At 32.7% G+C, this 58,252-nt stretch overlaps 1 protein-coding gene across 2 annotated transcripts; it reads left to right on the top strand.

The window, feature by feature from the left end:
* Positions 1 to 7,275: 7,275 nt before the first annotated feature.
* On the top strand, positions 7,276 to 56,112 carry LOC124372410 (protein UBASH3A homolog). Of its 2 annotated transcripts, XM_046830812.1 has the most exons (12): positions 7,276 to 7,530; positions 12,743 to 12,983; positions 16,211 to 16,406; positions 22,981 to 23,079; positions 26,666 to 26,844; positions 29,718 to 29,856; positions 32,085 to 32,154; positions 43,193 to 43,328; positions 43,410 to 43,524; positions 45,959 to 46,174; positions 49,443 to 49,700; positions 53,532 to 56,112. In XM_046830812.1, exons 1-12 carry the CDS (start codon positions 7,424 to 7,426, stop codon positions 53,780 to 53,782), a joined length of 2,007 nt encoding a protein of 668 aa, XP_046686768.1. In that variant the 5' UTR covers positions 7,276 to 7,423; the 3' UTR covers positions 53,783 to 56,112. The 2 variants fall into 2 exon arrangements, with proteins under 2 accessions (XP_046686768.1, XP_046686774.1); XM_046830818.1 differs by lacking the exon at positions 22,981 to 23,079.
* The last annotated feature ends 2,140 nt before the right edge of the window (positions 56,113 to 58,252 follow it).

Here is a 58,252-nt window from a genome sequence, read left to right as displayed (position 1 = left end):
TGTTGCCAAAACAAACAAAATTGTTTACAAGCATTTGAAATATTAAATAAATACAAATTTTGAGAACCAAGCAGTCCAGCCGATTTCACGTAGAACGAGCCGTATTCATTTGTTGGAGTATGAGTGTTGAAAGAAGTGAAGTAGTTGCAGACAGATTTCACTGACTACGGTGGTGGCTGCCGGCTGGCGAATAGAGCGCGCGCGTAAAGCACGGCACAGCGCGCGGTGCGGCGATGTAACCCCTACCCTATTCAAGGTCACCACTCGCCACGTAATTTGTATGTCCTAGTATCCTAGTAGGATTAATTAAAATCAATGTATTCAATTTATTGGTGACTTTTTTATTGTTCCCTCAGAATTAGAGCAAAAATCCAAAAGTCTGGGTTTATATTTATTTCTACTAAAAGAACCTTAAAACATAATATATTATAAACCTTTACCTAACAAGTAATAAATAATAAGAAATTACAATAATCAGGAAACAAGGGCCAAATAACCTTAAAACTCATATTTTGCACAAGATTTCTGGAACAAACCCCGGGCAATAGTTTTGTTTGGGGTTCCAAATCCCTGGGATGTTGGCCCGCCTGGCCATAAAGGCTTTACAATGTGGCCCCTGGGTAAAAAAGGTTGGGCACCCCTGATTTAGAGTACGGTTGTCCCGGTCATGTTGTTTTAAAATATCCATATTTACATCGCCCATCATAATTAGGGGATGATTTTCTGTTCTTGTATCTTCCAGTACATTGGATATTATATCCAGAGCACCAATAAGATTTCTACTAGGTGGTTTGTAGATGCCTACAACATAAAGGTGTTCTTTACCTTGAGGCATTTTTACCTTAGCCATTTCGCAGGTTAGTTCCATTCAGTGGTGCGCGATGTCTATTTTCTTAATTTTCCCTCCATATTCTTCTGTCACATAAATGGCCACTCCTCCTTTTCTATGTACCGTTCGGCTAAAATCAGTCTTAAGTACATATCCTGGGATTCTTGTATTCAGTAGTAATTCATGCTGTAGGCAATGTTCCGTCAGTATAACTATGTTTGGCTGTATTTTCTCAAGAAGATGGATGATGTTGTTTTTCTAGTTTTGCATCTCCCGGACATTTACAAAATGTGTTAATCAGAACTACACAAATATGAAATCCTGTCTCAATCTGCTACCTGATCATTCGCCGATTATACTGTATTTAAGCACAGAAGTATTAAAAAAAGTCAAGTAAAATGTTATACAGCAAATTTACTAACTAGGCGCGATTTCGTGACTCATAAAATGAAAATTTGAATTTGAACATTCCGTTGAAAAGAGTTGAAGATTTTAGAAAACGCTGCAGACTACTGTATTGATTGTTTAAAAGTTTTGCCAGAGAGATCACACCCTGACACTGTTTTTCAAAAGTTGACAAGATGCGGTTTTATTACCCTAAGTACATCAAGAAGGAAATCACTGAAAAAAGAGTAAGAAGAATACGGCAAAACGGTATAAATCCAAATAATAAGGCAATCTTTAACAGGACAGCTCAACATCTGAAAAGTTTATTGTTTGATTTTAAAAACTGATTGTTTGAAGAGTATACCCAGTCTCTCTCAGCAACCGATGTCACATACTACTCGTTATTATGTTACTATTCGAAAGTTACTTGAAGAATTAAGCAGTCTAAGATAAACATTTCTCCTATTTTAAAAACTGATTAAAACTGGGTGAAAAGTAACATTGAAAAATCTGAAGTGTTTCCATAATACTTCACCAATGTTTTCAAACCAAATAATGCCTTTGTAAACAGGGAAGAGGAAATGCACGATTTTTGTATTCTCAACTTCAACTAGATTTCCCGTTACAAAAGTTCAAACCGTGTGAAGTTTGCTCAGTTATATCTGACAATCTCAATCCTCATAAATCTGCTGATTATGACTATATTACCGGAAAAAATACTGAAAGAAATTTCTAGTAAAGCGATTTTTTCTCAACATTCTTATTTAACGCCATACTGAGACTGAAAAACATACCAGTCCAATTTAAAAGAGCCAAGCTAATTGTTGTCTCAAAACCAGGAAAGCCTCTCAGTCAGTTAACCTCATACACACCAATAAGCCTTTTACCTATTATTTCTAAACTGTTCGAAAAGCTTCTGTGGACACTGCGATCATTAATCGATGAAGATTCTACAGTGCTTGCTCATCAGTTTGGTTTTAAGCGAAACTTGGCACAGTAAAACAAGACAATAGAGTAGTTGAAATCATATGGGAGTGCCTAGGCAATAAAAGTTATTATTCAGTTACTTCTTTAGATGTCAGTCAAGCGTTTGATAAGGTGTGGCGTACTGGTCTTTTATACAAAATTAAGAAGTTTTACCCCATTCTATTTTTACAATATTAAAATCGTACCTTTAAAACCGATCTTTTCAAATAAAATACCAAGATGTTCTTATTTAGCTACATTCCGGATTTCCCCAAGGAAGTGTACTTGGTCCATTTTTATACTTATTATATGCCGCTGATCTCCTAGAAATTGAACATACTCAAATTGCAACTTTCGCAGATGATACTGCAGTTTTATCAGTCCATAAAGGTTATATTTGAGTACCTGCTTATCTACAAAACAGCTTATATTCAAATTACTAGTTGGTTTAAGACATAGAGAATCAAAATTGACTGAAATAAATCTTTTCGTATAACCTTTACAGTAAAAATCTTGGCCTCATGTTACATCGAATGATGTTCATTTACATCCAAATAACTGAAGTAAATTATCTAAGCGTTTGCTTAGACAGAAGGCTTACTTGGAAATTCCTCATTTGGATGAAGAGACAGCAGCTAAATTTAAAAAGAAATCAAATAAATTGGCTACCCAGATAGAAATCAAAACTCACATTGAAGAACAAGTTACTATTATATAAAACTATCCCAAAACTTTATGGACATAATTATAGTGTACAGTTATGGGGCACAGTAAGCAATTAAAATCCGGAGAAACTTCAACTTTATCCATCAAAATTGTTAGGAATAATTTGCAAAGGCGCCTTGGTATGTGTAAACGTGGTACGTGTAAAGACTCCACCGATCTGCTATTCTGGAAAAAAAATAGCAGTCGTGGGACTGCCGATAGAAGTGAAAACGGAACTATTAAGTTGAGAGTAATTAACAATACGTTATAGTAGCAGTACATCTGTAATTGTAAATGTGACGCGTTTTTAATTTTCCAATTTTAAAATCCACGAAAAAATATTATCAAATAACTATAAATCTATTTTACCACGCTAGTAAAATAAATCTTATACCGTAATAATACTCATTTCATGATGAAGAGGTTAAATATTAAAAACACAATTAAAATGAATAATGCTAAATTTTAAATTGCTACGGATAAAGTATATAATTGCAATAACAATTAAACCCACAATATTTTTAAAACTAATAAATTAGTTAAATTAACTTGGTTCTTTCGTAAAGGTATTTTTATTGCACAATAAACTAATTTATTGAGTTAATACGGTATCAGTGAGCCAATGCGCCAACTACAGTTCCGGCAGAAACGTTCACTCATCACTTCATACGCTACTACAGGCTAAACTAAACTTCCAATAAAAAAATGATAAATTACAAACAAAATATTCATCTATTTTCACACAACTTTCTCGCTGACAAATTTTGTCTGACCAAAAAATAAAAAAAATCCTCGCTTACTACTTTTTTCTTGTCATTGTAAACGCTATGTAAAATGTAAACAATAATTAAAATTATTTCGAAATTTTTTAATATTTAAAAATGTAACCAATAGATTGCCAATATTAAGAGCTTTAATTTGACGCATCTTACAGAATTGTACGACATTGGCTTCACTTTTAAATCGCAAGAGGAAGCCGTAAAGGTCACTGATTTTCGCAGTCTGTTTTCATACTCCGCCGGGACAGTTTTAACACAGCGAGACTGACTTTTTCATGCAGGTTAGTAGTCCGCGGCCAAGTCTACGGTTAAAAAACACAGCGAGACTGACTTTTTCATGCAGGTTAGTATCATTAGCATGTCGGTGACGCGAACCGAGGATTTTACCCTCTACCAAAACGCTCAACGCGCCTAAAGAAGTTTTCACTTCAAAAGTTACCTTTTAGGTTTTTAAATTATTTACGTTAGTGTTAACAATGGTTAACACATATCTCAATTTTAATGTTTGTTTTTTATTGTAATGAGACTATGTCATACTTTAGACATGCACAACAGGAGAGTTTTAGAATTGACTTTAGAGGCACTTAACATATCCTTACATATAAACTTATCAAAATGTCTAATGTGTTATATGAAGTTTGAAATATAAAACATATACACTTATTTTACAACATTGGTATCATGTAGATTGCTAATATGTGAAGTGATGAATGTATGACCAATGATTATTAGTATGCAGCAGTTAAACTGGTGTATCCTGTTTTTTTTTTTTTTTTTTTTTTTTTTTTTCAATTAAAGTTTATATCTAAACTCTAAATCAGTTCCAGTTGTTTAGCGCTCAGCTAGATAGCTCTGTCAGCTAGTTCGGTGCGACGAGCTCCTCCCGTTTGTTTTCAATGGGGTGATTCGTGACAGGCGGACGGAAAGAAAGAGTGGGGGCAGAGCCGAGCAGTACCGATAAATCCCGAACATTCCTGACAAACCCTGTACATGCGGCTGATAGCGACCTCAGTTCGGAACGGTTCTGATTTCTATTATCTTACAAATTAATGAGTCGTTTTATATCCGAATTAATGAGTCGTTTTATATCCGAATTAATGAGTCGTTTTATTATCCGAACATATCTGCAAAACATAGGAATTATATCGAATTAATTATATTAATATTGAACTTTCTTTATAACTCTAAAGATACTTTACAAAATGTGAGATGGTGCACAACGAATAAAATGTCATAATCTAGAATAGAATAGAAAAATTATTTATTTTCTTGAAAATATGTACAATAGTAAAAATTATATAAACATCGTTTATACCTTAAGCACAAAACACAAACATTGCTCCTTAGTTGTAGACACAATTGACATGAGAATAAAAATAAAACAATGTTACTTTTTATTAAAGAAATATGAACATGTCTTTTTTTATTTTAATACAGCTAGGGTACATCAATAAACAAAATTCAAGAAAACAAAATAGGACCTCAAAAGGCAAGGAACTGCCTGTGTAGAGGCTCCAACTTTCTTAGAAAAACAAAAGAAAACAACACTCAAGCAAATGAAATTAACAAATAAATTCAAATACGATAAATCTACCCATTTAAACTAAGCTTTAATAAAAACACTTAAATTTGAATTAAAAACACATTATATAATTTTCAAAGTCTAAAGCTAATTCAGTATACATAAAATGCCATAAATATAAATTATAACCATATCCAGTTATCTTTTTGTGATATTGGAATATATTCAAATTAATAGGACAAAAGCAACATATTATAATGTGGAGTCCTTAATTTGGTAGTAAATAAATTAATAATTACTTAACCAAAAACATAATTATAGAAATATGACAAAATCAATGACAACTACCCAACGAACTATACTACTGGAACGCGCACTGCCCATAAGCCACATGTTGTGTTTTCCGGTCGCACACAGCTGTGCGTTACTGGTGTATCCATGGATTTGCAGGCGCTTAAAGTGGGCAAGAACTCACCGAGTTCTGTACTCCATGCCAATGATGCTGATCTTAGAACACATTAACTTTTTATTGATTTTAAATCTAAGGGTAAATTAAGTAGATCAAGTGATGATGTACGGTATTGAAAATTGTAAAATATTATTATTTGCTCTAGTTATTTCAAACAAAAGCGACCCACTTCTAAGTTGAAGAATTCCACTGGAAGCCACGAGTTATTGTTAATTAAAACTGTTGACTAAACTATTTTTTTAAAATAATATCTCATCACATCAAAAAAACAGAAAACTTTTGACATTATACGAAAATCCAACTTAGAAATAAGGCAAAAATTGGTCAAAATAATTTTATTTTATAACACGTAGAATAAGTGTGTCATGTGTGTAAATTTTATGTAGTTTACTTTGAAATAAAATACTGTCAATAAAAAGTTGTTTTTTTTTCATCTGGGAAATATTTTAATGCCTTGTAATCTTTGTTTCCGACTTTGTAAGAAAAATAAAAAGTCAAAATCTCAGTTATTTTGATATTGTACAAAACATCCGTTTTTTAACTAAAAATAAAAATCCACGGTAAAAATCAGCTACTAACACTTGTAATAATAAATAAATTGTAGTATCTAACAATTGTATTAAGTATAGAAGGCGTTTTAAAGTGATGTTAGATCATTACTATAATGCCTGCCATATGGGCGGAGTTAGTTCTTGCCCATTTCCAGCGCGCTGCACACTCGGAAACGCAGCCCAGAATTTCGGCTCGGTTTCTCCGGCCCAGAGCGCGTTCCATTATTATAATTCGTTGCAACTAACCTGACTTAAATACCTAACATAGCACGTGAGAAATAAGCAAGACTTGAAATTGTGCATGCAACTTCGACCAAGCCTGATAAGTGTCATTTTGTGTCGTCTGGCGTACGCGATTATAAATGCTGATCTGATCTATAGTACATGGAAATTATCGAATAATTTCTAACTAATAGTAATGTAACCTACAAATTATATTTATTTGATTAAGGCAGTTGGAAAATGCAATGAACCAAATATAATGTTTACGAAACAATTTTTATTGGTTTACATTTTAATACGAAAGATGCAATTAAAAAACTCAACATAATTGTTGATTTTGTGTTTGGAGACCCTGAAGATAAATTCTTTAAACTACTATGCTAAGTAGGGCTCTTTTTAATCCTCCTGGATGTTTAATCCACCCTCGAATGTTTTATAGCTACGCCACTGAATGTAACGAAGGTACTTTGTTACATTAGACTTCCTTACGTCTTTTTTGGGTATTTCGATACTCCGTTGTATTGGTTTTATTTGTATGTAGACAAGAGTAATTGCCTGCCATTAATTACGTTGTAAAATCACGGTTCAATGAAATAAATTTAATTGCGCTGCATCCTGCAGCATCCAACTTTGAAAATGTAATATATATATTACATTTATACATATACATATTACACCACCAGGCTCTATTAAATTCAGAGGAGTACAGAGCGAGAACGCGCGGACTGCTTATTCCACTATTTCTAATACGCGGGCTATCTCTAGTTGGCAGGAGGGGCCCCTCCATCCCACTTTTTCTCTCCGCCTGTCACGATCACCCATTGAAAACAAACGGGAGGAGCTCGTGTTCGGTGCGGTGGTGCACTGTGCAGTTGAGAATGCGGAGTCTCAGAGTGTAGTAAACAAACAATAGGTTCGATTCAATCGTCAGATTTGATATATTTTGCAGTGAATTTTGGTTTGGATCATAAACAATTTAAATCAGCGGAAATTATGGCAGAATTACCACCCAGGAAAAATCCTACTCCAACTAGAATATCTAAGCAGCATTCAACACCATTACAGACTCTTCTTCAAATGGGATTTCCCAAACACAGAGCGTATGTTGAATGCAAAAATATTTATTTGTAATTAATTTTGAGATAGAGTACGATAAGCGGACCCGGTTTTTTATATCGAAATTATCAAACGACATTTAATTATTATACCCATTGATATATTCAACTAATTGTAATTAATTTGAACAATACCTAAAATCATCTGCACCAACTGTACACACATTTTAAATTACAAACACCATTTGCTCTATAAGTAACTTCCTTTGAGTAGGGTATGATAAGTGAACCCAGTTGGTTATATCGAAATTGGCAAACAATATTACTTAATCATAACTATCGATATAATCAATCTATACTGATTAATTATTTTGCACCATTGACTTAAATAATCTATATCAACAGCTATAAACACTTTCAAATAATACTCGTAATGTAATATTTCAATTTTATATAAGTAGCCTAATATTTGATTATTAAAAATGACAGTCAATTTTAGAAAACTACATGACAATGTTTTGAAAGATGATAAAGACATGTTTTTCGTGACTTCAACATGTTGGACTTGTACCGAAAAACGTATGTGAAATTTGTGGGAAAGAAACAACTGTAACTGTGAAGAGCAGATATGGTCGTCTTCAGTTTTCCTAATTTTGGTTATAATAATTTGATCACTGTATATTTTAATTTAAAACATTTTATTGTTATTGAGGACTATAGATACTTTTATATCGATTGATAGTCTAGGATTTGAGATGCGAATATTAGGTATCTATGATTACATTCTTCGATATAAAAAAACCAAGTCCGCTTATCATACCCTACCCCTTCGTTTAAATAAAAAATGATAGTTATATTTAGAAAACTATGTAAAATAACACTGTGTCTCTCTCCATTTCAAGATGTTTGTTAAGGTTTCTTTATTATTTAAATGACATTTTACATGTCACCTGTCAATGTTTTGTTCGAATAACAGTTATGGTTTAAAAAAATTGTTTATGACATTACGTAATTGTTTAAACTATTTCTATTAATCTGAAACTTGTGACTTTAATTTAGTGTTTGATATTAAATAATAAATAAATCAAATAAATAAATAAATAAAAATGCCTTTTATTTAGAGCGTCTTTCAGTACTTACAAACTGCTTTACAGAGCAACTCAAGTCAAACTTAACACTAAGAACTTATACTAAAGTTGGCTATTCTAATTCAATCCATAAATAATCTAAAGCTAAATTGGTGAGGTTAAAATATGCAACAGTCACTTACAACTAGTTAACATAAAATCCATTTAGATCTAAAACTAGACAGTGACTGTGTGCTCTTCATGCTACCAGGTAGGTCATTGTACAATTTGGGGCCAAAGTAGGAAAAGCTCCTCCTACCGACTTCCAGCCTCACTCTGGGGAAGTGAAGCTGGTTGTTCTGGCGACTGCTATGTTGCGAGACCTCCTGTCTTTGCACAAGTTTTTCACAGAGATAAAGAGGTTCCTCGAATGTTAGGGCCTTGTGGATCATGCAGACTATAATTATTCTGCATATCCGTTCCATACACTTAATATTGGCCGCATCTCGATGAGAGGACACATGGTCAAATCTTTTTAGACAGAATACAAAACAGACAGCTGAGTTTTGCAATCTTTGAATCCTTCCAATGTGCTCCCTCGAGATACTGTTTCCATAGGCAGGATAGCAGCAGTAAAAAATAGAGAAAATCACAGACAGCATGAGCTGTAGCTTCGCAGACTCCGGTTGTAAATTCCTAAATCTATACAGGCCCCTCAACCAGCCCAAAGCACGTTGGATAGTGCCAGTGACATGATCAGAGAATGTGAGGTTGCTATCAAGAACGATGCCGAGGGTTTTCACCTTGTCGCTCACAGCCAAGCCCTCACCACCGATTCTGACCACCACATTGTGTGGGGCAACATGAATGATAGAGCACTTGCCTATGTTCAACTGGAGACCATTGTTTACTGACCATATACAGATGTTTGAAAGGTCAGAATTGATATTTGCTATGGACTCTTCAGCAGAGCCAGGTTCATACGACAAATTCAACTGACAATCATCAGCGTATAAATGAGCTGTGCAGCTTTGTACACAACTGGGGAAGTCAGATGTGTACAGGTTGAACAGTAAAGGTCCAAGACAACTACTCTGAGGTACACCCAGCGTTTTGATCAGAGGGATAGATGTCTCACTTGCTAGCCTTGTGATCTGATCTCTGTCTTCTAGATACGATCTCACCCATTTGATTGCCTCTTTGCCAAATCCGTAGAAGTGCATCTTAGCCATCAGCATTGAATAATCAATGGAGTCAAATGCTTGGGAGAAGTCTAGCATTACCAGTGTGCTGAAGTTCTCTTTATCTTTTGCGTCTAATAGATCACTGAAAAGATTTACCAGTGCAGTACAAGTGCTGTGGCCTTTTCGGAAACCTGATTGCATTTTTGGTAAGATATTCTCTTCCTTCAGAAAATGTTCTATTTGGCGTGTGACAATTTTTCTAAAATCTTTGAAGCTGCTGGCAATATCGAAATGGGCCTTAACTGACTTTTCGGAGCAGCGACCTTTGGGATAGGGCGAACTATACTTGTTTTCCAGCCCTGGGAAAATACTCCATTGGCAAGAGATTCATTAATGAGATGTGTAATAGCTCCCAGGGCATACAGACTCATGGCTTTTATTATTTGAATTGATATTTGATCACCGCCTACTGCTCTAGACTTGCTGTCATTCATTGTTGATTTTACATCTTCTGTTGTTATAGCTGAGAAACAGAACTTACTTATTGAATGGTTTTTTTTATCTCTTTGAAAGAATATATAGCGACTTGACTAGCTTTATTATGACTACCCATTTCAACAAAGTATTTATTGATCTCATTTACATTTAAATGGCTTGGTAAGAAGTCATTAGCTTTGTTCTTAACCGTATCACACGGCTTCAAACAGTTCCAGAAATCTTTAGGGTCTTTACTAGAAGGCAGTTTATGATTCAAAAAATCTTTCTTCGCCCTCCACACCATACAGTTCAGCTCCTTTTGTATTCTCTTGTACTTCTCCCAATCGGTACTAGCCCTGGTTTTCCAGTATTATAGTTGTAATTTATTTTTTGTCTTTATGTGATATATGTTGATATCGATTGATAGTTCTGTTATTCAATATACATATAAAGTATCGATGATTGTAATAAGTGATATAAGAAACAAGTCCGCTTTTCATACTGTGTCCTAATTTTGTGTTACTCGGTGTTAATTTAACTGTTTATTCCCATTTCTGTTTTTTTAGATTATAATTAGTGCAAAAGAGTAAATAATTTTAGTTTTAAAGGACTACAGCATAATAAGCGACCACCATATAATAAGCGACCACCAACACAATTGATGATTATCGATTTTAAACACAGATAATCATCATCTAATGTGTTGGTGGCCCTTTATTATACTGCAGTCATTTAGGCATATAAAATTCATTTTTCGTTAGTACTTTTGATATTATTTATTTCATTACGATTTTAGAATTTTGTATCTAGGTAAGCTCTAATTTGTTCTTAATATTTAATGAGAATATTCTGTGACCCCCATGCTGTGAGGGTTCTAGCCTATTAATTATATATTATCAATTTTTTTTTGAAATTTCAAAGGTGTGTTCTTATGGCCAATAGCCTGCAAGCTAGGAACAGTGTACTTTAAATAGTATTAAAGTGAATTTAAGGGCTTTTCCGGCAAGAACAACTGACTGGTATATTTGTGTTGAACAAGTAATTTTACGTGGAAATTAAAAAAAAATATATTTATTTTTCCACAAGTACCAAGTGTTCCACATATACCAAAAACTCTGTGAAAAGGCATGGCAAGGAATGTAGAGGGGGGGAGTAGACTTTAATAAGACACTCGTTATTCAGTGTTTTGATCAAATGGTTCGATGTTTTTATCTGAAGGAATAATTCGATTATACATTTAATTTAACTTAGCACATGGTTTCAATTTATTAGTTATATTAATTGTAATCTAAACAATAAACAGCAAGAAGTAACTAATATATTGAGACTTTGAAAATATAGCAATGAATATGAGGAATATATGTGATATATTTCTCACAAGTGATGAGATTTGTTTAAGTAGCTTCAACATGTGGGGTTGGCTCCTGGTAACCCATGGGGAGAATTCTTTCTTCCATTTCACAAAAGCAATTACTCATTGATATCAAGCCGGGCAAGTTATAAATATTGTAAGGTTTCTTTGATATCTAAGTCTAGGCCATAGTTGGTTTTGTTATGTTAGTGTTAAATTTATGTTTTTAAAATTGTAATGACATGTACGAGATTCTTTTTGTCACGGTAATTTATTAAAACTATTTTGAGTATGATTTTTACATATCGAAGTTGGATAATATATCGAATTTTTTTTATAAAAACAACTGAATAATGAGTGTTGGTCACTTATTAAAGTCTTCCCATGTAGAGGTACAAACAAGTACTTGTACTAGTTCCAAAAAAATGATACTCTACGAATATGTAAGTAAAATAGAGGTAATTACAAGTCCATATAGTAATTACCTTTATAGAGATACCATTAACCCGCTTATATTAATTAAAGTTATCCAGTCTTGAACAAATTATGTTCTAAAACATGTATTTCAATATCTATTTTCAGGGAAACCAACCAAAAATGTTGTAACCCCCCAACTAACTTGGGGATGGTTAAAAAACTGTGAAAAGATATGGCAAGTATGACAGGAGATACTAGGACTTGGGTACTTGATATTATTCAAGGCCATGTTTTTGGAACAGTTTTTCTTACTGGGGGTGTAAAAAAAATTACATTATTAGTAAGAACAAACTTTATTTAACTTATGTTAAAACTACAGGTCATTATGATGATCGGTTCTTGTTTTCTACCTTTCAAAAGGAAGCAATGAAATGTAATTTTCATAGTAAGACAAATAAAGTCTGTACATTCTAATGTAGTTTTTTTTTTTTATAATAATCTTCATCTTCTTTTTTTTCCAGTAATAAAAAATATAGTGGCCTCTGGATGGTGAAATAGAGCTTAATTTCATATTTGCTTTGAAATAAATAATCTAGCTATGTGACTTTCATTTGGACATTACATCACAATATTATATTACTGTGGCATGACTTGTATTAGTTAAAGCAACTGAAAATAACAGAGTGCTAAGAATATCCTGATTGTTCAAAGAGATCTAACGCTCAAGTTACCTTATAATTGACTTTGAAGATTTGTTTCAGTGAAAAGGCATTGGCTGCTACAGGTCATCGAGGGGTTCAACTAGCTTCCGACTGGCTTTTAGCTCATGTCAATGATCCGACACTGGATGACAATTGTCCACGAGAGTATATCCTGTACGCCTGTCCCACAGGACCTCTGCTTGACCAGCTACAGATGTTTTGGGAGAAGTCTAGGAGTAGCTGTGGCTGGAACGGAGCACACAACTATTTGCCTCACATAACTCTAGTCTCCCTTTTCAAAGTAGGTTTTGTTTACTGTTTCATTTAGTTACTGAATCACTTAACTCATAATCCTTTCAAATTATCCATCATCAGTTAAGAAGCTTCAACAAAAAATTAACACATAAGTTGTAACATTAGTCCTTACAAAGCATGAACATACTTTCGCTACAAAAAAAATGTTTTGTGTGCTGTTATAACAATGCTTTTTTAATTTTCACCTTTTTTAGTTTCGGAGAAGTAGTTGGTTTGAAAAGAATGATAGTGTAGTGGAGTGTAAACTTTTTATGTGAAATTAAATCTATTTAAAAAAAAAAAATGCTAAAATTGCATCAGTAAGAGTTTGACAAAATGTTCATTACAGCTAAATCCTGCAAAATTAATTTAGTTTTAATTACAGGTATTAGTAGAAGTTATGAGGACTTTAGGAATTGAAAGTGTAATTTAAATCTTACTTAACTCAGGATTTGTAGTGACTCCTGTCTTTTCCTCATGTTAACTTTAACGATTGTCCTGATATCTGTACAAAAAATTTATATTGGGACTATTTTGGTCATATTTAAAGAAAAATTACTTATAATATATTTAAAGACATTTATTTATCCTTCGGCAAGTCACATAACAAGCAATAGACATCGTCAATACTAGAAACTATTAGTTGACTAATTTGTCACAAGAGTGTTTTAAAAACTTAATTCTATTAAGCAATAGTACTCACTAGCCTATACACAATCTAGACTAAGTGTTAAAATTAAATTTAAAATATTCTTCTAGGTTGTACAGTGGATTATTTACAAGCCATTCATGTAATCTCTCTGAAAATTTACGATGGTTTAAATTTTTCCAAGACACTGGTAACTTATTGAAAAGCCTTATTCCCATGTTTTTATGGTAATTCATTGATTTTGTAAGTCTTAATCTAGGCAGCTCAATTCTTTCTTGGTTTTGTGTATTATGAGAGTGTATGGCATTTCTTTGTGTATAAAGATGCAGATTTTTCTTTATTACCATTAATACATCAAAAATATACAAATTTACAACAGTTAAAATGTTTAATTGCCTAAAAAGAGGTCGACAGTGATCATGCGGATTAGAGCCAGTTATGATTCATATAGCTTTTTTTTGTACAATAAGAAGTATTATTTAAGTAATATATTTAAGTATTTAATAACAAACAGTTGAAACATTTTAGACTCCTATATTAAAACAATTATATCGTTCCAAAACTTATAATAACTATAATATAATACATTTTTTAAATCTTGGCTCATCAGTGTTTTAGATGTGTAATTGTTTGATTTGGGACTCCGCTACATAGTCTAATGTAATCAGTTTTAAATTTTACTTATACTTCTAAATTTCTATTTATAATATATAAATAAAAAACATTTAAAATAAAATCATAATGTGAATGTTGTTTGCATGCTATGAATAATTTACTGCAACATAATACCAGTTAAGTCCTTCTTGGATTTCTTTTCCAAATGTCGAAGTGACAGTTTGTTAAACTGAATGTTGTAAAAAATGTTTTCATGTCATGAAAATATTAGCTGTCATAACTTGAAATGTTAGAAAAATCTTAACAAATAAATGAAAAAAGCTAAAAAGAATTTAATGTTAAAACACAAATTGAAAAAAATACAATTAAGTTAATGTTTTTAATTTGTGAATTTAAATTTTTATTTTTGCTCTTTGAAATATATTTTTAATGGTCTTCCTCTCTGTATTTATGTCATTGCAAGTATTGTTAAATTATGGTCTTATGAATACATAAGTTGACTCTGTTGGTTATATACAAAGGCTTGTCATTTTTATAGATACTTGTCACATATTTTTCATTGTAAGAATTATCAGCACATTTTTCAGAAAAACATTTATTAGTACATGGATGAAAAAGAACCAACTAAAGTGGTTTGAATTCTATTCAAACTACAGACAGGTTGTCATGAAATATTCCATATAAAGAATAATAACAAAATTACTTATTTGGAGTGCATAAGGTGTGTGCTTTGGGTCCTAAGTTATGTTTATATTATCTTAAATCATTTTTCTAAAGTGTTCTTTCTCATACCACTGTAGAACCATTATCTATATGCAAATGACTCAATCTTCAAAATGTCTGGGAATCCCACAAAAAAGTTTGTTATTGAAGAATCAAATATATCATTGTAGGACTAAGTGGCAGTTTAGCGATAGTAGCAGAAATGCTGAAAACGATCTAATTAGTTTCCTGCTACTGTAAATTTTATTTCTTGTCATCATTCAAAACAAATACTTCTTTACATAAACCGTCAACTTATCAATAATAATCAGGTGATGTAATATTTTAAGAGCTATTTAATTCTCAAACAATGTTTTGAAAAATTAATTTAATGTGAACTATATTCAGAATTTTGAACAATTTTCTAAATTATTCTTGTACTCTGAATTTATTTGTTTATTATGTGTCATATCTAGGTCAGTGAGGGATAAATAGCCTTGGTACTCACACAGTGAAAGGCAAAAACAATCTAAATTTGAAATGAGAAATGTATGGCTTTTAGAATTAAACTAAAAAATGTAAAGATTATATAACCCATAAAACAATCTGTAAAGAAATCAACTGACTATAGTAAATAAACATCAAATTAATTTATATAAACTAAACTTTTGGGTCTTATGATTAATCAGAATTTGAATTAGAATTGGAACTTATAAAATTTAATTCTTGGTTGTATAAAATAATCAGGCTATTATGTAAATATAAAGTAATGAATCAGTTTACAATCATTTCAGAAATCTACAAATTTTAACAATTGGAATTACATTTAATGAAAGTATTCTCTTTTTGGAAAATGTCTATTAATAATAGTGAGGTATACTGCCTTCATAGATTGGGTGATTTCCTTTTAATAGTGCAATATAAATAGTATGGAAGATATACCAAATAATCAGAGATTATGGTTTATTAAATTAATAATCCTTTTAGTTGAGCCACATTTCATGAATAACCACAAATTGGGTATGCACTTACCACTAAGGCATTGACCTATTATTACAACATTTTTAATTGATAAAATGATTTGTATAATTTTGAGGAGTTTATAACTAAAAATATATTTATATTCAGTTACTTTAAGATTAAGTATCTATTAGAATATTTACCAGTCTAGTTACTGTTTTGTGCACTTAAATGTTTTGGGATTAAATTATTGTGGAATTTAAGATGGAATGAGCATGCATGTGACTTGGATGTCTTACTTTTTATAGGCACCAGATGAAAGCTCCCAGCAATTGGTTCGAACAATGCTGCAGATCGTAGAGTCTCAGAAGTCAAACTTGCCGGAGAGTTTCAAACTGGAACTGTACATGTCTGAGAATTTCATGGGCTTTTTTGTGGACAATCACCAAGCTGATGTGCTCAAGAACATTGCCAGGCAGTTTGTTAAAGAAGTTTCTGGAGCAAGTAAGATACTTAATGCTTAGGTTCTTATAGAATTTGTATTTAATCTAGTATTTCTCACAGCTAGCTTGGTCAAAGATGGATAGGCTTAATAATTTGTAGAAAATCAGTTTTTCAAGTAAGATTAATAATCATACAGGTTGTTAGGTAACACTGAGTGCTGAACATCTTCCATTATCACTTGGTCTCCTACTATTCTACCCTGCCAATATATTTCAACCGTCTCTCTGTTTTGATTGATTAGGGCTTCTTACGGGGGCAGAATGAAAAATTTCAGGTCTGAAATATAAAATAGTGTAATTTTGACTAGAGTATAATTAATTTTTCTACATAGTCTCCTTACAAGGTTAGACACTTATTTTAATGGTTCTCCAATCCAATGCTTGGATTCCTTCTTTTTTGTCTGAGTCTGCAAAATAAATAAATATATATATAAACTTTACATAAACACTTCCACACGTCTCTGCATCTGACCCATATGTTTCTTACCATGCAATTTTGTTAAGTTTGGAAGCAGATAGAAATCTGAGGGGGGCTAAGTAAGGAGATCAGGGCACATGCAGAATGATTACAAATTTAAATTTATGATTTTTTGCCATCACTAAAAGTAGTCTTGTGGCTGGAGGCATTGTCTTGATTAAAGAGAATTTTCTTCTTTGCAAGACTAGGTCTTTATTCCTTGATTATTTGATTCCTTGATAAGGTAGACGTGTTATTCAGCATCGTGATCCTTACCCTTTTCAAGTTAATCTACCAGTAAGATGCCTTTGGCATCCTAAAAAGCCTTTTCCTCATTTAGAATGCTTTTCGTTTTCCTTGAAGTCTGCCCATAGTTGATTGTTGTTTTGTTTCAGATGTGTAGGTATGAATGATAAAATCATCAACTGTAATAAATCAGTGGGAAAAATCTGTTAGATTTTAATTATAGAGCATCAAGCAATGTTGTGATGTTGAAACTTATTCCAAGTTTTGACCTGGAGTCAGCCTATATAGCACTCATCTTTCTGGCATATGTTTATACCCAATCGTATCAGTTAAGGTGTGATGCACCATCTCTTTTGATGTGGAAACAATATCTGTAATTTAAATCAACTTTACTGGATATTGTTATTTATGATTTGATGAACGTTGTTAATTAATTTTGTTAACTTTTATGATGAAAGATTGAATATTATCATTGAAAATTTATGTTATCAAAGTCCTTATAGGTTTATATTAAAATTTAAAACTATACAAAGTAGTAAAATATTTTATTATTATAAGTTAAAAAAGTGTTATTAAAATTGATTTAATAAGTAGATATTTTACAGCAGTTGTTATGAAATTTGCATTACAAAATTCATAAAATAATGAACAGATTTATTTTTATTATTCAAAGAATGATACAAAATATCAAGTTTTACACAACAGAATTTAGGAAAAAATGTCATAGTAGATTAATGTAATGTGAATTAAGTAGTAAAATATGCCTACATTTTCTATATATTATGGTAAGTAATAAACCAAACTACATTCGAACAATAGTGTACAAAATAAATAGCATTCCTTTAATTTTGAAAGAAAACAATGAAAAAACATATATTTAAATTTTAAAATTCCCATATGACATACAAAAAATCTACATTCTTCAGTCTAATGTACTTGATTTTGGACATTCAAAACAATTGGTTATTTATTTGAGTAAATCTAAAAGTTTTACTACTTTAAAATGAAAACCATAGTGTGGCGAATGTCTAGCATTATGATGAATTGAAAAGTAACAGAGTTTAATTAAGTGTCATGGATGTCACCAAAACATCATGGATTACAGTAGCATGCGGTGGGATGAAGCTAATGAACACTGCTTCTTTAGTTGAATAAAATTAATTTTGTACATTAAACTGTTAACAATGTTACTAGAAATAAACCTGACACACAATTCTTTGGTATTGTTCCTCTGCTCGTGTTCCACGTCTGAAGTGAAGTTCTGTAGACAGGCTGCGCGCGCATAGAGTTCATGTTGTTGCTTCTCTATACGAGTAATCCCGACTACTGCCGAACATGTCATCAGAGTTTTGCTGAAAGACTGAATGGTTACTGTGTGACCTGTACGGCTTGGCCACCAGCTCGGCCCTGTTATAGACCACTTGCGCATATCTTTCCATGTTGCATGTTGCATAATGTTGTTGGTGTCGCAGTTATTAGTTTTATTGGACATGTAAACTGACTACCAGTTATATATAGTGCCATTTTACCATTTTGTAAATTTAAAATAAAAGAATAGTACCACTGTTTTGTTTCTTCATGATGGGGGAGGCGGAGTGTATTATTAAACGCCTTATAGATGTACCCTTCTCATCTAGACCCTTTGAAGAAAAAAAGGAAATATAATAAAACTTGGAAGGCCTACTCTAGACTTGTTAAACTTAGTTCAAAGAAGTGAAAAGTTTACCCAACATTTTAAATCGAACTCTTATAAAAATGTGACTGGTAGCACGGAGTTGAATGCTGTTCTTTGTTTATTATTTGGCAAAGATCGGAATACTAGCTGGACCAAAGATGGATTCACCCATTTAGGAACTTTGTAAAATCAATTGCAGGACACGACATTTCAGTGAATCATTTGTGATAATCTTTGAGTGGTGAATCATTTGGCCAGAACAGAATAGAAACCGCATTAGATGACCAATTAAAGGCGGACATCTCTCTTCACAATCAAAAAGTAAAGGAAAATAGAGATATTCTTAAAAGACTGATCAATGCTGTATGTTTTGTGGGTAAACAGGAACTAGCATTTCGAGGTCACAATGAGACTGAAAAATCTGTTAATTGAGGTAATTACATTGAAATTTTGAAATACACAGCAGATTACGATCCTCTTTTATCAGAACACCTAGAAAACACTACTGTTTTTAAAGGACTTTCAAATCACATTCAAAATGATTTGATTGAAGCTGTGGAGTTATCTCTTCTGTTATTAATAAAGGAAGAATTTAAGAAACCACAGATGTTTCAAACATAGCTCAATTCCCTATCGTATTTTTATATATTTATAATGGGCAAGTTAAAGAACTTTTTTGGGTTTTAGTGATCTAAGCTATGAAAAACATGCTGCTGCTATTGCAAAGCTTATTATTGATTATTTAAATTTGGAATACAATGCAAAACTTGTTGCTTAAACTTATGATGGCGCCAGAACAATGTCTGGACGTTTATCTGGAGTGCAAGCCAGAATCAAAGAGGTATACTCAGAAACACTTTTTGTTCAGTGTTATGCACATGTCTTAAATTTAGTACTATCTCAAAGTGTTGGTGAGATTCCTGATTGCAAAATAGTTTTCAGTACACTTAATGGAATTGCAGCATTTTTCAAGATTGCCAAAACGTGCTGCGTTTCTAGATGAGTTTATGAAAAGAGAGGATGTATGCACTACATGCTGGAACTACTCGTCAAGGCTAGTTAACACAGTGTGTAAGAATAAAGTTCAACTTCGCAAGGTTTTCAACGCAATGTTTGAACATCCAGAAGAAATTGAGATTGACATCTTGGCTCCAATGAATGGGTTTCATTCGGTACTGGAAGACTTTGTTTGTTTTCATTCTCTGTGTATTTGACAAAATCTTTGCTTTCACTGATGTTCTTTTTGATGTTTTACACCAGTCAAGTGATACAATGTACTGTAGGAAGAAAATTGAGAGTACTCGTCAAAGCATTGTCAAACTTCGTGGTGACTATGACAAAAATTACGAGGAAGTTGTTGAGGAGGTTGGATCACCTACAAAGAGGAGGCAAACTAACTACAAAAGAGTGTACTGTGAAATCTTTGTTAATATAGATTGAGATTTCCAGTCACACTTTGAAGACTGGACTTCACACTACTCAAAGTTTGACCTTTTGCAACTACTTGCAACAGAAATGTTTTCGAAGCATGAAGATGCATTTCCAGAAACAGCTTTCAAAAGCTTGCTGTGTTACGATCCAGTCCCCACGGTGGCTGTGCGATTTTGCTACGTTCGTCGTCCCCCGTTTGTTGTGCCAATTTGCTCACGATCAGTTTTCTAAGTGTGCTGCCCCTCGTTGGTTGTTGGACTTGCTTACAATCAGTTTTTTAAACCGCTTTTTAACGTATGTTGTAATCCCCTGTTGGCTGACTCATATTGTTCCAAGTCGGTATTTAAATAACGATCAAACTTCAATGTCTGTGGTGTTGTTGGAAGTGTACTTTGTATTAGTGAAAGTAGGCTACACGTTATATATCACTAGCACTGGGTCTATATTTATCTCGGGTTTTTTAAGTAGGTTAAATTATGGTTCAAACTTAATATTACTCTATTGAAAGTTCTGATCAATATGATTGTTTATATCATAATAAAGTTCACAAAATATTCACTGTTCTTATCAATCACTTTGAATCTAAAAAGTTTTGAAAGTAATATTCTTTAAGCTAAAGCTTAATTTCTTACTTACCACATTTCTTTGTAGATGGGATAGTCAATGAAAGACAAAGCAAATGACTTTGACGTCAATTTATTTTATATTATACTGTCTAATTCTACTCACTTTGCTTTGATAATTTGTTCACTAACACAACATCCCATCCCTGATTACAACTTCAATGCACTATTGTACAGTTTCATATCAACAGAGACTCTTTCAATTAGGCCTCATATCCATTGAATGTGAATTGCTAGCAGAAGTAAAATCAAAGGCAAGTTTTTTTATGAAGTAGTAACAAGACTATATAGGACACCCACACCTCATACAGAACACATTATTTATCTTACATACACGCATTACATGATGTCCTGTAACTTAAATCTGTGTAATAAATAATAACAAAAAATAAATAGACTATAGTTTGGTGTACTGTTTGTAACTTTAGTGATTGATGTGAATATGCAATTTGAGAGTTAAGAGACAATAATTTTTAAATTCATTTACTTTTAATCAATTACTAAAAAGTGGTTGAAACATAACTGTCTCTACTAAAATTTAATATATAATTTCGATTAGATTAAAAGCGCAATATTAAATACTTCATCACAGGTGAGATAATATACTATCTTTTGTTTATATTTCATGCAATATTGTGATAGATAAATAGAAAATTAAATGTTAGATATGGAACAATAACAAACTTGGTAACCTATGAAAATTACGTAAACCATTTTTACCATATTTTTTTATTTAAACAAACCTAGATACTTTAAAAATATATTTCAGAATGTTGCTTGTGTAAAGTGAAAATCTGGATACATATATTTATATACGCATAGGAGGCATAGATTGCTTTCACATGCCTTGAACAATATGACACTTGACGGCCCTGTTTATGCATACATTAATATTTATTGTTATTATAGCTGCTATAAAAACATATATAGATATGTATTAGTAAATGCAAAAGTTTGTGAACATGTTTGAGTGCTTGATACCCAGTCCTGCTAAACATAGTGAACAGTATGGACAAAATTTTACATGCAGTTGGATTTGAAAATGAAACATATATATCCATTTATTCCAAAATAATACCCACAAATACTCTTGAAAGTGACTTAAAGACAAGATATTTACTGTAAAGATAGACAATATTTTTACCAACTGATTGAGTCACAGAACGCAACATGCTACAAAGTGTTTCAGAATTTGGATTTATATACATAAAAATTAACTGTTGTGTGATGCATATAGCATTCACAAATAGTACTATCTAACTTATATTATTATAGATAAAAGCAGTGATGAATTAGTATACCAATTAGTTTACTCTGGTTTTACTTAATGAATAAAATGGAGAACGTGTACATATAAGGTACAAGATATTAATTTCCTTTATCATTTCGGGATTACATAATTATAGATGTAACTGAATGATCTAATATTATTCAATGAACCATCCGTATCTGTGACTGCAATTTGAGGAAACAAGTCAGTGTAGTGAGCTAGTGACCGGCGTAAATGGAATTATAAGTCAGTATATCTGACACTGTATGGAATTTTCATGTCAATATAGGGATCAATAAATTGAGGGATCATTGTGGCCGTTTTTCATGATGAGGTATATGATACTTATTAGGTGTAAAAATATTGATATAATTATTAATTTGAAGCAAGGGATAGGATATAGTGAACAGGAATTGGGAGAACATATACTGTACTGTTTCAGGTTTACACATATTCATTCCTTCAAAAAACTAATTCCGAAAGTACAAACAAACACAACAAGCATACAAATTGAGTCCTGCCAATTTCTCTGTATATACTGTCTAGGTGGAACATATGACTAAAATCATCATTATAGTAATGGTGATAAACAAGTAATTGGTAGTTTGCTATAAATTGAAATATAATGTATATATGAGAGTTGCAAAATTTGTTAATGTTGCACAAAGCTTTTATGGTCAGATTTTACTTTAAATACATATTGAATATTATTCGTTGAGGTACATAATTCAAAGAAATTTGTAATGTATATATTAATATATGCTTGGATATTGTGTTATAGACTATTTATTTTATTTAGTTACACTATAATTTTAGTTTTAAGGGTATGATAAAACAAAGTAATAAATTAAAGTTTACTTGGTGTATTTTCAGTAATAAACGATAATTATGAGCATTTAGATGCTCTAACAGCGTGTTTTCCATGGTGCACTACAGCTAGTTCTCGCCTTTCTCTATCCAGAGGTGTTAAATGTGAGCACCAGTCAACTTGTTCTGCTTTCATTTTATTTTACGCGCATTGTTGCTTTATACATATCCTTTACTGAACTTTACGCTTCCTTCATGTAAAATTTGTTTTATACATATGAAAAACGTTGGCTGCAGATTTATGCTTGTTGGCATTATTGTTCAAACTGGAAATACCCTGATATATATTATGTTATCTGAATGTTTATAGCATGTTATCTTTCTTTCCTTTGAATTATTATACCTTGGTTTAAGTTATTTTAAAGTTAACTTTTATTATATAGTTGAAATGCTATTGAGGGCTATTTGATTGAATACAACCTGTTAATGTTTGTTGTCTCTTACCTTTTTTAATGAGTTCCCATATGGAAACAAACTAAATCAGTGTTCTCATTTTTACATACAAGGTTGAAATATGTTCCAGTTTATAGAAAATGCTATGAATGTTATAAAGTGTTGAAAGTTGTGTGTTTATCTACTACACTGAGTAAGTATGTGCCCATGTGCGCGCAGATGCACATATTTGTGTCCATCAACATTTGAAGGGTCGTATTTTAAAAATAATTTAAATTTTGCATAATCTTTCCTTTCTGAATTATTTCATTCTTTGAAATGATTATCAGTTAGTTATAAATTAATTACACTGCCATGGCCAAATTAGACAAATAAAATAATTTGTATTTATACTCAGATTTAAATTTTATGGAAATATAAGTTGTATTTTACAAAAAAGTAATCAATTTATTGATTTTAGTCCTCCAAGTTCTGTTGGTAATGGCACAAATTTCCGACCTTACAGTGTTGCCAGAAAGTTTAGGAACACCCCACATAAAGTGATATACTACTTGTGTCCCTATACTAACAGCAGATTGGCTAACTCTATATATTTCCCCATTAACACAGTGAAAACGAAGTATTTTGGTGTGACTTTCATTACTTTATGTATAAAATCTTTCAAAATATAAACTTTTTTGTCATTTTAAAATTTTGGAGGAAACACCTGTTTTTTGAAACATTAAAATTTATAACTTCTAAAATAAATGTCCAATCATCTTAATAATTGGTACGTTGTTTTAACATAAGATATGGAGTAAATAAATGCTATTGTGGCAACTAGAAAAAAATAACTCACAGTTTGGTAATCGCTCAAAGTTCCTTTATTTTTTTTTTTTTTACAAACATGGAAATGGCGATGTTTGTAGCTGACGGCAACAAAGAAAATGATTGAAAAAGGAGTGTGTGCGCATCAATATCCCTTCCTCTGTTTTGTGAGGAACAAGCTGGTGTGCATGGATTGCCTACCACTCTCATAGTTCGAGCGCTACAACGCACCAAAGTTATCAGCTTTTCGTTTCCGAAAAAAAATAAAAATAAAGGAACTTTATTCCACCAAACTGTGAGTGATTTTTTTTTTTTTTTTTTTTTTTTTTTTTTTTTTTTTTTTTTTTTTTTTTTTTTTGGAGAATGTGGTTGCCCCCATTCCATAGACTGCATTTTTGTTTTAAATTGACATGCTTCACCTGTTTAATCACCAGTAACAATTCGATTGAGAAGTTCGTTACCATATTTGTCCTATTCATCAAGGAAAGTTAACGATGCAGCAAGTTTGTTTTTTTATGATCTTCCTTAAGGATTTTTGCAACTCACCTGGCACACAATTTGTGGTATCCAAGTTTCCCTAAAACAATTTGGGAAGTAAACTTTATGAAATTTTTGGGAAATGTTCCGAGAGTTCAGTCATTGTGAAATGATGATTTTCAAGAACTTTGTCATTGATTTTCAACATCAAATCTTCAGTCACTAGGCTAGGCCGATCGCTATGACTGTCATATAGGTTTGGCCATTTTTAAAGCCAATACATCACTGTCTTACTCTGCTTTCACTCATCATTCTATTTCCATAAACTTCACACAGTTGACGATAGATTTCAATTGGTTTATGGTTTTTGCCAACAAAAATCTTGCAGCACACATTTGAATTAATCACAGTAAGAAAAGTAAAAAATGGTACAGACAGCATGCAACTACAGCTCGATGCGTACTGATCGTCAGAGTGTTTTGACACCAAGATGATGGCTGCAGCCCTGCCCAATGCCGCACCATTCAAAAACGTCTGATACTTTCTGGATAGCCCTCGTAGAACGTTATAATCTCAAGTATAATGGCTTCAACTGCTAAAGTACATTAGAAAAGAAATTTGTGGTGTTGTATAGCTTAGATGATTTTCTAGCATTAACAAGAGAACAATTTAATTTTATATGTCTGTATGTGTATGTATATGTGTGCATGTGTATATTAAAAAACATAATTTTATTCTATATAATTAATTTTTTTAAGTTTTATTTTTCTGTAGATCATTTTAATCACATTTTTTACTTATGTACATGTTATTGGATAAGTCACTTGTTTAAAACTTGCAACACACGCCTTAGTGCACTTAATGTTTTATTAAAATACTTATATCATCACTCAAGATATAACTGCAGTGAAGGTGCATTATCTAGAATTTTAAATATAAACACTTGTGCAATACAACTTGAGATTAAAGAGAAATAATTTATAATTTAAAAGATTGTTATTCAATTTAAATGTAAATTATTGTTCTTGTTTCGACTCTGCATATGGATATATTATGACATTGTTAGTGATTGCAAATATATGTATGATAAAGACATTATGTATTATTATTGGGGTATAATGAGATCCATTTAAAAAATGCCCAAGTAATAAAGTGGTGCAACTTTCAGTTGAGCTACTAAGGGGCTGAGCTATCTTTATAGTATAATGTGATCCATTAAAAAATTTCCAAGTAATAAATAAAGTGGTGCAACTTTCAGCTGAGCTACTAAGCAGCTGAGCTATCTTTGTAATATAGTGAGATTCGTTAAAAGAAAATGCCCAAGTAATTAAGTGGTGCAACTTTCAGTTGAGCTACTAAGGAGCTGAGCTATCTTCGTAGTATAATGAGATCCATTAAAAAATGCCCAATTATACAGTGTTGCAACTTTCAGCTGATCTGTTAGTGGCGAGCTAGCTGACTTGTTTTGCATAGCTTATTTTCCTAGCTACGGTACTGACTGCCGTAGTGAAATAAGGCTCAATACAATCAGATGTTGAACGACAGTAGGACACTATCTGAGCTATTCAGCTGCCTAGTGTAATAAGGGCTATAGTTTTAAAATGATTATAAATAACTAATCAAATTTAACCCATTTAAGATTAAGGACAGTAAATTATTTTATTGAACTTGCCCATTCCTGTGTGTTAGCTAGTGATATGTTTTAATATATTTTTAAAATAAAAACTTTATAATTAGTATTTATTGATAGTATTTAAAATTTGTATGACATTTTAGGGAAATGTTTGGTGTAAGTAACTTTCAGGTATTTTGTAATATTATAGGTGTAAACAGAATTCATGACTAAGGTTCCCTCGAACAGCAATGTGTAGTTGAGTGGTTGGAGCTAGTTGACTAGAGTCCGATGACCTTGGGGCCATCCCACATGTAAATGTTGAACTGGAAGATGACAACATACCAGATACCAACTCCCTATCTATTTACTTTTGTACAATGATGACTTGTCTGGTGATAGCTGGCAGTGCCACACTGGAGCCTCACGTCAAGTCTCTGCACTTGACTTTGGCCTATCAGTTCCTGACGGTGCAGTTCCCTGAACTTAAGACCCTTGTTGAGAAATACCTCAGTCCAGACACACCTGGACGTTGGGAGCTACGGATATATTCCCGTGATCCCCGAGTATCCAACAAGCAGGTGAGGAATACAGGGCTTATAGCTATTGGCTACAACTGGTTACATGGAAAAGATATGTTGCCTTGAAAAAACAAACGTTTGGAAAGTGTAAATTGATGAGATTAAACCGAAATATCTCACCTTGATTCAGTAAGAGAGATTAGGTAAGACAAGATGGAAAGGTCTATCAAATTGGAAGATTAGTCCTCTTCTTCTGACAGAAAATCTAGGGTAGAACGCAGATAGAATTATTTTATGCTCAGTAAATATACTAAAGATCTAAAAGAACAAAATTTGCAGCAAATAGACTTTTGGTCATCAAATCTAATTTTCACCTTTGGTAGGCATGTCATCTAAAATCAATATTGAAGAATATTGAGGATCTGTGAATCTAACTTGATTGGTGGGTGGCATTTGAAAACTTACAAAAGAGCAAGAAATGAGGGTCAGCAATAAATTGCATAGTGAGACTAATGCTGTACTTTGAAAATCATAGTGATCTGTGGGGTACTAAGCTTTTAATTATCATTTTGTAGAGTTAGTTTATCTTATATCATATCAGGCACAGAGTACCACTTTCATTCCAAACAATGTTCATGTAAAAAAATCTTCTCTTTATGATAAGGCATTTATTAATAAAATATTTATATCAAAAGAGAAGTAATGCAAGCTTGAGTACATTGTTGTGAAACCTGTATTTGTATTTAATATAATAAACCTGAACAATTTTTTTGTAACATATAACAATGAAAAATGTCTAAAATCTTGCTATCCTTTCACACCTCAGTTCATAAAAAAACCAGAATATAACATCATTTGTATGATTTTTGATAGTCATAATTTATAGGTATTATAAATGCGATAAATGTTCAGTAACTTAGATCGGGTTTTATACATTACATTTTTCTGGCTAAAACAAAACTAGGACAAGTTTGGATCTGATAAATTCTACCATGGCAGGATAGACTAGAAGAAAAAGAGTTAGAGCAGGCTATAGAATGAACCTATAAATAGAAATTTTATCAGTGTTGTCAGTAACAAAAAAAAAAAGACCAGGATAGAATGACAAATGCAGGCAGTTAATTGACAGCATATCTGTACTGGCAGCATAATTAAAGCTATCACAATGCCCTTGGTGTCATTACTGTAGATAACTATACTTAGTTCAGTGCTAATTGGAAATAACAGCACTGTCTAACGTATTAATGATATACTTGTATTTATAACAAGAAATCAAGTGCATTTTCTTAAAGTTTACAGTAAATAATGTATGTTGTTTTATTTAGATTTTAGATTTGGTAAAACTGAAAAATTTACTGTAATATCAGAAAATAATAGATTATACATTTCTTCCTTATGTAAATGGTTTTAAATGTAATCATCAATACCTAATATTCGCATATCAAATCCTAGACTATCAAGCGATATAAAAGTATCTATAGTCCTTAATAATAATCATATGTTTTAAATTAAAATATGGATTTAATATTTACAGTAATGAAACAAATTATTATAAGCAAAATTAGGAAAACTGAAGATGACCATATTTGCTCCTGTCACAGTTACAGTTTCTTTCCCACAAATTTCACATAATGGATTTTTCGGGAACGAGTCCAACATGTCGAAGCCACGTAAAACATGTCTTATCATCTTTCAAAGCAATGTTGAGTAGTTTTCTAAAATTGACTGCCATTTTTAATAATCAAATGTTACTTATACATAAAATTGAAATATTACTTTACGTGTATTATTTGAAAGTGTTTACTGCTGTTGATATAGATTATTTAACTTATTTGTTCAAAATAATTAATCAGTATCGATTGATTATATCAGTGGTTATGATTAAGTAATATCGTTTGCCAATTTCAATATAAAAAAACTGGGTCCTCTTATCGTACCCTACTCTTTTGATTTTAAACATAATCTACATATGACATTAAAAAGTATCCCACTAATTATAAAAATGGGAAAATGTCAAGCCCATTAAAATGCTTTGTTATGTGTTCTGAATTACTCTTGCCTGCACACAACTACTCCAGTGACTAAGTTGATGTTCTATCCACAAAAAGCTATGAAATACAATACAACTCTCAGTCACTATTTTGTAAGTTTTAAGTTAATGCTAGAAGATTGTTCTTGAAATTTAAATACATCATTATCTGTAAAAACAATCTAAATCAACTACAGTGCCTTAGGAAATCTGGTGCAAACTAACTTCTGAGTCACTGACAGAATTGTTATAAAAAGAAAGGGTTTCAGTATTGAACCTGAATGAATGAATGACTTTTATTCCAACAATTGTTTATAAGTAATCTTTGAAATAGGCTAATCATAACTCCATAAACAATAATGTATACTTCATAAGTGAAATAAACCATTTTTGAGATAAAATAATAAATTCTTTTGGCACACCAATTTGAACTGTTTTAAAAAGTGATATATAATCACCTTGCATTGCTTCTTGTTTTCTAACATTTCAATAAGATTTCAAAATCTTTAATTCATTTCTCATCACACCATAACATGATAACTTCTTGGAAATTAACTGATGGTTCATTGCATTATATGCTTTACTTAAGTCAACTAATGTTGCATATGTAATTTTTTATTAAAAAAATGCAAAAGCACATTTTTAACAGCCTGTATCGTACTGATTTCACTGATAATCTAAAATAAGTTTGTATACATTGTTTTTACATGTCAAAGATAAATTAATATGAACTAATAAATAAAAAATAAAAATAGTTTACTAACAAATATTTGAAGCTCTAAAGTGAATAAAACACGTAATCGACTGCCACTTACAAAAAAAACTAGCGTAACAGAACCAATATCAATGAAATTGAAATAATATACAGTAAAGTATATTCGTGATGTCCTTGTGTGTTGTGCAGGTCCACAAGGTGCTATACTCTCATGTACCAAGGGAGCCAGATGAGTTGGAGCTAATGATCGGAGACTTTATCTATCTCAATAAGGAAGATATTGAGAAGTCACCAGATGGCTGGGTCCAGGGGATCTCCTGGCTTACTGGTTAGTATTTTACTTTGTCTCATAGTAGATGAAATGTATTATGAACCAAAAAAGTGGTAACCACTGGGCTGATTTTGCTCACATTTTGTTTGAATAGACATGTCGACAAACCACTTTTTTTGTATAAAGCTAAATTTACTCACCATTTAAATATTTTGTAAAAGTACAATCATATTTATCATAAATACCATAATTTTATGGATTGGTAGATAATTAATTTTAAACACTTAAGGTCAAATTTATCATTATAAAACATTGTTCGAATTTTGAAAATTGTAAGCTTTTAACTATGGTACGGTACATATTATTACGTAAAAATTATATATTTGATCAGAAAGCAATATTTGCTTATGAAGAGCCATCACAATTTCAATTAGATTTTTACAACAGTTCATAGCTCACTATAAAATTAAATATATAAAAAAAGACAAACTCATATAGTCATGAAATTATGTTCTAAAAGATTGAGCTTTGAGTGATTTTACAATACTTAGTACCAATTATTATTTTTTGGATGTTAAAAAGTGTCAGCCACTAGTCAAGATATGCGTACTAAAAATGACTGTTGATTTGTAGTGGTATTGCATTGAATTTTAATAGATGATTATATAAAGTGTTTACCTGTAATAAAGAATTGATTTATTATATGTATAATAAATTTTAAGATAAATGTAATAGGTATAAATCTAATATTAGTTTGTCCCAAGTTCTCAATTTTTATAAAAATAAATATTAAAAAGAATTACATATAATTTTACATATAAATTTGAGAAGCACTTTAAAATTATAATGAACAGGTATAATTTTAGAACTATAAATAGCTTAACTAATATTAGGTTAACACTGTTGGTCTTTTACAAGTTTTTAAATATCTGGATTTTGCAGCTACAAAGCACATCGCAGATTACTTTTGATGCCCAGTTTTGCTTGATTTTTGACTGTAGACAAGCATATGTTGATAAACCAGACTCACAGAAGTGTGTGGATTAGAATTTTACTAACAACTTTGCAGCTTCCAAAGTAACTTGCGGGTAAACAAGAAAGTTACTCAACCAAGAATATTCAATACCCATGTTTAGAAATCTCGCCTTAGCGTGGGAATTAAATTTTATGTTGATTGCCTGTTCTTGAATGTAGTCAAGAAGTACACCCATATTGATTTTAAATGGATCTCATGTCAAATTAAATTGCCAGATCTTTGTCCTAACATTTAGAAAATACTGTCTAATTTAAGTTTTATGTTATACCAAATGCTGTGATACAAGGTCTTTAAATTCACTGATAAACTGCAGTGGTAGATGTATCTGTTACAGCTTTCTAATTTTCTATCCGATAACTTCTAGTACATAGAGTTTCATATGTCTAGGCCACGTGGCATAATTATTCAAATCATTGCAAAGAACGCACTGAGGTAAATAATAACATTTTTTTTTAATAGGAATGAATCTATATTTAATATAGTCATAACCACGCAATCTTTTCTTTTGCAGTGATATGACCATTTTTAGGCCTACTACAAAAACATTCAGCTTGTCCGTCCCACCTTTTATGTTTACTGGTGAAACAAACATCATTATACTACACTAATAAACCATGCAAGCGTCAAGAATCACTTTATAAACAAACAAACACCTGAGTATTATGAGAATTGCTTGAAAGCCTTGTTCTCCAACTCTTTCCTATTATTATAATACAGTGATGCCTCCCTTGAAAATCTACGCCTTTTGCAGGAGGAGGCACCCCTCAGGTTGAGAACCACTGCTATAGATAACAGTTATAATCTGAACTCAAATAAAAACTAAATCCATATTTCCTGTGTTAAAAGTAAAATAATAGGAACATTTTCATACACCAAAATCATAATTTATTCTAAAGTTATTTTTTTATTTGTATTTTCCAGCTGAATACATTGATCTTTCTCCTCACTTTTCTTTTGTTCTTCTTCTATCCTCTTTGTTCTCAAATAATTTCTTCTTCTCTCAGCCTTTTAGATTTAGCTTGCATGATTTTAATTATTTTTCTACAATAGCCACGTATATTTGCTAAAACAAAATTTTCGGTCTTTTGGCTCTATATTTACTCCTTCAAAAGTTGCATTTAAGAGAGTTGGTGAGGACCATCTGTGGATGGCACTTGAATAAGAACCTATATCAGCCATTGCTAGGTCTAGGTTCAACGAATTTATTGAGTTACAGTTGTTTTAAATTATATGGATGTTTGTTATTTAGGTTGTACGGGTTACCTTCCCATCAACTACACAGAGCATACTGCAGAATCAGATGCCTGGACATTACACAAGTAAGTCACCTACCAAAATTTGGTTGCATTTGTAGTAGTCGTTGATATTGTAGTAGAGTGAACAAGAACATTTTTTTTGTTAAGCATTAGTTTTTTATTTTCATTAATATATTTTTATTTCTATAGTTTCTAAAAGTCTAGGACCCTGTATTAGTCCCAACAGGACCTTTACACTTCCTTTATATATGTTTTCCCAAAAATCTAAGGTGTTTACAAAAACCAACTATATTTGTGAACTCCTGTTCTCTAATACTTTTCATGCTCAAGTAATTAGCCCATAGGTATTTTTTGTTTGGTTTTACAAATAGCAAGACATTTCAGCCATATGTGATCTGCTGATTCTTTTGCTTCTCTACATAGTGTGCATTCATTAGTCTGACTTTTAATACATCTTCATCAGATGTTTCCAAAGGAGCCATGTTCTGTCAGCATTCCAAATACTAGTCATATATCCTTCTTGTTTGGGTTAGATGGCTGGTCCATCCTTTACATAAAATGATATATAAAGTCTGAGTTCTCCTTGTTTTGGATCTGACCCTCTACTCCCAGGCATTTACTAGAGCTTTAATGTAGGAGAAGGCAACTCCACAGCCCAGCTCTGCCTGTCTGCTGTTTCATTCCTAGGAATGGCTCCATGACCTGACCTGAGTCAAGAATGATTTTGTTCCTCTTCAGCAGTTCCATTAGAGCATTCTTGAATTCTCAGACTACCTTTGAGTCAAAAGAGTAGGTGTCTAGCACAATTAAAACGGTCTGATAGTGTTAAGTACTTTGGGCCTCTGGTGCATGTTTCAATTACCATAAAAGTTCTACTTGGAATACCGATACATATTTTCTCATGAGTACCTAGAGTCTGGCTCGTAGCCCATATACATGAAACCCAGCCTTTGAGTCCAGGTGTGAACCACCAGTTTTAAAATTCAGAACACCTTAAGTTGAGTAGACCTCTTTTGTATTCCAATTATCTGTATTTTATATAGTAGCATTGTATGGTTTGTCAAAGGAGTATTTTTTTTACCATGCTTTCAGATATATTAGTTTACTATTTTGGCATCAGGAAACTCCTTTATTATTGCCATGTGTTCTGAGGAAGTAAGCTTTATATCCTTTCTATTGGAGGGAGGAGTTTAAAGCAGCTGCCTTTTTCACCTCTGCCCCATATGAATATGTTCTCAAACAGCCTCTGTTGTCACTGTTGGATAGGAGCTCATTGCCCAGATTATACTTGCGTGTGTCATCCTTTGAATACTCTGTAGCTTTTTAGTAGCTGTGCTTTTTTCCTATTTTCAGCCACTACACAAAAGTTACTGCATATAGGACCATTTGTTTCATTATAGCTTCATTATATCTATTATATTATCTCGGGATTACTCTCCATTTATATCCAGAGAGCCTTTTAGAAGCACCAAGAGCTTTAGGTGCATTGGATGTAATATTCTCTATGTGAAGATTCTATGTTAGCCTGTTGTCCAGAATAACTCCTAGATACTTGGCCACACCGGAATACAATATTCTTGTAACTTCCAGAAAAATGGATCTGACACTTAAGTTCCTTTTTATGGTGAAGGTCCGTATACGTATTTGAGATGGGTTGATCCTGGACCCTCACACTGATATCAGTTGCGTATAAAGTCGAGAGCATTTTGGGTGAGATACTAAAAAATATCTATTTCTCCATGGAACCAGCATTGAAAAGAATTGGGGTTCCTCCAAATACTATTACGTTCATTAAAATACTCCTCAAACAGTTATCACAATACTGTTAACAATACTGTCAACATATCATTAAAGGGTACCCTCATTATTACCTCATTAGGAGGGTACTGTCTTCCTTATTATGGGCTTGGGTATTGGATGATCTCTTGATTAAAGCAGAAGATATTCATATGAAACTACAATGTTATGTCGATGACCTAGTGCTAATGGTCAGGAGTTGAAATAAAGTTACTTTGGAGCACCTCATCCAAAATGCCCTTAACTTTGTTTATTGCAAATAGTGTTATGGGAAGGGTCAGAGGACTAACCCATAAAAAACAAATATTCTAATATTCACCACATAAAGGAATTTTTAGTTAGCGCAATCTGTTCTAGAAAGTACTAGGATAATGTATTCCAATGTGGACAATACGTGTATTTTTCTAGACAATAATCTTACATAGATCTTCACATAGGAAATATTGTATTCAAAGCAAGAAAAACGCTTGGTGCTTGTCAAAGAGGCTTAGGATATAAATAACGATTAATACTTAAGATGATCTAAGAAACTGTAATAAAACCAGTAGTCACATACGCAGGTCTTGTGTGGTGGCCAAAAGTAGAAAAAAAACAGGAACTATGAACCTACAGACTAGCATGTGTTAGTACAACCAAGACAATGAGTTCCTGTCTAACTGTTGCACTGCAAGCAGTACTAGGATTCACTTCTCTGTCAGGACATTAAAAAGGCAGCCACAATTAGTGCAATAAAGCTTGTGGTTGGAAAAGTTATAGTGCTTACTTCTAAATAAGAACATATGGCAACAATAATAAAAAAATGGTAATGATGATGATGTGTGATTTTTCCTGGTGCTAAAATGATAACAAACGAGGCAGAGTGCATGGTAAATAAATACTTCTTTGATAAATCATACTAAGCCTCAATAAAAAGTAGATATAAATGAAATAACAACTGATGGTTCACGTCTGGACTCAAAGGTAAGGTTTACTGTATATGGGCCATGATCTAAACCGGCAGTGCCTTTAGGAAAATGTACTATAGAACTTCAAACTGAAGCCATGGAAATTGAAATGTGCACAGAAGGTTCATACAGAATGGACCTAAAAGTGCAAAATACCTATTATCTATTCCTAAGGTAGTATGGAAATACAGAAATGCTTTAATAGAACTGGCAAAGAGGACCTGGTTGGATCCCAGGTCATAAAGAAATTTTTGACAATGAAACAGCAGACGCAAGGTAGCCTCTTAAAGCCTTTTCGTAGGACCAAAGCTGGGTATAAAGTAACCTTCTTCTATAGTAAAGTTCTTGTAAATTCCTAGGAAAAGAGGATCAGATCTGAGACATGGAGAAAGATGTCAGGGAAGGAGGATATAAGACTAGGATTTAGGATGCTAATAGCACATGCTCCTCTTCCGAAACATCTGAGGAAGGTGGGTTTAAACTAAACTGATGAATACAATCTCTGCGTAGATGCAGAAGAATCAGCAGAGCACATATGGCTGAACTGTCCTGTTATTTGTAAAATCAGAAACAAATGACGACCAGAATTGCAAAGGGATCTAAGTGCCAAAAACAAAACTTTTCAGGAAATGAAAAAAACTTTACATTTTCAAAAAAAATTTGTATTTATATTTTGTAATTATTGATATACATTGTTTACATAATGTTTAAAATTATTATCAAGTTTTATAAAGCTATTTCCTTGAATAAAAAGTTTATAAATTCCTTTCGGCAGAAGGTCCTAAGTCCAAACTACCTAACAGTGCAAAAGGATGTAAGTGCCTTAAAAAGAGTTCATTTTACTAACGCAGCTCACGATAGAAGTTTCTGTTGTTTTCATCCAAGTATGGAATCATTGTGCAATACATTTTCAATATCTGTTATTGTCTTGCCTTTCTTTCCCATGGACATAGATCGTTAAATTTGTTTTATACAAAAACAGGTTCAATTTGATCCACTTTGATCACGGAAATCTGACTGATGCCTAGTTTTTTTTTGTATCAATGCAACTAGAAGCTGCTTTGTCAAAGTCAAAAAAGTGGTCAGCCATTTTCAAAACTTTGAAAGGCTTTGAGGGTCTAGCTTCCTCGATAACTTTCTGTAGATCTTCCATCACTTGCATTCTAGCTGACCGACACTTTTTTTTCGATAATAGCGAAGTCTCTATCGGCAACAGAAAAACTGTGGCCGGAGAGCAGAAATTTGTGTTGAACAGACTCAAAAATACCCTTAACTACCATGTATAGGTATAGAAAAAGAAGCATTCGATTTTTTAGTTGGCCGGCACAGTTGTCGCTCCAAACAACCAAATGTTTCTTGTGATTTGGGAGTAAACCAGAGTTTATAGCCTGAGTAATGCAAGACGCTACCTGATTCCCTCCTCTACCTGACTGCCCCTCGTGCAACATACAAATTATAGCATCATTAGCGTTGGTGCTATGGACATTGAAATTGTAGCAGGTGAGTTGGCGTAAATAATACATATTGCAATGTGTCAATTTAGGTAAAGGGAATACTTTTTCTAATTCCATTACTACCGGTAAAGCTATCACACTTACCTCTACAGCAGGCAATGGTTTCGCTGCTATCTCCTTCCTAGTGTGTTTCTTTAGTGTCATATAAGACTTCCCACTTAGTCTTGCTTTCTTCTGTTTTTCTCTAAACGCGAGCTTCTTTTCACTGACATCTTCACCAAAAGCACTGTTATTCAAATTGTTGGTGTCGTCAGCCATGATTGTAAGAAAACTTTATAACTTAAAATAAGCAATATGAAAAACACAGGCAAAGGCAATGACGGGTAGAGCACTCCTGTATCAACAGGAGTGGCGGGAATAGTGGTGGGGGCGGACGACACCGTGACGGCACTTAGATCCCTATGCATTGCAAGCCCTCCCCGACATACTACCAGTGCATTCTGTTGCATCCTATAACAACTACTAGGAGTTTTTTATGAACACAGATCACATTGCAGGGCATTGGCATGTGGACATAGATCGGTTTGCAGTGAAAAACCCATTGCGCTAAAAGATGGCACTTAGATCCCTTTGCAATTCTGGTCGTCAAATGTCTAGAAGATTATGTCTTGAGCCCAAAGAACGGGAGCCACAAATTAATTTGTTTGCAGAAGCCTCATATTAAATAAGGTAAGGTAGGTGCAAAAGTCCTTTCAGGAGTATGTGCAGGGTACCAGACTCTTCACTCATAAAAAAGTGTTTAGTTTATTAATTGTAATTTGGAATCATTTTACTTAACAACATTATGTTTATACTTTAAATAGTTGTATAAATATTTTCTGATAATATTGAGTTTAGATTTACAAAAATGCAAATGTATGTAACAAATGTATTGTACAGTAATATACTAAAAATAATATATATATATATATATATATATATATATATATATATATATATATATATATATATACTGGTTGCAAAATAACAAAATTCATGATTTTATCCTAGATTTTGAAGATGCTAGACAAACATTATTGGTCTGGACTCCTCAAAGTAAGTATAGGGTTTATCTGTGTGTTACCACCAAGGTGATCTCTCTTTTGTGTTGGTTTTAAATAAAGGAAGTTTGCTGGTTCACACTAACTTAGAACATTTCATAACAATTATTATCTTGAGATATTGTGATCTTGCTATGGAGAGCCATCTTGAGTCGAAAATATGTTAAAATGAATATGTCTGTTTTCAGTTTAACATTTCTCAGCTGGCAATGGCTTTTACACAAAAGCTCAAATATTTCTAAGATAATTATTGTGTTAGTAAGCTTAAAAAGGTACAGTAGTCATGATACTGGTTGTGTAAACCTGAGAACTTGAATTTTTTTATTGTTTGACTGTTGGTGGTTGGGTCTGGTACTGGAGTGTTTTTGGATCTACATTGTTATCATCTTCATGTTTCTACAATTGTTGAAAATTGTGTTTTTTGTGATTTATATTAAGTAGTAAATGCATGTATAATAGTCCAGTAACTCTAAAAATTAAGCTACAATTTGACATATTCAGGACTGCAACTAATACAAAATTGTGAGGTTCCTTAATGTATTTAAATATTAAACTTAAAAAAACTGTCTAGTTTTTAAAAATTCTCATGCACAAGCTGTACACCACTGAAGGAGCATGGCTTACTACGTAAGTATCACTTGACTTAATAACCCACTGTGCAGGAGTGTTACGTATTAAAAAAATATATACAACTGAGGAGATATAGCTTACTACGTAAATACCACTCAGTAAACCACCATGCAGGAATATTACATTCCTTTTACAAAATTATCGTCTTGTATACCACTAAGGAGTTATAGCTTATTATGTAAGCTCTATACAATATACCTTTAAAGAGGAGCATTGCTTAGGTGATAAGGTAGTAGAATGTTGCTTTGAATATTGAATTTCTTCAACCTATCATATACAAGGTTAAATGTACACCAGACTTTGGTTTTACATGGGATGCTGTTTACCCATAATATAGATGTTTGATTTTAATATAGATGTGGTAGAGGTAATTCCACTCCATATTTTGACCCTCTAAATTAACTCATTCAAAAGTTTGTGTATACAAAGACGACATAGACACCCAAAGACAGAAATCTTAGTTCGTCACCAACTGGTAGGATAGGCTCTGCTAAACGTTCAGCCAATTAAGTTTCTTAACACATTCACTGCGGATGACAAAATTACCGGCAACAAAAAATGCGGGAATTTTTTGTTTGTTTTTTACTTGCCCAAAACAGAGTCAGGATAGCCGAAAGGGTTGTCCAAGGTATCCCGGAAGCTTCGTTGGCTGGAACGGGTGACGTCATGTCCGTGCCGAGTCTGCTCGTCATCCGCACCGAGTACACACACTTACACAGTCAACAGACACTATAATTCACTCACACAATATCGCAAAGCATACACAACAAATGAAAATGGCGAACCAGCGACGAATTGCACCAACTGACTCACCGAAACAGGCACACCTCACTATGAGTGTTACAGCCATCCCGGGCAACTGGTCAGCTCACACTGAGGCAATATGAAAGCAGCTGCCATATGCCGAGCTCGCTCGTCCACCGCCTGGTGCTCCATTTTCGCATGACAAGCATGCTCGTCACCTGCAGTGAATGTGTTAACTGCAAATTTAATATGTTTGAACACGTTTTAAGGTAAGGCCATGATACTATACTCTACAGTTTATTATTAACTAATTTATTATAACACCTCCTTATACATCTTCTGTACACAATAAATACAAATAAAGTTTTTTTGTGTCTACAAAACCTTGCAAATAAATAAACACTGTCTTATCCAGTGACAAACATCTTTAGGTGGTATTAGGTATTCCTCTATTTTAAGGACTACACTAAATGCTCAGCTTGTTAAAGTGGAATGTGTGTGGTTTGGACTCTGGATAAAACTATAGAAATCTCTAGACTGCCATTTATCAGTTGGCAATTAATTGACAATTGCATGTTAACAATCAATCTTAGGCAGTCAATCTTATTCTAGGTATAAAGTAGCAACTCATCCACCAGTCTCATCATTCATTAATTGTCATTTCAAAATATGTACTAGGATACATACTAGATTGGTAAGGATTAGCAGGATATTGTACACATGAAAGAAATGCTTATAAAAGATAAATTGTATTTAGTGGCTGTATTATTTGCTTTGAATTCTTCCGGCAGAAACCTGACAACTATTAGACTAATTCAAATTATATTTATTTGTCGCTGAATTAGCTGTACTTCGCTATGGGATAAAAACATAAACTTGTTTCACTTATTTTGTTATGTGCCAACTAAGACTGTGTGTTATATACGTAATAAATGAGTCAGTCATTAATATTAGTAAGTTTTCGTCTTAAAACTTCCCTGAACACAAACTTATTTATCCTTGCATTGCAGAATTACTAGACTGTCAGGATAGCTTACTCGAAAGCAGGTAGTGTACAGGCGGCCATGGGAGGAACTCAGCCTCCTTAAATTCACTACCTCCATTTTTAACAATTAATAATTATCCTTGAGCTTTATTTAATGTCATAGAAAAACAGAGTTTGACTGGCAACTAACGTCTTTTAAATTGAAGGAGTCATGGTAATAAGAGGTAAGAAGACTGTTTCACATACCTCATAGCCAGTGAGTACGGTAGCCTCTATGATATTTAGGCACACAATTTTAATTTGCAGTTTTGGGTAATTGCATAGTTTAGGAGGGATAAGTTTTGGTAAAAACATTATGATAGCTCCAGCTTTCAAACACAGATTATGAGGTGAAATTCCTCACGGGTTAATAGTTTATAGAAACTTAATAGGATATTGAACAGTGTCTTCTGATTCTATTACTAAATCGATTGGAACTTCACAACCTAAGTGGGGATCTGCTCTAATAAAAAAATGTTAATGTACGTTGCACTGTTGTTTTTAGGAGTTCCCTGAGACAAGATGTTTCTTTAGAACTCATATTGTATACATTCGAGTAAATATATTCTGTTAATGTCTTTAGGTTGTGAACAACCTCACAAAGAATGTTTACAGTGCTATCCTCTAACTCCTGTAACTTTCTGTTTCCTATGCGTAAAAGAAAGTGTGAGAATTCATCAGCTATTGGGACACTATTAAGGTGTAAACTTAAAGTATAACATTGGACCCCTGACAGATTAGTAATGATGCTCAAGTTGTCTAGAAGACGTTATTAGAACTATTAGCAGATCGCTTTTGCACCTAAGCTTGTAACTTTGCTGCTAGGCTCAGCTACTGCATTACAATATACTTCTGCAATTATTGGTTAAAATAGATAAAACAGGTTTTTTGTAAACCATAAAATACTAAAGTAAAAGCTACAGCAAATAAATACAGTATTAAGATAAAAATATACTTATAAAATTAAATAAAAACAGTTATCTTAATTTTATTTGATAACAAAACATTGTTTAAAACACTATTCAAAACAATAATTCTGTTTACGTTTTATAAAAAGAACTATGCTATTATTACTGCATTTTATTTCAACAGCAAGTAAGTATATTAAAATATTTTGGTTCAGTGTATTCAATAGATCATCTAAATAAAGACTTTCTGTTAACTTTAGGAGTTACAAAAATGTTTTGATTAAAATTTAGTGCTATAAACGAGATTTGTGCTTTATGTATTAGCAGTTCTGGTGTGGAATATTCTTAAAAACAAAAAGATTGAATTGACAGTTTACTAAAATTCTACAGTTTACTAAAAAGGAAAAAGAACTCTCTTTCCTATTTTTCTTTAAAATTATTCTGATCAAATAATTTGAAATACTCGTAATATTTTTATTTTGTTTTTAAATGTTCCTCCTCAACATTGAATCACATACTGTAGCCTAGATTCTAGGATGTACTGAAGCATAATACTAATTTTTCATGAGATTTTCATCACAAATATTAAAAAAAAAATAAAACTTATGGTAGATTGTAATTTGTTTCTCATAAATGTTGAATGTTTCTCTTAGGAAAACTTTTCACCTAAAAGAGTACCAAGATACCCTTAATGACATATTTTTCAATATTAATGCAATGAAAACTTTCAAATTTGCATTTTAAATACTAGTATTTCATTTATGTTTAGAAACTATACCATTTAAAATAAAAGTGTACGTATTTTTTTGCATTTACTTTTATTTTATTCATAAAACACCATCTTTCAGTGTGTAAATCTGGTAAAAGTCCTAATTTGAGAGTAGAAATAGTTTTTTGTGAATAAAAAGTGTGATGTCCTCCTCAACCACTTGGGATAGAAAAATGATGTTGAAGTAAATCATTTACAAAGATAAAAAACAGTGTTGCTGACAAAACCGAACCTTGTGACATTCCCGCCCTCACAGAAGAGGAGAGCTCAATATATACAGTATATATATATATATATATATAGGAATATCTTCATGATATCCGGCTGTTCATATCTTCTTATTAATATTGTGCCAAATCTGACACCTGTAGTTCTCATTTCAAGAAACAATGTTTCTGTCTGGTGGCCTTCTGACGTTATTCATTACTAGGAAAAAATAGAAAGTATACATACTATCATCACCTAAATTAGAGCTTTACTATGTTTAAATATTATAATTTTTTTTGTCCACATTTTTTATTTTACACGTAACTTAGCGATTGTATGAAGGATTGGTTCAGTGTAAATATTTTGTTATGCTCCATTTGACCTTCTGCTTAGTGCAATGTCTAAAATCTGACACTGGTACAGATTGACTTCTGGAAGCTGGAGTCCATATCTATCTTAAGAGACCCATAAAAAGTCGGTGGGGAAGATGTACTAAAACAATTGGGCACCTGATGAGATAATGAGAATATCTCTTCATTTTGACTACCCTGGCTAGCTGCTGGGTAACCAGACTGAGATCCTTTGTAGCTTATGTGTCTCTGATGTTGAAATGATGCAAGGAATTATAATTTTGTTGTCCACATTTTTTATTTTACACGTAACTTAGCGGTGGTATGAAGGATTGGTTCAGTGTAAATATTTTGTTATGCTCCATTTGACCTTCTGCTTAGTGCAATGTCTAAAATCTGACACTGGTACAGATTGACTTCTGGAAGCTGGAGTCCATATCTATCTTAAAGAGATCCATAAAAAGTCGGCGGGGAAGACGTTCTAAAACAATTGGGCACCTGATGAGATAATGAGAATATCTCTTCATTTTGACTACCCTGGCTAGCTGCTGGGTAACGAGACTGAGCTCCTTTGTAGCTTATATTGTGTCTCTGATGTTGAAATGATGCAAGGAATTTGTTTTATTCTAATTTATATTTTTCTACCATTTTACTATTTGTTAATTAACTACCTTTTTTACAACAAATTTTATCACAAAGTTGTAAATTGAGGTGTGGTGACAGGTTAAACTGTATGTACAGGGTTATTCTTTTAGTTATTATTCTTTTAGATTTTTAATTATTAGAAACTCAGCTGTTTTTGATACTAAAAGAAACAACAGATTTCCATGATGATTATTTTATTCTGTCTTAAGTTTTCGGCGCATGATTCAAAATTTCATGCCCATACGTTTAAAATGAAACTCCCTTAGCTTTATAAGATCTCATGTTGCACACAACCTCATGGTCAAATTTGGGCTTATGGAGTTATGTATACAATATTAATGGTAAAAAGGAAGGTGACACTAATGAATTTATGACTAAAACATGTTTCTCATTGGAAACGTGTACTGACAGCTTGGCCATGTATGCCTTTAGCCATTCTATTCCCTAACTTATTGTTTTTCATAGTCTTGGATAGTCCATTAGTGTTGCTAGTAATGTAAAAAAAAAAGAAATATTATCATGTCAACAGAACCTGTGGCCTTTGGAAAGACGGATGGGCCGAAGCCAGTGACGAGGAGGACTCATCAGTAAATCTCTCCCGACAGTTGGCAGCAATGTCTTTGGCTTATGGGAGCTCTGAAAGCAACTTCTCTCAGCTGCCCAAGGTGGGTTATGTCTTCATTTAAGAGCATTTTATCACTTATTTTTAGATATGTTGGTTTGACTATCAATTTTCTCAATTCCAGGAAACAGGAACAGCTCCTGTGTCTGATAGTCCTCGCCAACTGTACATTATGAGGCATGGGGAGAGAGTTGATTTCGCCTTTGGCAAGTGGATCCCCTACTGCTTCAGTGAGGGAGGTGTGTATTCCCTTATTGTCACTTAATAATACCTAGCTTTGAGATTTAATTGATGACATAAATATTTTACATTTTTATAATAAAAATGAAGTTTAATGACCACTTTCTTCTCTATACAAAAGGACTTTGACACTCTTCTAAGTTGTATTACATTCAATATATATATTTATAAATCGTTAATTCTTTTACGTTATACAGTTTTCCTTGAAAACCAATTTTTGAAGAAGAAACTATATATTAAAGGTACTAAAAATGAATTATTTCTATAGTTTTTACTGCTATCCAAACCAGATGAAAAAACTTTACTAAAGCCAAATCCTTGTGTACCAACTATAAAATTTCGTGAATTGAATTACAAAAAAAACTTAAACCCTTAGCACGCCGTAGATGGAATAATCCGCGATGTTTTATGGTCTTATAACGCCAAAGACGAAATAATCCGCCGATCGATAAAAATATATTTTATTACTGTTTTTGAAGTTTATAAGTTCAATACATAAGCCACAATACAAAGTAATGTACTGGCTTGACCAAATAATCCAGTTGCAGCTGTCAGCTGGCCGCAGTAGGTAAACAGTAAATTTTTTTGTTGCTGGCAGCTGTTCTCCCACTCCTGTCTGTACGCCGATGACGATACTATCTGCCATTACCGACTGTCAGTGGAGCATGCATTGCGACTTTGGGAAGTGTTCTTGCGTTGTTATTCCTTATACAAAAAGTTGTAAAAAGTTATTGTTACCATGTTTTAGGTGTTATAATAAAGTTTTTATTGTTTCTTTTCTGTTGTGTAATTATGGCTGCAAGTCATGTCCCGAGACCCCATGGCTTCCTCCCGATTTTGTTTTGAAGTTTACCGTACAACTGCCTAAATCTATTATTATCAGAACTTATAAAACTAATCAAGATCAGCATATTACACTTTATTTGTTTTCTTATCCTTGTACAAAGTTTTCATATTTTTCATCACATGCATTTGATTACTCTGTAACCTAAATTTGACTTTGATTGAAATATTCCATTATTATGAAAAAATGTGATTATTTTAATGCAAGTATTACATTATTGTAAAATTTATTTTGTTTGTGTGACTATTAGTCATTAGGAATGAATAAAAAAATTAGCTTTAAGGAATTTTCATTTTTATTTTTTCACCTTAAATGAGCGTAATCTAAAAAATTACTAAATTTATATCGGCGTTCAAAGGGTTAAGAACACACTATCCAATAGGGCTACTTCAAAAAAACTTGAACTGATAGTTCAGACAAAATAAAAATCAATATGAACTGCTTCAGAAATGATCTAGAATTGTAATAAATATTCTTTGGCACATAATTATATTAATAAAAAATCATGTATTTTACAACATAACATTATAACAGCCTTCATATGCCTTAACCCATTGCGGATCATATTGTTTTGGCGCGCGGGCACCAGCGGCCGCACGACCAGCAATGGTGCGCCACATCGTATCGCTCGCTATTGTATACTAGAAAATTCAGCTGCGAAGGTATTCGTTCAGATGGAAGATGGGCCTGCTGGGGTATCCGTGATGTAGGAACGATAACACGTGAGCAAGGTTACGGTGTGGCAGGGATGATGTCTGAATCATGGTCTAAATAAAGCGGCTCGGGCGAATCGATTGCAATATCTGGGCCATTGTCTAGACTAAACCCACCAACATGTACGTCTGCATCGTTTAGTTGTGTCACTAACCTCAAAAGTATTATAATAACAACTGAGGAAAACACCCAATCAGAAGCGCTAAAAAGCAGAGAGTAAACTCATATGAATGATTTTTCAACTTCGACATACAACTGCGATCTGTAGGATATTTATAAAACTTTTGAAAACTCTAAACGTAGACCGTTGTTAAACACTCTTAGTAGACAAGTGAAGACGATCACCCGATCTATCAGACATTAACAGAACTATTTGGAGGAAAATTTAAAAGCAGACCGCTTTTGCGACCTGAGCTCGTCACCGTGCCGTTAGGCCCGGCCGCTGCGTGACGAGCCCAGCTCGTCAGTGATCCGCAATGGGTTAAATATAAAAAAGAAGTCTTTTTTAAATGTTTAATTTTTTCGTGCTAAACATAAATTTGACTGAAGGTGAGAACAACAGAAATACTCACTGACAGAAGTAAAGATCCAGAACTTCTGTTTGCTTCAGTATTATTTGTGCATAATGAGAAATGTCCTAAATCCTGTCGCCCTGTCAAATCATTCAATGCTAGTAATTAACAAAGAACAACAATAGAATTTCCCCAAATACAGTGGCCAATGGTGCAGTGTAGCAGCTACAGCAGTTATAGCGATATAACCGAGTCAAACAACATTGACTGCATCATACTTCCTTTTACTGATATTAATGTAAATATAAGTGAATTCAACATTGTATAACATTTATTGAACTAATTAACTGACATGATTGGCAGGAGAATACTGTCGCAAGGACCTGAATATGCCAGCTGGAGTACCACAGCGATGTGGTGGACCAGATTGTTTCACGGCAGACTGCCCACTGACCAGTGTGGGTGAGCTGCAGGCACGCCTCACTGGTGAAGGCATGAAGAACACAGGGGTTTCTATTAGTCATGTGTTTGTCTCCCCATCTCTGCGCTGTGTTCAGACTGCACATAATGTTCTCTTAGGTAAGAACTCGTACTCAGTTACGCTTCCCATCTTATGTTGTTGTTTTTCAAATTAGTAAAGGAATAAAAATATCTGTAGAGATGTGTGGTGCTCCTGTGTGCCTCTTGGTTTCTGGCTATGTTGATGTACTTTAAGCTGTTCTTTTTTTTGGTGATTTATATATTTTTAATCTTTTGAAAGATAAAAACATGTGTAACAATGGCCTTGTGACACTAGAATGTAGTAGTGAAATAGACAGAGAGTTGATAGATGACTCTGACGTTAGTTCCTTGTTTAGTTCTAATGGCGAAAGTGAGTAATAACCCTTCAGGTGATACAAATGGAAGTACTGTACTAAAAATGAACTAGGGCCTCACCCAGAAGACATAATTAATTTTACCATGGGACTAAACCCAAACAGTCAAATAATTGGTAATCTTCATGTTGGATTCATTCATGATGAAAATTACAAAAATCATGGAATTTCTAATGATCCCAATGTTCTGTTTGTTGTGGACAGAGTTCATCAAACTCATGAAAAAATACGAGGCTAATAGAAAGATACTAATTACTTGTCTAAGATCCATGATTTTGATGGTCAAGAACAAGTACAGATTGAGCAAGCTATTGAACTGTTAAATATTTTTAGTAATATTTTTTGACAATGAACAAATGGGGAAATTTTGTTTTTGGATTAACAAACGTGCAGATGTCATTGCGGAAAACCCTCTTATCATATCTTTCTAACATAAACAGTTGGATTCCTATAAACGCAGAGCTTAAACAATTTCTAAGGCTTTGTATGCTGATGGGTAAATGGCTAATGTAATGAGGACTAGCTGAAGGTTATATTAGAATAATAAAATGTGTTTTACTGTGATTGTATCTTTATTATGTCAAAATTATTTGTCTGATATATATCCAATTATCCGGCAAATTTGATAGTTCGGCAGTCATGACCGTGCCGTGCCGTATTAACTGAAGTTTACTGTATTTCAAAACCAGGGTCATGAGTTGTGGAACAGTAAAAGTTTTGTTTATCTCCCCATTTCATTATGGTTACATTTCCATTTTTGTGACTAGCACTTTTGCCTGTCTTTAACTTTTGTTGAACAACTGCTGCTGGATTGTATTTTCTTGTTTGTTAAAGAATTCCACACTTGTTGGTCCCTTTCTCCATAAAATCTTCAGCAAGAGTAATTAAAGAAATTGTCTAAAAACAGAGCATGCCCTTTTGCAAGATATTTTTCCTTCCGCCTCATAATAACTTCGTATGTGTGACCTCTTTCTGTATTTAGGACTATCCCTTTATCATGTAAATTAATATGTTTAGGATAAAGCCGCCATGGGTTCACAGTTCATATAATTTAATTTCATATTTATGTTAAATTAAACAATATAGCTTCCTTGACGGACAAATTTTTCCCTGGTTAGAAACTTTGTTGAAATTATCCTAATTATGGCTTAATGCATTGCCTATTTTGTGCAGTTCAGTTGAATCCTTTTCAGATTTATAAACAAATCAAGCAATTCCTGTATTGTAATAAATAATTAGTTATAACTTTCATTTTATATATTTAATAAGGCAAACCATTGTGAGTCTGGTGTCTATTCACTGTAGCTGCTTAAATTCCTCCAAAATATCATGGCATTCTTAGGCTTGTTTTCCCCCCAAAAGAATAAACCAAGTTAAGTTCAGATCCAAGTTTTTTAGTTAAAATTTTTTTACTGAGTTGACCTGTAAACTTGTAGTCTCATACCGAATTTTTGTGCACCGCATACCTCTGACCTAGACTGTCTGCCACAGTATTGCTGGTTGGTAATTTTTCTTCTAGTTCTCTTTATTTTTCCAAATTGAATACAGGCATTTTCCAAACATCACAGAAAGGACAATTATTAGGTATACACAATGTTATGTCGACACATTGAAAGACACAGAAATATAAACAAAGGAGTTTAAAATAGGAGGTAGTAATGAATTGTCACAGAATGTCTTGCATATATTGCTAGGAATGAAATTTGCTAGGCATTTCTTGTAAATACAGCTGGTGAATCGAACCTTTTACAGTTTCACTCAGCATGTGGGTTAGTACAGTATTACAGTTATTTATATTTGGTTTAAAAATCCATTAGAGAATTGGATATTTATGACCGGGAATTTAAAAACAGTTTTAAGTAGCCACCCTGGTGTGATTTTTAGAATACATGTTTGTATTTTTATAGGACGTAGACTAAAAAGTTACAAAAATGTTGTCTGTACTGTTTACAAATATCTATATTTATATCTTTAGTTTACATTCAATAAAAATTACAAATGTTTTTCTGTTAGTTTTTTACCAGCAGTAATTTGTGCTCAATGTAATGCCTAACCACATGTGTAATCTAAATATATTTATTAGCACAAAATACGTTCACAAACATTTTTTATTTAAAGCCTTGCAATTCATTATACTTGTTGAGAGCAAAGTTCGAAAACATTCTTCGAGACATTTCAGGGTTTATTTAATAGGAATTACAGCATGGTATCTTACTGGTGGGCTCACACATCAGAACAAGTCTGCAATTTTCTTTTCTGATACTGGGATTTCCCTTATAAGAGAACGTTGTCTAAAAGAGTATTTTGAAGTTGATTGGTTAAAAATGGGCTTGCTTTGGAAATCGAGTATGTGGAGATTAAACATGAATCTAATTGATGCATTATTCATCCTTTGAGGAACTTTATTGTTTTCCTGTGTCAAAATGTGACAAAACTGGTAATATAGAGGATTAAAGTTAATATCAATGACTTTGTAATCGTACTTTTGCAGATTGAGGTATAGCATCAATTATCTAATTCTGTTTAAAAGTGTTTGCTTACTCATCTTAACAATGAATAAACAGTACATATCTATGATTTTTAATAAAGAATCAGTTGCTTGAACAATTTATTACTTTGGTACAGTGTTCATGTTGGCCAAACATTTCCATCTGCCACTCATCATCACAAACATAAAGGGGTTTAAGTGCCAAATCAATGTTCAGGGAGGTAATACCTCATTTAAACATGGAAAACATAATCATTTTAAAATTAAGGCAGTTCACACAATTTTGTAATTGAGGTGACAATATGGTTGTATCTGATAAGTTATAGTAGACAGTGTTAACTTCCTGTGTGCCAGGTGAAGTTGGGTTATTGTATTAGAGCTGGACATAGTATTCCTGGAGAGGTAAATCTGTGGGAGCTAGCAACTGGTGGCTACATCAACCAGGCCTTACTTATTGATTAACTTCTCTCACTTTCTGTGGCAGGTCTAGGAATGCAGAAGAAGCTACAACTGTTTGTTGAACCAGGATTGTTTGAATGGCTAGTCTGGCACAAAGCTCGATTTCCTGTATGGTTGACTCTGGAAGAGCTGGCAGCTGAGGGTTACAACGTCAACCAGGCTTACAAACCTATTGTATCCATTGAGACCATCACCCAAACTGACCGTTCCGAGACAATAGAACAGTTCTATGACCGAAGTGCTACAGTTACCCAGGCAATCCTAGAGAACACATTGGCTGCAGGTAAACTTTGTAATTAAGGCATGATTGCCATAATCATTAATTAATAATATATTGTAATATTTATGCCAGGAGATTGGCTCAACAATTGTCTCATTTACAACTAAAAGTGGCTACTAGGTAAATCTTTTGAGTACTTTTATTTAGTATAACAATACTCAGTTATGTACTTGTTGTAGCCATCAAATGTATTGACAGGATTAAGTTTATCAGAATTGTGAACATTTTTAAAGTATTTCAAAAACTAAAAAAACATAATTTTAAGAGTTTTCATCTATACCCTTTCAGGTGTGAAACTTTAAAATATAAGTTAACTTCAATAAAGTTAACAAAACAAGAAACATAATTAATTAACATAGTGGAACATATGCAGAGCCCACAACAGAAACTGGTGTGTTTAGACATATGTCTGAAACCCCAAACCAAAGGAAACATTAACGGGATAATACCCTTTTATGCTTTTATTGTGTTAAAAAAAAAAACAATAAACATTTTTTTAATCCAAAGAAAGAACTCCTCTATAGAATACAATGCAGGCACCACATAGAGAAAACCTCTAGGAAAAGACAAAAGACATGATGGAATCAGTGGGAGGAAGTGGACAGACACTTACAGCCTACTTTTACTATCTGTTGTTGGTCTCAGAATATACCAAGGATTTTTACATTCATTCCTTTAATTTAATTAGGTTTCTAAGTTGATTCCTTTTCAAGATGTTTATTGCAGTCTGGGTTAAATAGAAGATGGTATTGAAGTCTGTTTTGTTTTGGTGGTAGGCCTGCTAGTTTTATGTAAGAAGCAATTGGTTTTAACCCTTTCCAGTTTAACACATCCAACTTACAACATTTCTGTTTAAATCTACTGCTGGATCTACTTAGTTTGTTTGCCATTTATATTTATATAAACCAATAGCTAAAGAGTTGTGGTTGCTCCTGATTTAGCTGTTTGTTGTTTATCCAGTGTTTGTTTATGTTTACAGACATAGTAACAAGTTCATGTATTAGTGATGATATATTGAAAACATTTTGTTTGTCAATGCAGATGAAAGATAATCCAATATTTGGCTGGTTTATATTGAAATTGTTTAGATAATGGGGTAAAAGGAGCTGGTAATACATGTAATTTATAACAGAGGATGATTGTTGGGTTGGTGGGCTTTGCTTAATGCTGAAAGCTTTTAAAGCTTAAACACGAGAGGTATGATATTCCCTATCTGCTTTGACTGGAAGAGGTAACAGAACTAATCTCCCCTTCTTTCAAGGTGACATGACTGGAAGTAGTGCACAAGACCTTTTAGAACTAAGTACAATGAGGGATTTCCTTATATTTTTGTCATGATTTAAAAAGAAGACAATCCAAACCAAGATGCCTGACTAGGATAGTACCAGGACCAGTAAACAGAATTCACCAGTGTTGCACTATATCCAGTAAATATACTTTCTAAGTCTGGCCATACTCGTAGTAATTATCGTTAATAATGAAGATATGTTTGAGGCTCCAATTAATGCTGAAGATAGTATTGAGAGTGAACATGCATTAGAAATCGACAAAGAAAATGAAAAAGGTGAAAGGAAAGATGTAACTCAACATCCAGTTGCAGCTGGAACCAAAACTTGATTAAAAGCAGAAATCTGTTCCAAATTTGGAAACATTTTTCACGGTGTATTATGTTGGATTTATCCTATTTCAGACCAGCATCTGTAAACTTATTATTTTTAGTTTAAAAATATTAACAACAATAAATTTAAGTAACAATTCCAGTTATTATGCATTGAATAGATAGAGGGTGGGGCAGAGGAACTTGCTTATTTATAAATCAAATTGAAAAGAAAGTAATGAAGACATATATTTGATTCTTCTAATATCATCAAAGACAACATTTAAAGTTTATTTTTACTTAGCTTTAAAGATGACATCAGACAGATGGCTCCCATTGTTGTCAATGCTCTGCGCTAATTGGGCTCTGAAGTTACGTTCAACTTTTTCCGACATATAGACCGGTATGTTGGCAATAGCTTGATGAATGTTGTTTTCCAGTTGAACCAGGGTCTTGGGACGATCAGAATAAACCAGTGATTTGAGATAGCCCCATAAAAAATAATCGGATGGGGTTAAATCAGGCGACCGTGCTGGCTGATGAGGGTCGCCCCTTATGGAGATAAGGTGTCCTGGGAGTTATCACAAAACTACCATTGACATTCGCTGCTGGAACTACACATCTCCCACATCCATCTCAGTGAGTGTTGGCAAGAAAAACTCCTGAAGCATACGGATGTAGTAGTTGGAAAACTAACGTTTATACTGCATATTTGTTTTCTTCAAAAAACCATGGACCAATTATCCAAATTTTCAATAGAGCACAAAAAAACAATATCATGTGAATGTAGAGATCACTGAAGAAGCTGCCTGGGGCTAGCAGGACTCCAACAGCGCTTATTCTGTTTATTGACACATCCTGACATTTACAAGTGAGTTTCGCCGCTAAAGAAAACAAATGTGCCCTCAGGCATGTTAAAAAGCGCGTTTTCTCGAGCAACAAAGTCATATTGAGTAAATTTCTACACAACTGCTACTTTTTAAGTATGAAACTTTAGTTCTTCTTGAAGAATTCGCCTCACAGAACGAGTAGATAATCCTACAGCAGCTGTGTTTACGGACAGACTGCTAAGGGGATCGCAAAACAGACAGCCTTTCCATGTCAATGTTTTGAGGTGTTCTTGCTGTCCGTGGAAGTCCAAGTTTTCTTTTCTTAACATTACCAGTTTCCCTGGATTTACCCATGAAACAATAGACTGACGGCCAAGAACACGATTACAAGGTACGATATTAAAGCGGGTACAGAATACACATTACGTGGTGATGATTGAGCGTCCTTTTTGAAAAAAGTTTCAATAACGAACACATGCTCCAAATTCACAGTGCCCAATTCAAATAAGCAAGTTCTTCTGCCCCACCCTGTAGCAAAGAAATTCAGTCATTTTTGCCAGAAAAAAACCATTAATTATCATCTGAAACTTTGCACTATCCAGCCGTAAACTAGCTTTATTTTATTTGTTATTTTGCATTCAATTGTTTTAATAAACTTACAAATTTATAAAATTTTAACCCTTCCCACGCCGTAGATGGATATATTAGAATGGCAGACTTTGACCGATATGCCAATTACAGTTATATCCGTTATTATAGATTATGTCTCTTGGAGAGTTTTTTAGTTCATAAAAGGCCTTTGAAATCTCGGTGCACGCTCCATGCGATAACCAAACATCCGTTCTGTGTATTATTGCTTTCTTGGTTGTCACGAGTGCTCTCGCTCATGCATCTACTACGTATTTCATTATTATTCTGCATCGTGTGGTAGCGTTGTGATTAGTTTGAAATATTTTTCTTGTTTTATTGTAAAATGTAAGTAAACTTTTCTGTTTAATGCATTGTTTAATGAAATTAAAATTTATTTGAAATAAACAGTTTTGTATACAGTTCTTTTTATTTTTAACAATAAATACGCTAATTTTAAGTAAAATTCCGTTTATAGTTTTTTACTTTTATCTTTTATAATTTAGTTATAATAAAAATTAGCTTTGAACTTAAAGAAACACATTTTTTACTTGTCTTGGCGTTATAGGAAAGTTAATAGATTTATTAGTGAGGTGCGAAGGGTTAAATGGTTTAAAAAATCATAGCTTATCTTACTACTAAACATTTTTTGGTCTTATTTATTAAGCTTTTATTATATTGTAATTGTATGAAAATTTTAGTTAGTAGATAAAGAATTAATATACGGGCAAGAAACAAATTAAAAATTTTATTTGTTTAATTTGCTGCTTTCATTGTCAGGAGGTGGCAACATACTTATAGTTGGCCATGCGGCATCGCTGGACGTGTGCACAAGGAAGCTGGTGGGTGCCACACCACGGGATTGCAAAGACATGAACAACCTCTTGCGCAAGATCCCGTATTGCAGCCTGACAGTGGCACAACAAGTGTCCCCTGATGTGGATAAACCCTGGCAGCTGGTGGAGGCTCCTTTCCCTCCAATCACACACTGCAACAACCCTCGCTTTGACTGGCGTGTGCTGCTCACATAAGACAGCTGTCGAGGGGACTTGGCACTTGTTTCTGAAGCTTTTGTTGTCAATATGTTGTCGCTTTTGTAATCGTCTATTGGTACCTAACATATTAGCTAGATTGTGTTGATAACTGATGTTATCTACAGTAAATGCTTATTACCAAAGGTAATGGACGTATGAACAGAAAGTGAACAAAAGGTTTAATCACTAAATTGATGTAATAACTGAAGTACTGAATGAACAGACTGTGATAAAAAACGTGCTTAAAATCATATAAATATTTTACTAGGTTCATAGGAAACGTGTTAGTGGTTTTTAATTGCGAACTGAGGTATTTTAGTACATACCTTTCCCGTCATCTCATGATAAAATAGCTTTTATTCGCCTCATATTGCCTATAAATTTATGTCCTTCTTAGTTTCAGGACAATCGTCTTTTAGAATAATTTTTAATTTATTACATTTTTAGTTAGACATGTACTTGTAGTCGGCTTGTTGCAGCTCATCATGATATTACTATGTGCAGCTCTTGATTTAAGTTCATTATTGACAGCAAATGATATAAAAAAATAAAGAAATTTTACAATTTTTTTTATAACACAATGGAAAATATCAAACGATTTATTTGAATTTTTTTTAAAGCTTGCTAAGGAATGAGAAGTTTAAAAAATACCTGTTGTACATAAAAATATATTAAATAAAAAGTACTATTGGCATGATTTATACAGGGTGAGGCAGAACATCCGTCAGTGATGTATAGCAGCTGAACCGAGAAACCTACTACCAATTGTAACATATTTTTAGAAAGAGTACTTTTTGTTGACCTTGGCAAAAAATTTGGATTTGATAAAGCAATAGTAAAAAAAACCTGTAACCATACAACATTGATACTTTAGAACACCCTCTATACAAGAAGCGTCATAAATTAAAATGTTTTCCCAAAATTACCTTTAAATGAGGTATGGCTTGACCTACCTTTACATTACAAATCTTAAAAAAAATTATCCCTACCCCACCAAAAGTGCCATTTTGGGTGTTAAAAATTATTTTTCCGAATTCTTTGGAGTCAAAATATGGCGGTGTTTGTTTAAGCGAAGAAGATAAGTTTCTAGGTTTAACCTCTATAAATCACGGACAGTGGTGTGCCCCATCCTGTATGCAGGTTTATTTTTGTATAGTCTAATAAAGGCTCCATTACTATAAATTCTAAGCTGAACAATCTAAATACAAGTACATATTTATGCACTGATAAGACTGCTACAGCATTTCAAACTGTAGCTTCTGCTGACACCAAAGTAGTTAATTATATTTTTAATATTTAAAGTTAAGAGTTCCTCAGGTATATGTGACTAGGTTATTAGACATTGCTATTGCATTATTTTTATTTATTTTCAGTTTTGTGTGCTATATTTTAATTAGCAAAATTATACACTTGTACAACTGTACTTTATAGTATTTTGTATTGAGACATGAAATTCATGACTTTTCAAAGTTTTATTGTTTAAGTTTTCAGTAAAAGATGATACAATTTATAAACAGTCAAATCTTTAAATTTCAAATTTTGTTGTTTACCGAAGTATTATAGTTTCGAGTAATTTTTCAAGTATTGTTTCGACTGAATTAGTGCAACCTTCTTTTGAATTACAATGCAAATGTTAACGGATCTTTAGTCTATTTGTATTACGGTACTTCAATGTTTGAAGTATTTTTTGTTGCATTTTATATAGACTTCCCAAAAATAAGTAACATATTAGTAATTTAAAGGATTTCAGAGATGTTTGTGCTTTAAAAAGTTTTATAATTTTATTTTTTTTATAATATTGGCAGTTATAATTTGGATTAAAAATACAAGTAAACTTGTAAAAGAATGGCAAGAATGGAAGAATGGAAATCATTGAAAGTAGAGTTATATTGTTGTTTTAGACCTAACTAGCTTTTTAATGTGTTAAATGTTTATCAATGTTTATTTGTTGTTGATATACTTCCAGTCTTGATTTAACAGTTAACATTTTAAGAAATGTAATATTACTTATTTAAATTATTTAACAATATTTATTTTGTTAAAAAAGTATACAAGTTTATGTTATTTTAACACTGCCTCTACATTAACGGGATGGTTATATGTTATTTGTTTACTTAGTATTTTGTTCTGTTATACTTCTATATACAAAGTATTTTGTGGTGAACATAGTAAATAATGTTTTATTTTTAAATAATTGTAAAAATTGGATGAAATTTATGTAAGTTGTTGCTTGGTTTATATACAGCCATCAATTAGCATCAGTGTATGTTAACTAACAAACTGAATGGGCATTTATATTCAACTGTTAATAAACGTTTTTACTGTTACTTGTTTTTGCTTAACACACCTGATGTAAAGACTGAAAATGAAGACATAAAGAAATGTTACTCTGAAGGTAATATCTTTACTGATATCGCATTACACATTTTACTTTGTGGGATATAATAATGTCTCTTTTCACTAATTCCAACCACCAAACATAAAATACTGTAGGAGGCACCATTGGTTGTGGGAGTCCCGAGTGCAATGTAAAGTAAACTGCTGGAACCAATATTAATGTACCACATTTTAATTACACAATTTTATGCATCTGTAGATAGGGTAAACTGTCGATATGTTGCAATAATTTAGTTTATAATCTCATTGGTTTTGCTGCTTTTTTTTAAATGCAAGAATTTTTTTTTCATAGATGCTGAATTACAATTTTCCTAATGACTGCAGTGGAGAACACATTCAAACTCTTTTCAATGTTTACTGTTAGTGTATGCCACCTGTTGTAGCCATCACTGAAACAAATCTGCTGTTTGTAAGGGATTTTACGTATCCAGTAGTGATGGGAATAACTGGTTAGATCGGTTATTTTTACTGCAATCAATTTTACATATACATACATTATACAATTCTTACAACTAATTTTAGTTGATTGAACAGACTTTCTCTACTAGAATCAGTCGTTGATTAAGACTAATTTTTCTATAAGTTAATTGATTGTGCAAACTTAGTCTATAATGAATTAATCGTTTATTCTAATCGGCTATTTTAGTTACACCAGTCTCGTACTTTAGTGATTACAGTAATTAACTTTCGGTTAACTTTAGTGATTTGTAATAATTATAATCGACGATATATTGCCATCTAAACACAATTATATTGTAGTCTAATAGGTGTTATATAATAATATAACATTAAATAATGCTATTGGTAACTAAAATGAGTGAACAGATTTTAAAATATGATTACAATATTTTTGTTTCAAAATACTGTTTGGTCAGCTCATGTTTAGTTTGAATGTGTTTGAATACATTAAAAATTATTGCCTGCGTAGTGTTCCTACAAGAATGGACTACTTTCCCCGTCTCATCTCACTCTCCATCAATCAGTACACGGACACAGTACCGAACTTGTGATTGTAGCATTGTGAATCAACAGGAATGAGTGTTTGTACTATTTCCTCATTTTACCCCTCCGTCCAAGGTACCAAACTTGTAATCATTTTATACCCTGATGTGATCACCATATTCGTGACACCCTGAGATTATTTGTCATTGTGTTAATTAACATACTGTAACAGAAATTAATATTTTGTAATAAAAATCATTAGTGGCTTTATTTTTATAATTTAGTTACATTTTTGTTTTTTTATTTATCAAATGATTCAAAAATGAAAACAAACTATATTAAGTTTAGTTAAAACTGCAGGTGCCCAATTATCATTTTAGTTTATTTGTAATCTATTTACAACACAAACTCTCTAGATAATCTCCAAGCAAAAATAATCCATGATAGGTTAGTCAGTTATCCCATCACTAGTGTCCAACATTTAACAAGAGTCTGCGCAAGATATGTGCATAATCTGCTTCTACCACCACCGTATTATTCTTGTTACTGCTGTTTGGTATTTCTGGAAGAGCTATTCTGTTATGACGTATTTTTCACCTCTCTGTTAACCGTGTGTAAATTAACAGGGTGCCTACCTGGCCAGGACAACTGGAAATAAGCCATGAATCTCCCTATAGAACTGGGAAAATCTTAAAACTTAATTTTCTATCTTTTAATGTGTGTATTATGAAATAATTTTATAGACCCTTGAATATGAAGTTGATTAATCTCAAACATTGTATTTTACGCACCACAGCACATGGTTACTGCAGTATGTTTGCGAGCTCCACTTGATGCCTGATAATACAAGTGTGGTTATGTTTTGATATCACATTCATACCAAATCCTTGACTAAACTAATATTGTCCTTAGACTGCAAATGACTGGTTGACCGAATTCCTTGCATGCGTAAATGTTTGTAGTCAGGGCAAAATTGGTGGATGACTGTGACGCCAGTGGAAATCCCATCAGTTCTTTGATCAACTGTTCATCTTCCCAATCATTTAGACAATTCGAAAATTTCAAACTAAAGATAACTAAATTCTATGGGCAACAGATGATTGCTTATATATATATATATATATATAT

The sequence above is a fragment of the Homalodisca vitripennis genome, chromosome 1 (assembly GCF_021130785.1).
Source record: "Homalodisca vitripennis isolate AUS2020 chromosome 1, UT_GWSS_2.1, whole genome shotgun sequence".
NCBI lineage: Eukaryota > Metazoa > Arthropoda > Insecta > Hemiptera > Cicadellidae > Homalodisca > Homalodisca vitripennis.
This window is presented reverse-complemented; position numbering and strand designations above follow the sequence as displayed.

What these genes read in the sequence shown, in the direction of transcription:
- LOC124372410 (XM_046830812.1), top strand. Translation starts at nt 7,424, where the DNA reads ATGGCAGAATTACCACCCAGGAAAAATCCTACTCCAACTAGAATATCT. An exon ending in CTACTGCTTCAGTGAGGGAG is followed by an intron (nt 43,525 to 45,958) that starts GTGTGTATTCCC and finishes CATGATTGGCAG; the next exon opens with GAGAATACTGTCGCAAGGAC. An exon ending in AGAGAACACATTGGCTGCAG is followed by an intron (nt 49,701 to 53,531) that starts GTAAACTTTGTA and finishes TTTCATTGTCAG; the next exon opens with GAGGTGGCAACATACTTATA.